This window comes from Panthera pardus, unplaced genomic scaffold (genome assembly GCF_024362965.1).
Source record: "Panthera pardus isolate Hobbes unplaced genomic scaffold, ASM2436296v1 HiC_scaffold_6, whole genome shotgun sequence".
Lineage (NCBI taxonomy): Eukaryota > Metazoa > Chordata > Mammalia > Carnivora > Felidae > Panthera > Panthera pardus.
Window position 1 is genome coordinate 98,452,301 of NW_026526991.1, and position 70,900 is coordinate 98,523,200.

Below are 70,900 nucleotides of genomic sequence, written 5' to 3' on the forward strand. Positions count from 1 at the left end.
CAGTGGGAACCTCAGAAAACCAGAGGCTCACGGCTCTGGTTGGCAGTTGTTCATTTCTGACCCGTTGGTGTTACTACTTGCGGAAGCATGCAATTCGGCGATAAACCGATAGTGTAATACAACGGAAGCTGACCAAATCACCTCGGGAAAAGCAAATCTGAGGTTCTCTCCCTACCTGGGCTCTGAAAACAAATGGGGAACAATGCTGGAAGGAAAGGGGCACCATAACTGCAAGGAAGAGAAAATTAATCAGACCTCTTCAAGACAAACTGCGTTCCTGGAAGCCTAGGAAGCCCAGCACGAAGAAATGGTGGCTCCTGCTCTTAACATCAGTGCGCCCAAGCTTCCTCTCCTTTCCTTGTAAGCTGCTGCTCCCTGCCTGCCTTCTCCCTCTGCCTTACTCCGGACATTCTGTTCCACTGTCGCTGCCCTAACTTCAGACTCCCTCCTACGACCCCAGGAGAGCACCCCCTCCCGCTGCCTGGGGAGGCTCTTCTCTGCTATGGTCTCGAGCTGGGCCAGCACATTGAGGTCATTGCTCTCCCTGCCAAATGACTGGGCTGAGTTCAGTTTGTCCATCTGTCTGAGCTTCATGGAAAACATGATTGTTGCTCTAAGCTCTCTATTATATGTCCTGCCTCAGCTCTGCTTTGCCTCTGCTTTTTTGTGTTTCGATCCCCACCCCCACCTCCCTGCCTTTTCTTTGCCGACTCTCACCAGACTGGAATCACATCTGTTTTCCAGCCTCTGCACTCTCACTGCAGAGCACATGGGCGAAGGGCAAGTTCTCAGTAAGGCAGGTCAGGAAGAGCAGGGTTTTATGCTCACATTTGTTCTAAACTGTGACTGGAACCCATGTGTCTCAGAGATGGAACACGTATGGCCCCTTTGGAGGAGCTGAAGGTGCTATTTCCTTAGTTCTGCTTAAATCCAATGCTCTCCCTTCCTCCCAAATAACTAGTTTCCTTCCTCCCCTCTTCCCTCCTCCGCTCCTTTCCCCCTCCCTTCTCTTATTTTTTCTTTTTCTAGTCTGTATTCTATTAACACGATCTGCTCTCTGTCTACCTGTACTCTCCTCTAATTTAGCTCCTTTGGTCTACATTGTTTATCTCCTGACAAGCCAACAGATTAACTTGAAACTTAGACACTTAAATGCGTACAAGGTCAATGATCCCTCAGATTTGAGTTTCTGTAATTCAAGTTTGTTCCCTCCAAAGTGGAGATATATCTTTTTTTTTTTTTTTTAACCAGTCAAAACCTCTATGTTTCTATGAATAAGAGCAAATACAAAGTCTTAAAAGCTCCTGGATCTGAGAAAGTTATCTGTATGTTACACGATGTGGGGAAAAGTATGGTTGGAGAATAAGGCCAGCAGAATGAAATTGGCTCCCAATTTCCTTTGGGCTTTGGATAGCATGTTGTCCATAAGATTCCAGAAACCAAGATGCTTAGCATAAGCTTAAACAAAGACAAAAGACAGAAGAAGGTTGGCATGTCCTCTCACAGAACTCCCTTACATTTCAAAAGGATTCAGAGAGTAGTGTATTTTTCAACTTTTCCTAAGCCTAAAGCAGCCAACCCTCCTCCTGGGCAAAGCTTATGTAGTGTCTGTGTTTGTTTGAAAATGGAATAAATAGGATGGGAAGGGAGGGGCGGGAGGGGCAGAACCACATTCTGGAATGCATGTGTCAAGAAAGAGGCAAAGAAAAAAGAGAAACACAGGGATATAAAGGAATTTGGTGGCGTTGAAGAGGTAAATGTCAATAAAGGAAGTGAGAGGGGAGGATGGCAGAATGATTCAAACATAGAAGATGGCCAGAGAAGGGGCAGACTGTGCAATGATGAGACGGAGCTACTTAGGTAAGGAGCCCAAGGAAAAGGAGGTGGGTGGAGGCTGGGGCCTGGGGCCAGGTTGCAAGAGGGAAAAGAAACTCATGGAAGAAAGGCACATGAGTGGGAGCCAGGCCTCCTAGGGAACGGCATATCACTCACTGGTGTGGTCATAACATTTGGAATGAGGGTGTGAGTGACTGCGAATCCCAGCCCCTTCTCAGTCCAGCCCCATCACACTCCTCTAGCCTGGCTTTCTCCCTCTCTGTGTCTCTCTCTCTCTCCTCACTTTCCCTCATCTCATTGTTTCAGAGTAGGCCAAATTTGAAGTCCTTCCCAGGGAGTGGCCCTGTTCATCTTATTCTCCAGCCAAAGTAGAAACAGCGAGAGAAGGAGAGACACGTTCAGCAGCCAAAGGACTCGGTGGAAAGAGCAGAGAAAAAGTACACAGTGAGTTGTTTGATTGTATATAACCCTAAACAGACAGAGGGAGTGTGTGCGTGCGTGTGTGTTTGTGCGTGGGTGAAGTTGAAATTGAAAGGCCGGAGGGGGGGCAATAGGAAATGCCACTGCCTTAGAATTGAGTGGATATCCCAATTATCCATGGAATTCAACAGGAGACACCAAGTTAAGCAGATGATATTAAAATAGCCACAGATATCAAAAGGGAAAATTAGACACTGGGGGATGAAGGAGGCCAAGAGTTGGGGCAAGCACAGACCATTTAGAACACAAAGTTTTCTCTGACTGGGCAGAAAAATGTAATGCGAGTTAGAATAATGGTAAGTGATCACAGAATAGAATTGGGAAAAGAATGCTGGGTGAACGAAAAGAGAGAAAGGGCTTGAGTCACATGGGGGACCAGGAAAAACCCTGGGAAGACAAGGAGAGTGGCCCTGCGGGTACCCCTGCCTGAAGTCAAAATGCTGATGTGTCCCTGAGCATTACAACCTCTACTCTCCCAACACCCCTGTCAGATATGCTGCTCTTGGGACCCAAGGTGCTTCTGTGTCTCACTGCGTTCATCATCCCCTCTGGTGAGTCCCTACCTTTGTTCTTTCCTCCCTACAATGCCAGCTCCTCAGCTATACGTGAGTGTGGAGGTGTAGGCTGGAGGGCAGGATGGAGGGGAAGTTGAAGAGGAACCACAGCAGGAGCGCCGGCTACTGAGTTCTAGAATAGCCATTAGAGAAATGAACAGGGGTGCCCGAGTGGCTCAGTCGGTTGAGCGTCTGACTTTGGCTCGGGGTCATGATCTTGTGGTTCGTGGGTTCGGGCTCCATGTCGGGCTCTGCGCTGACAGTGTGGGACCTGCTTGGGATTCTCTCTCTCTCCCTGTCTCTCTGCCTCTCCCCCACTCATGCTTTCTCTCTCTCTCTCTCTTAAAAATAAAAAAAATAAGCTTAAAAAATTTTAAAAAGAAAGAGAGGAACAGATTTATGTCTGAGAAGAAAGGGCTAGGAGGAGATGAGAGATGACCTCGGACCCATACTAACCATAAGAGGGTCGCACACATAAACGTACAGGCAAACAAACACCAAAGAAAAAAGAAATGGGCACACAATTGCGTGCACAAACATACAGAGATGGCTAGTAAGAAACTGGACCAAATTAAATTCATAAAGGGAACCCGTGGGAATATATACACTCCCACTTAATCAACACTGGCTCCTGCAACACACAAATATATCCACACGCACACAAAGAAACACGTGCCTAACCACACACTCAAGTAAAGTCACTGAGCTGGAAGAAGGGCCACGGAAAGCGAACCCTCTGACGTTGACGAAAGCCTACTCTATTTTATTTTCTCATTCTGCCAGATACAGACTGTGAGAAAATCACTTTTGAGGTTGTTCAGTAATGTAGCTCGTACAATGGAGGTTGTGATAGAACAGGGCACATTAGAAAGGCTGCTGGCCCCGTCTGCCCAATAGGACCCCACTCCTGCAGGGGATTGAGGGCAAGAAGGCACCCCAAGTCAGGGCTTGGCAAAGCAAGGCTTTGTTCCCAGGAACTTGTTTTTCTTTGAGTGTTTCCCTGTCAGCACTAACGGTCTGAGTAATTTTGAAATTTTTCATTTTTGTATTAAATAGGCTCCACGCCTAACGTGGGGCTTAAACTCACGACCTTGAGATCAAGGGTCGCATGCTCTACTGACTGAGCCGGCCAGGCACCCTTGATTTTGTATGGCACTATACAGAAATCCAATGCAGAAAAATCAAGTAAACGATTTTCCCATCATTTTCTGGTTCATCTTATAAAAGCTTTATGGGGTGTAGAGCTAGAGTCATTTATCCCTTTTCTCTTTCCTTTGCCACAGACTGGACACCACTAGGAGCCAATGGTCAACGAGGAGGTACGTAAACCCATGGATCCGGGCTCTGTGTGTATTTTTTATGTTTTGGTTATTGTGGTTTTTTTTTTTTTTTTTTTTTAGTATTTATTTAAGTAATCCCTACCCCCAATGTGGGGCTCGAACTCATGACCCCGAGATCAAGAGTCACATGCTCTTCTGACTGAACCAGCCAGGTGCCCGCACCATCTGCTGGGGTTCTTATCGGTATAATATGGATTAATGGTCCCAGTTAAAGAATCTGTAATATAAGAGAGAGACATATTGCCAATTTATAGGGAATAGGGTCTAATTCACCAGTTTCCAAAATCCTAATATCCTCTCAAAAAACTTCTTTTGTTTGTCAACTGAAATACCTTTCCCAAAACCTCCTCCATGACCATCCCTCATTTTTACTCTCCTATATATATATCTCTTAGCTTCCTCAGAAAATACCACTAACAACAGAAAGCATTTTCCCAACCATGTAACAACGGAGAAGCTAACTGACAGACAGGATAAGAAGCCATCTCAGTGCGACAGTGAAATTCTGGCACTGATGGATAGAACCCAAGTCTTGGCTTCCAAAGGGCCACTTCCTTCAGCTTGATGAAGGAAACTCCAATTAACATCTCCACTCTGCCTCCAGACAAACATAACTACAATTTATCTCTTACTTTCCCCGACCCTTGAGAGCCCATTAATGGATCATAAAATCAAATTAGCAGATCACAATTGGCCTTTTGTTTTTGATAAATTAGCATAAACTAAAACAAAAAAAGGAGTACTTTGCAAGTACATTGCAAGAGTAAAGCGGCATCATATAAATCTGGTTTCAATTTTCTATGCATACACTGGGGCACAATACAATTTCTTCCTGGGCATTCTGGTACAGTAGATAAAAATGTGGAAACATGGCATTTTTTTTTTTTCACTGCTGTGGGTAAAGAGGTCTGAATCCCTCAGTTTCTGAACCCACATCAGAGTTCTGAATTCATTTTTCTGGGCCCGTTACGGTCCAGTCCTTTTCCAGATGTTTGCGATGCTTCTTTAACAGAAATAGAAGATGTGCTAAAAACGCCTGCTTAAGATTTCTTTTCAGAGAACATTCATGAACCCTAAAGAAACATTTATACACTGGCTGCTCACGGATAGGGTGGGTGATCTGAGGAATACACGGGCAAACAGTACTCTATCCAGAAATTCGGAGGCGACAGCAAGGAAACACTTCCAACCCCTCCGCTCTCCCACTGGTTTGCTTCCATCTCTGTGAGTGGCTGGACTGGAATGTAGGACAGGAAGGGAACTGGTGGGATGGCACCGCGTCCTGGAGAGGCTCCACGTCCCTCACGGTTTTTGGAATGACTCGGGTTAGTGGTTTCTCAAATGTCCTGGAGGATTGCAACAGCCTTGGATTTTTTTTTTTTTTCACATTTATTTATTTTTGAGAGACGGAGAGAGACAGAGCGTGAGCAGGGGAGGGGCAGAGAAAGAGGGAGACAGAGAATCTGAAGCAGGCTCCAGGCCCCGAGCCGTCGGCACAGAGCCCGACCCGGGGCTCGAACTCACAAACCGTGAGATCATGACCTGAGCCGAAGTCAGACGCTTAACGAACTGAGCCACGCACGCGTCCCAGCTTTGGATTTCTTTTACCAAAATTTGTCCTGAAGTAAGGAAAGCTAATGTTCAGTGTTAAGAGATAAAAAGCCCCTTCTGTAGGATCTAATGACTTTATTTTTATTTTTTTAAGAGGATGATGTGGGGTTCTGGGTGGCTCAGTCGGTTGAGTGCCGGACTCTTGATTTTGGCTCAGGTCATGATCTCACGGTTCATAGAATTGAGTTTCCATCTGGCTCTGTGCTGAGTTGAGCTTGGAACCTGCTTGAGATTGTCTCTTTCTTTCTCTCTCACCTCTTGCTCCCCTCCCCCCCCCCCCCCACTAGGGCTCTCTCTCTCAAAATAAATTGCTTCAAAATGTTTTATTTTTCTTTGCCCTCTACCACAATGATCAATCGCTCTGGCACGCTTTATGAAAATGCTATTCTTTCCAGATTTAACCTGCCATTTAGACACTGACGGTTAAGGGAAAAAAGTCAAAGGAAACTACGTGAATTTGGTGACCCCTGGTGGGCAAAATGGATTGTGATGACAAGCCGTCTACAAGGAAGGATACTTCTAGATGGGATACTTACTGAATATTTAGACGCTGGGGTGCCTGAGTGGCTCTGTCAATTAAGCGTCTGACTCTTGATTTCGTCTCAGGTCTAGATCTCACGTTTCATGAGTTCGAGCCCCCTTTTGAGCTCTGTGCTCGGCAGCGCAGAGCCTGCTTGGGATTATCTTTCTCCCCCTCTCTCTGCCCCTCCCCTGCTCACACACCCTTCCTTTCAAACTAAGTAAACATTTAAAAAAGAAAAAGCAAAGTAACAAAGCTGTGTTGACATCTAAATATTGTTTAAGTTTGTTTATTTTGAGAGAGAGAGAGAAAATGCGAGTAGGGGAGGTACAGAGAGATCGAGGGAGAGAGAGAATCCCAAGTAGCAATCTCCATGCTCCGTTAACACAGAGCCAGGTATGGGGATCCATCTCACGAGCCAGGAGACCATGACCTGAGCTGAAATCCAGAATCTGACACTTAACCGACTGAGCCAGCCAGGTGCCCCTGTGTTTTAAAGCAGAGACAGACAGCTGGTTTTGGATAGTGCTGTTATTTGTAGTTTTGATACAGTTTGCTTGTTTATCCTAATAGATTCCACCTTAAAGCTGGGACCGCTTATTATTATGTCTCCTCCTGCCTTTACCTTTCAATGTTCAACTGCAAGGTCATTCTCTACTATCATTGGCATTTCCCCTCCACCCCCCCCTCACTTCACTTCTCACTGAGCATCAGAAAATCATCCACATCACCCTTTGGGAACACACTTATATGTAAGCGTTTCAGCAAACTGATAGCCAATTATGTCAAAATTATAATTATCATACTCAATGTCTTTGGTAAAGACAATTTTCATTTAATGAAAGTATTGCCAAGAGGCCATCAATCCATGGTACTTATAACAAGCTGTAGGACCTTGGGTAAATTTTTTGTCTGGCGCTCGATTTTATCATCTGTAAAAACAGATTTCAATGGTGCTTGGCGCATAGGAAACCCAAGCTAGCTGTATGCTTATTATCCGGTAGGACAACGAAATGATGTGATTCTTCTCTTCCTATGCTTAACCCGCGTATCATGAAGAAAGGGGGGTACCAGTGGAGGATTGTCTGACGGGCACAGAGGGGAAGGCACACAAAGGGAAAAGGATATTCTAGGCTAGGACTGTGTGGGTATATTCAGGGCAGTGGCAAAGCGTGACATCTGTTTGGGTTGCAGGGAAAGGACTTGGTTTGGGAAGCAAACAAAGAAAATCAACTGTGGGATACCCGCTATGTGTGGGCAGCCGTGCTGGACAGTTTCACTTCCTGGGAGTGCAAGAAGGGGAGGGGGACGGAGAGCGCCCAAAAAATATTTTCTGGGGGGGCACCCTGGTGGCTTGGTCAATCAAGCATCCGACTCTTGATTTCGGCTCGGGCCATAATCTGGCAGATCGTGAGTTCGAGCCCTCCCTCGGGCTCTGCCCTGGCAGGACAGATCTTGCTTGGGATTCTCTCTCTCCCTCTCTGTCCCTGCCCCGCTCGTGCTCTCAGTCTGTCTCTCTCTCTCAAAATAAATAAATTGGAAAAAAATGTTTTCTGATTTTTTTTTTTTTTCTCAGATGATGTGACTCAAGTGACTCCAGAAGCATTCACAGAAGATCCTAGTAAGCTACCCTTTTTATTTCTGTGCTTTCACACTGGGGCTAGAGGGACTGAGGGTGATGTCTGTAGGAAGATAAATGAAAGTTACAAGAGGTGAGTGGGTGCTCTGAGTTCAGGCAGACCCTAGTGTCCATCTTACCTACCACTGATGCTGTGAACCTGTCCGATCTTTTCTCTCCCATTTTCTTCTCTGAGAGTCCCTCACATTGGCCCAAGAGGTCACACTCTTTCACTGTGATTTTTCTTGCCTCCTTTAAGATCGTCCCTATACCCTCCTTCCCCTTCCCTCTTTGCCACTTTTGCCTCCTGCATTTTTTATTCTTTGTGTTATATGTTTGCAGACCTGGTGAATGAGCCCTCTACAGATGAAACAGGTAAGTTGTACTACAGATCTTTTAAAATGGCATGATTCTTGTTAATATTCACAACATTTATTCCAGCGTTTGAATTAATCCTGTATTTTTATCCCTGAGAAAGGGATGGAGGGATTGTGGGTGTTTTGTTCAGTGACAAGTGGGATAAAAGGAAAGAGTCCCACTCGTTTTCTGAAAAAGATGAAACAAAGTGGATTAATAGCTAACATAAGGCACGTGCAATAAAGGATACTGCCAGTAGGGCACATACTCTCCAAAAAAATATTCACCATTACTTCAGTTAACTCTATTCCCTTGGATATAATACACAAACCCCAGCCGTAGCCTTGACTTTGCCGTGATAACGTCCATTTTTCCACTCTGACTTCCTCCTTGCCAATTCAAAGCCCTCCTCACACCTGCTGTTTTGTGCCTTTTCAGTTCTGGCCGATATCGAGCCTTCCACAGATGACCTGGGTGAGTTCAGATCTGGGATCCCAGGGCCACTGGGGCCTTTCTGGGCTTTCCCCAGAGCCCATTACGGAAGGCGGTACAGCTGGTTAAGGTTCCTAAATAGCTACCACCACAGTTTGTGAAAATTCTTCCAACAGTTCAATTTGAATTAGTGATATTTTTGATCCCCTAGTAGGTCCAGGGAGGGACTGTACCAGGTGTCTGACGTACGAAATACCGAAGTGCGATATTCCCGTCAAAGTTTCCAAGACTGGATGGGTGAAGGCGAGATAAATATATACACAACTCGCTGCTTGGGAAGATAAAAGGAAACTTTCTAGAAGTAATGGTTGAACTGATTCTTGAAAGAATTGGAGCCAGCCAGGCAGTCGAAGAAGGGACAGTATGCACAAAGATGTGAACGCAAAATAAGTCTTGGCACACTGGAGAAACTGAGCTTTTTAAATACTCAGGGCAAAATCTATAAGGAATAAGTGGTAGGATGTAAGAAAAGGAGACAGAAACTAGATTACCTTAAAGAAATGGTTACTGAGAACCTGGTACTAGGTTTATAGGAATATAAATCAGGAACACAAAGGTGAACGAAACCGATATCCTCCTACAAGATATTTTTTGTCTAATACACAAGATAAACAAATGGCTGACTTTGACTTCATTCGGTTTCACAAAATGCCACAATGAGGATAAGCAAAAGAAGCTGTCCAAGATGCAAGAAAAGAGTCCCCCGGGTTAGGAAAGGCTTCCATGGAGGGCACAATGACTAAGTTGGTTCTTGAAAGACAAGTAAAAGTGAATCAAGTAAATAGGGAGAAGAGCCTTGGGGTAAAGAAAACAGTATGCGCAAAGGCTTAGGATAGAAATAAAAACCAATCGGAGAATAGTTTATACAAAGAAAGGTTCTCATCAGAGTTATGAATTAGAAACCCAGTCAAGATGCTATGGCAATAGTCCCAGTAAAAAGATGATCGCCTGAACTGAGGAAGAGGTAGTGAGAATTAAGTGTGAACTGTAAGTGAGAGGGGACTGTGGAGATGATGTCCAGTCTTCTATTGGGTAGCTGGTGGTACCATTCGCTGAAGAACAATTTGAATTGGTTCAAAGATAAGACAGTTTGAGATGCACTAGATTTGGGGGATCTTTGAAATATCCACAAACTCTTCCCTAAAGTGGCAGATGGATTTACAGGTCTGGAGCTTAGAAGAGATCTGGGCTAGAAGTAGAAGCTGGAGAATTCTCAGCCGAGAAGCCCGCAATTGCAACTAGGTAGATAAGACCACCCAACATATTCCTATAGTATCCTGTCTATAAACAACTCTTCCAATGGCATTTGTACACATCACTCCCATGGTTAGTGAATTCTTTCAACACTATTCCCTCCTTGATTTATTATTCATTCTACAAGTTAAGCCCGTGTTTAACTTGACCCTAGGTTGGGTTTGGCTATGGCTATGACTTTTGCTATTCTTTGCTGAATAACACTTTCATCTAAGAACCCATGATGGTGTATCTGATTTACAGAGAAGAAATTTTCCTTGATGAGCAAGAGCTTCTACAGGATAACAATCTCTTCTCTCCTTTGCTCTAGGATGAAGCCCTTCTGGGCATATGGCTTTTGTCCATACTAAATTTGCTTCTTAGCAACAACACAAAGCTACTCAAAATGCCATCAATTTTTCGATTCTAGAAGAGAGAGGAGAGAGGCAAAATCACATTTCCCATCCTAACTTCTAAATCTGTTCAGTTTTGTGGATCAAAGCAGTCCATTATGGGCTTTCTTTTAGAAGTTGCTAAAAGCATTATCAACCCATTTTTTCTCAATGGGTGCCCCATATGGGCCCCAAGTGAGGCAACATGGGTGCCTCACTTTTTTATTAATGGGTGCCCCATATGGGCCCCAAGTGAGGCCCCAAGGTTACAAAGGGAAAAGGATATTCTAGGTTACAGAGGTAGTAAGTTCTAGAACTCATGATAACTGAATGAAATTTCTGCCTTCCAGCTCCGGCCAATGATAAAAATACCACAGCAGGTATGATTGCCTTTTGCATGTCTTTTTCTTCAGCTTTCTTCTTGGGGATTCCTTATCTCCTTGTTCTTTGGTGGGTACTTGATGTACCTTCTAGTTTGCTTTCCATTCTTTCTCAAAGAGTATTTTTAATGCCCTTCATTCCTGCTCTCCTTTATGATCTCCTGTCCTCGAGGTCATGAAGAAAAGATGGGACCACTGTTGCATGATCCCAAAGCAGTCCTCTTCCTGAGCTACCTTTGGACTTTCTGTGGTGGTTAGTGTATTGGGAAGTGACTGCAAGGACAAGAGGACGATAGGTGTCATGGGCAAAGTTGCTTTCTGTAATGTACTGATGATTCTGATGTGCAGCTAGGACTGAAAACTACTGCAACGGAAACTGTGACCCACCTAAGAGTTCTTATTCTCCAGAATGGAGTCAGCAGCATTTCATTTCAGTTTGGTATTTCACACTGCCGCCTGGATAACCCTAGAAAGACTTTCCTAGAAGAACTCTCAGAGATTATTTTAGCTACTTCTGGGTCCAGGTAGGAAAGCACCTAAATTTTATTTCAGCCAGTTTCCTACTGTTCTGCTTTGTTGAACAGGAAGGGCATTCCCCACATTACAATGATCCTATGTAGAGACTACTTTGTATTTTCCCCCCCGCTCTCTGTACCTTCCTCCATGTCTTTAATGCTTTGTTCATGCCTCTCCCTGTTCTTTTGTATTGGACTTCTTCAGATTGCCGGGATGAAAAATTTGCTTGCACGAGACTCTACTCGGTGCATCGGCCAGTCAAGCAATGCATTCACCAGTTATGTTTCACTAGGTAAGGGATCCCAGGATGTGGAGAAATCGCCTTCCCTGGTAGTGGTTTCATGTCAGTAACTATGCAATGAGCACCCACTGTGGAACTTCAGTCTTTAGTGGCAGAGAAATTTTGGACATGACCCTCTTAGGGCGGTGCCAGATAGAACCTGGAGTCGGACTTGAGTTATGCGGAAAACAGACCGACTATTAAGACTAGATGTTAGAAGGCAAGGGAAGTGAGGGCTGGAGAAAGGACAGTCATGAGAGAAATACTGGTACAGTGAATCTATGACCCCATAGAAAAAGGCTGAAGCAAAGGATCCAGCTCTCAATGTCAGAAATAGTGAAGAGCAGTATTAGATAAGGCTTGACTCCAGGAGGAATGTGCAAAGCGTCCCCTTCCCTCCTCTGGGAGGGAAAAATCAGCCCAAAATACTTAAGGAAAGAAATCAAGAGAGGAGGAAAACAGACAGGGGAGAGTGGGGAGTACAGGAGCTGAAGAGGCACCCCTGGCCTATATACAGACTAGAGTTCTCCCTCCCGATGGTTTTTGCTGTCTCTTTCCTTAACCATGTTACTGGGACTCTGGCAGTTTACGACGTATGTACATCATCAACAATGAGATCTGCTCTCGTCTTGTCTGTAAAGAACATGAAGTAATGAAAGGTAAGATGATATCTGTTTTTTTAGTGGGGAGGGGCAATGATGAGAGAGGTAAATAGAGACGTGATCCTGATGGATCCAAGGTCTGGCTTCGGAGGAGGGCTTTAGGTCACCCCCTGAACTTCCATCAGTGCCTGCCCCACCAACTTGTGCTAGATAAGCAATCAAGGTAAAGCAGTGTGCTTCGTATATAAAGATAACCCTAAGGAAAATATCTTGGATCTCTTTTCAGCAAGATTGTAACTCCCAACCTTTCCCATAGATAGAGCTTTCTGAAGTTGGAACTGTTTTGGAGATCATTCACTGGAGTTCTAGGTGAAAAGGCCAAATCAGGATACCTGGCTGACTCAGTCTGGGAATTCAAGCCCCACGTTGGGTGTAGAGATGACTAAAACTCAATAAATAAAAACTTTTAAAAAAAGGCCAAGTCAGCCATCACAAATAATAGACTCTACTACCGGCAGCCATGTTCACAAATGAAAAAAAACCTCTCTAAAGGAAAAAAAAAAAACAAACTCCACTATTTGGAGACAATTGATGTTTGGACAGGGCCTATCAGTAAATACAAAACAGGACATTTAGAAGCTGGCTACATTTGAAACAGTTTATCAATTCCAGGAACTATTTACATTACTTAATGCAAAAATTCAGGGGTAGAGGAGGGTAGAAAAACCTGATAAAAACAATTAAAAGGGTCCAACGTGTGTGGTTATACACCGTGCATTGTGGGAACAAAGATACCTCTCACCTTCTCCCTGGCCAGCCCCAAACGATAAGTGTGGTTGGTGAAGGCACCACAGACACAGCCCTTTCTGACTCAACAGCCCGTCTTGCACGGAGCTGCTGAGTAAGAGCTGTAGTTGACTTCGCAGAAGGAAACTTGCTATTTGCCCCCATTGGCCTTGTGCAAGCCACCTGCAAGGGAAGCACCTTGAGACTGAGGATGAGTATTTGGGACTTAGGCACTTTCAAGTGTCTCAGGGGACTTACTAAAGTTAGCCATTTGCACACAGTAAACACTTAGATATATAGTGAATAATTGAATGTCACTTTTTTGCTATTTAATAAGCCCATGGTTAGAAGAATCGGGAGCTAGGCGTGTAGAGCAGCCTAAAATTCACCGGCCAGCCACCTGTGCTAGGTACTTAGCATACATTATTTTGTTTTAATACAACTATACTGTTGAGGCAGGTATTTCATGCTTCTTTTGCTGCAAGGGATAGTGAGGTTCAGAAAAGTTAAGTAACTTTCTAGTAAGCAGTAAATAACCAGTGAGCTGCAGATCGGGGGTTCTAATCCAGCTCTGTTTCTCTTCAACCTTTCACGAAAGCACACTGCTGTCTTCTCTTTCTCTCTTTTTTCAAAAGTTTATTTACTTAGAGAGAAAGAGAGAGAGAATGTATAGGGAAGGGGCAGAGAGAGAGAGAGAGAGAATCCCAAGTAGGCTCCGCGCTGTGAGCGCAGAGGGCAAGGCAGGGCTCGAACTCATGAACCGTGAGATCACGGCCTGAGCTGAAATCGAGAGTCGGACACCCAACCAACTGAGCCACTCAGAAGCCCCGGGTCTTCTCTTTCTCCCAAAATGCCAGCCCTTTAGGCATTATTCTCTGCTTCTCTTCTAGATGAACTTTGCCGTCAGATGGCTGGTTTACCCCCAAGGCGACTCCGCCGCTCCAACTACTTCCGACTTCCTCCCTGTGAAAATGTGAACGTGCAGAGACCCAGTGGTCTGTGATGATCAAGGAAGAGGAAGGAAGAACATGTGGGTGGGAGGAAGAGAATGGTCTAACAAGAGCAACCATTGTCAGCTAACCCATAGACATTAGTAGTTCTTAAACCAATCCCTTTGTAGTGTCTAGCTTTGGCCCCCACTCCCTGATTTATTACCCAGACCGATAACAAAGTCTATATTATAGCATGGTTTTGTTGCTTCTCACTACCATAGACATAGTAGATCAATGATAACCAAGTGGCTTATGTACAAACAGTCTACATACGGTTTCAAAGGAAAATAAACGTGAGGTTAATATTTACAATTTGAATCTGTCTGAAATAGATCTTAGGGAGGAAGAAGCTGTCACTAGTTTGGCCACAGGACTTCATTTCTTTGATTTTCAAGCATGTCCTAGATTAACTCCCCATTTGCAAGTTCCTCTTTACTCTTATGCTAACTATTTTGCTGGATTTGCCTGGCGGGTCTTCCGGAAGAGTCATGGTAATTTGCGTAGTCCCAGAGATTTCTGAGGCCAAGAGTTAGACAATCCTACCGGCAATATCTAAAGACCCAAGATGAAATCTGCTAAGGCTGAGGCTAAAGAGGAGTAGGCCAAGCATGGAACTTGGACTCATGGTTCCCTATTCAATTTTTCATGCGGTTGTCCCAAACAGGCAAGTAGGGCTAAAAAGTCCTATTTACTTACTCATTTATGGTCGTGTGGGGTAGGGGTTAGCCCACCTTCCCAAATTAATTAGACAACTTAATGATGGTGTGAATTTCCTTGGCTACTCCTTTCACCCCATTACTAAACGAAATCTGTAGAGATTATTGTGCAAATGGATTCTGGAATAGCCTGATTGGGGCCTTAAGAAGGACATTCAGACCTCATCTTTAATGGGCAGACAAAGTTTACCTAGTGGTTTATAAGAAAGAATAAAAGAAATAATATTCAGACAACCTACATTCTTAAGACATGCTGCCACACTAGGCCCTGGTAAAAGTCCCCATCTTTACCACGACAAGGTTAAGTTTATGTGAGTTCTAAGGTTTTTTAATTCTGTGATTTAAGATTTAAATGCATTATTCATATTTCTGGAAGCCTAGATGCAATCTGATTCACAACCACCATGTCTGCTTTATGAGGGGAGAGATATCCTATATTAGGAAGCAGTCCACAACGTAATAGAAAAAAATCCCATTGTAAGTGACCAATTACAGATTGTAGATCCTTCTACCTGAAGAACTTAGCAACTTTCCACAGAGGCCAATGAAATTCAAGTAGGAAATAGAGGAATTTGAGGCAAGTTATACACCACAGAATTCCACTTGGTAGTGTTGGATCCTTTTCATATTGTAAGAAAACGGTAAATGAGGATGAAACTCTGGAGGTTGAGAAACAATTTAGCCTAATGGGATTTGCTCAGCTGATTGAAGAGAAATGCTAGGAAAGACCAAAGCATGTAATCTCTCCTCCACAGCCTCTAAAAGTAAATTTGCTCATATATAGACAGACACGTTGAATGCATATTGTAACCACTGTAGAGAAAACTCACAGGCAGAGTTTCCAAGAATCGTTTAAGAATCTCTCCACGAACGTGACCCTCCAACGGAGCACCTCAATCCCAGGATTGTGTATATTGCAAATTAAACACTCTAAAATAAATGTTTCTAATTTCCTCCTCAGAAAAGAGCGGTCTTTGATCTGTTTCTTTTTCTCTTCTATGTTTAGAAAGACCCCAACTGATGTTTTCATCCCCCTTGGGGAAAGGGAGTACCAGTATCGCTCTCCACTATTCTCTATTGCACCCTTCCTACAATTTTGCCATTGGTTCTCCCAACACTCCAATTTACTCTCCTCCAGAAAACTCCTCAATTCACCAGAAAGTTCCTTTTCTTTCCTGCTCCGTGTGACAATCTTTACCTACCAACAGTCTTGCTAGGTAAAGCTTCATGCTTCACTCCCTTCTCTTTTGCTTGATCATGTGCCAGTGTTTTCCATTTCTCATTGTTCTTATGTGATTGACCTTTTTTTTTTTTTTCACTCTTGACATATAAACCAACACTTCTTTTTTCTGTAATGTTTATTTTTGAGAGACAGAGACAGAGTGTGAACGGGGGGGGGGGGGGGGGCGCAGAGAGAGAGAGACACAGAATCTGAAGCAGGCTCCAGGCTCTGAGCTGTCAGCGCAGAGTCCGATGCAGGGCTCAAACCCACGAACCTCGAGATCACTACCTGATCCGATGTCAGACGTCTAACTGACTGAGCCACCCAGGTGCCACCAACATTTCTAACTTGCTTCCCATTCTGTCTTTCCTCCACAACTTTCCCCTAAGGACAGTCCCAGGTCAGTTTCAGGATGTTGTTTTGGTCCTGTTCTTTCCCCGTTTACCCTTGCCCCCTGGCAGAATTTCATTCACCTCCTTTTTGTTGTTTTTTACCCTTGCCCCCATTTCAGGTTCCTGATGCTCTAGTTTTCGTCTCTGGTCACTTTCTTGAAAGGATTTGCAAGCCTTGTTCTCTTTTAGGCATTAATATTATCCCTTTCCTGGTGAGCACAAATGACCATATTTTATAGCAAGGAACTTACAGTTTGATGAAAAATGATTCTTTGAAACAAAACAGTGCAACTTTAATGTCGGAACTAAAGGATTTTGTGAAAGTATCTCCAGGCAATTTTTGAGATTGTATGCCTTCCTGGCACCTTGAAAGATGGCAGCGTCATCGGCCTATCCATGAAGTCTACTCTTGTTTTCTCTGCCCAGATTGAGTTGATCTGGCTCTGAGCCTAACTTTTTCTATAAAACATGCTTATGAAAATTCTCCTTTCTCCTTGAATGGGAAAAATTCAAGTGTGCACTGTACTCTAAATATAGTTCCATGCACACTTTCTCTGAGTATTCTTTTGACTCACAGGCAGATGGTGCGAACCCCAGCTGGTCTCCCCACTTCTGAGCCTTACTTTTGATGACATCAAGTAGTATATGTTGCTAGCCACAAGCTCCTCCCTCCTCTGCTTCGGGGTGTTTGTGTGTAACCAGATATGTTACACCCGGTCAGAGGCGCAAACAGCTTGCAACCTCTAAGGCTCTCCTTCCTTCTGTACCGAAGCAACCGTAAGAAAGAATTCTGAGAAGAAACAGAAAAGAAGATAGAAAAGCATCAGACAAGGGGAGTCAGCGGATGGGAGAGTAAGGACAGGTTGACATGAAGACAGGGGACGAGGATGCTTGAAGACGGGAATTCACAGATCTGATGGGAAAAGGGAGTGCAGTGAAAAGGTTCTGAGAGACCTGGAACTTTCACAGGGTAGAATGGAAAGACATCAGGGGCACAGTGGAAGGGAGACAGGACTGTCCTTATGGATTTGTCCCCTCCTGGAGGCAAAGATTTGGTTAAAAATACAGAACTCCAATCAAAATCAAAATCCTGTATCATTTAGCATTTTCACTAACCAAACATCAGGGAAAGTGACTTGTTGAGGTTCTCTGCGGTAGAGAAAGGAACGTGTGGCTACAGTTTTTTTCTTTCTTTTTCTTTTTCTTTTTTTTTTTTTTTTTCTCTCTAAAAACCAGTCAAGCAGAGCCAGAAGCAGCAGTCAGACGACAACTTCTGGGCAGAACCTAAGATGGAAAAAGCAAATGCTGTTTATATAAATAGAGGTGCAGAACCGTAACTTCCTGTTGACAAAATAAGCTTCACTTCACCTCAAACCCTCAATTTCTTTTTTAAATAGTTGATAAAGGCTTTTTTTTTTTTTTCGTCCTTTCAATTTGTCCGATCACTTTCAGCAAGGTTCTGGTTTTTTCCTAAGCCAGGGGTCCTGCATTTTTGGTCTCTATCTCTGGTATTTTTTTTTCCTCTCCCTTTTCCTTTCTTCTGTGGGATTACCTTGTCATATATTTGTACTATTAGCTTTATGGGGTACATTATTAAATTTACATAATAAGCCATGAGGATTGAGTTCAGGATGATCTCCTAAATTTGTATGAGATTCACCTCCTCTCCTAACCACCCCCCCAAAATAAGGAACAGATGAGCTTTGAGCAAATATAAGGAACTGTTTAATGGAAAATAACAAGAATGATACTTAAGGGATTGATGGGCATTGAGATATCAACTGTGTCATTAAATACTGTTTCCTAATATGGTGTTCTGTTCCTAAAGGTCAAGCACAAGGAGTTACAATGAAGAATAATGAGGACTGCACAGAAAAACACTTCTTCCATTTGTATAAAATTACATCTATCTATCTATCCATTCATTCCTGAAAATTGCTGCAAGTTTGGGAGGAAGAGAAAGTTTTGGGTTTTGTTTTGTTTTGTTTGTTTTTTAGATTTTGTTGATTTAAGAAATCTCTATGCCCAACACGGGGCTCAGACTCACAACCCCGAGATCAAGAGTTGTAAACTCCAGGGACTGAGCCAACCAAGTGCCCCCCAAAAAGTACTAGTAATACAAAGAAGCTTATGAAAATGGGTAATGTTGACCTCAAAATCAACACATGTTGAAAACAAAAATTGCTTCGTATCTCACAGAAACGGGGATGGAAAGATCTGGCACAGTGTAATAAGTGGTAAAGTACAATATTTCATAAAATAAATTATAACTTGAATTTGTAAGTACAATTCCTTAGAATCATAATAGGTTCTAATGACGGGGGGCAGGAATAATTTCTCTCCTGCCACACAGCAACTAAAAAATAGATCATGGAGCACCTAGGTGGCTCAGTCGTTTGAGCGTCTGGCTTCAGTTTAGGTCATGATCTCATTCATGGTTTGTGGGTTCAAGCCCCGCATCGGGCTCTGTGCAGACAGCTCAGAGCCTAGAGCCTGCTTTAGATTCTCTGTCTCCCTCTCTCACTGCCCCTCCCCCGCTCACACGGTCTCTCTCTCTCTCTCTCTCTCTCTCCCTCTCAAAAATAAACATTAAAAAATATATATATATCATCTATGCATGGGTCATCTACACTCAAATCAACATGGTTCTAGGTATAATAATATATACTTATATATTCTTGTTCATTTTCTTTTCTTAAGGTTTACTTATTTCTTTGGAGAGAGAGAGCATGCGCACACAGGGGAAGAGCAGAGAGAGAGGGAGAGAGAATCCCAAGCAGGCTTCATGATGTTAGTGCCACCAGGGGCAGATCTCACCAACCATTGAGATCATGACCTGAGTGGAAACCAAGATTCAGGAGCTCAACCAACTGAGCTGCCCAGGAGCCCCCATCTTGTTCGTTTTAACATAAAAGAATCCGTGTTTGTTTCAGGGCCAGTTCTGATGTAGCACTCACTGTGTGTGTGTTTCTGAGTGAATGGCTTCTCTACTGTAAATTTATGGGAGTACATCTACCTTACGAGTGGTTCTGAGAATTAACAAGGTCATGTATTCAAAATGTTTAGCACCTATAATATTACATATTTAAGAAAACAATACGATTTTTTCCGCTTAAATGCACTGCTGTCTTCCTAACTGTTCTTGACCAGGGTGACTCTTCTGTTCTTTTCCTTGTAACATAATGAGATAACCCATGCTGACTCACCACTGAGCAGGAGGGTGGGGAAGCCTGCAAAGGGTGTTTAATATCACCAATGCCAGTTTCTCTACAGTTTACAGTTTCTAACTTTAAATTTTTTCAGCATCCAAAATCTTCTTTTATTTTTTTTTAACGTTTATTTATTTTTGAGACAGAGAGAGACAGAGCATGAACGGGGGAGGGGCAGAGAGAGAGGGAGACACAGAATCTGAAGCAGGCTCCAGGCTCTGAGCCATCAGCCCAGAGCCCGACGCGGGGCTCGAACTCACGAACCACGAGATCTTGACCTGAGCTGAAGTCGGACGCTTAACCGACTGAGCCAACCAGGCACCCCACCAAAATCTTCTTTAATAAGTCCGTGCGATCTGGGGTTAGTTTTTGTATCCCTTGGCAGGCCCCTCCGTCTCTGGCACATTCCGCCCTTGGAATGCACTTTGGGTTTGGTGTGGCTGTGTTGGGTTGGCAAGACCTTGCCCAAATGCCTGTACACCTCTTGGCCCTTTCCAGGACGGCGCCACAGCCCTTGGGGGAGTCCGGGGCCAACTGGTCGAAGGTGAGGATCTTGCCCCGGCCTTGAGGACAGGGCCTCAGGGGCAGCTGTACGCGCGCACTACCTTGGGGACATGCACGTCATCCGTTATTGTCCCTACAACCACAGCTGTTTTGTCATCTCGGCCAGGAAGGTTCAATTTCCAATGGTCTGGGAAGGACTGAGGCGACTGGTTGGTGCGACACAAACCTGTTCATTACAACTCTGTTGAAGGTGTAATTGCCTCATCTGACCAGAAACCTATTCAGCTCGCCCAGCCTCCGGCAGATGCTTGTGTTCCTTGCGCTCAGGTTTCCCGACCTTGTGGCAGATGGCAATTCGCAGGATGCGACCTTTGACCGCAACAATCCCCCCCCAGACTAAATTTAACTTTATTTATTTAAAAAAATTTTTTGGGGGGCGCCTGGGTGGCTCAGTCGGTTAAGCGTCTGACTTCGGCTCAGGTCACGATCTCGTGGTCCATGAGTTCGAGCCCCGTGTCGGGCTCTGTGCTGACGGCTCAGAGCCTGGAGCCTGTTTCGGATTCTGTGTCTCCCTCTCTCTGACCCTGCCCTGTTCATGCTCTGTGTCTCTCTGTCTCAAAAATAAATAAACGTTAAAAATAAAATTAAAAAAAAAATTTTTTTACTGGTTATTTTTGAGACAGAGAGAGAGAGAGAGAGAGCACAAGTAGGGGAAGGGCAGAGAAAGAGGGAGACAGAATCCAAAGCAGGCTCCAGGCTCTGAGCTGTCAGCATGGAGCCAGATGTGGGGCTCAAACTCACGAACCCTGAGATCATGACCTGAGCCAAAGTCAGATGCTTAACCAACTGAGCCACCCAGGTGCCCCCTACGATTAACTTTAAATTTTTCTTATCAGGTTTTCTTTCTTCCTTCCTTTTCGAAGATCATATTTCATTCTGAAAGCAGACCCCAAGAGGTGGATATGTAAAGGGATCATTGCTCCTATGATTCCATTGCTGACTGGAAACAAGATTTTGAGAAGCCAAGTTTGAGTTCTGCAAACTCCCTAATATTTAGTGTCACGGAACCACAGCTGAACTTACACATTCTAAAACTTAGGTTCATGTTTGTTCCACTGCAAAAAGAAGATTCAGAGACAAAGGTGTTTAGAAATCAGAAATATTTGGCCTGCCAAAGGTTTGTGTAAGAGTCTAGACTTAAAAAAAAAAACTGGCGGGGGCACCTGGGTGGCTCTGTCAGTTGGGCGTCTGACTTCAGCTCAGGTCATGATCTTATGGTTCGTGAGTTCGAGCCCCACATCGGGCTCTGTGCTGACAGCTCAGAGCCTGGAGCCTGCCTCGGATTCTGCGGCTCCCTCTCTCTCTCTGCCCGTCCCCTGCTCACACTCTCTCTCTGTCTCTCTCAAAAATAAAGAAAACGTTAAAAATATTTTTTTTAAAAAGCATGCATAAAAAATACAGTATATTTCAAAAAAGAAAACAGACTCCTGAGGTAACTAAAATTTACTAACAGTCTGTTCCTGGTGGAAAATCCACAATTTTAAAAAACATGATTACCATATTCTCAAAGGCTACCTTCAGACGTCACCTTTGCCAAAGATAGGGATACAACTGCTGTTGCTAGAGGCAAGTCATTTACAGGAGACTGAAGGCTGTATTTATTTTAGACAATAGAACTAGATGGTACAACGCTGCAAATTTCTTTTGTGTATCTCAGGGTGCAGAACGTTATTTTGCCTGCTGAGGAATATGATGTGTGCTCCCTTATTCAACGTAGAGGCTGAAAGAAGGTGTCGCTTGCTTTCACACACTGCCATTCACTACTCAGGAACTAGGTTACTTGGGAATTGTTTGCATACAGCCAGTTCTTGAGAGCTATGAGTCTGGCCAGAAGAGAGAAGGGGGGAAATGCCAAAGAGGTTCATAGTTTTTCCTCTTCTAAGAGGGATACAAGAGAATCCATATGTTTGCCGACCAGTCTTTTAATCATTGTTTTTATTATTATATTTTTAATGCCATCAGGAAATATAACAAGTGTTTCAGAACACCAACTCTGGAGCTAGACCATGGGGGTACAAATCCTAACTCTGCCATGATGACTGTCACCTTTCAGTTTCCTCATCTGGAAAAGGAGAACCCCGGGGGTACCTGGGTAGCTCAGTCACTGAGACTCTTGATTTTGGCTCATGTCATGATCGTGTCTTGGGATCAAGCCCCCACATTGTTCACGAGCTCTCTCTCTCTCTCTCTCTCTCTAAAATATAAATAAATGGTTGCTAACTTTATTTAAAAGGGGGGCGAGGGAGAACTCAATGACACCAAACCCTGGATCATTGTAAGATTAAGTGCATCAGATGGTTAAAAGACCTGAAACATTGAGAACTTTTGACTATCAGTGCCTGGCACAGTGCTGGGGATCCAAAGTTGAGTAAGCCATGCCCTCTGCCCTCAATAAGATCAGAGTTGCTTCTTGGTTACTCAACTCGTTTCTTTCTGCTTTGAATAACCACTTTTGCCACATACAATGGCATACATTTGTTTTCTTTTTTCAGATTTCATTTCTGATTAGAAATAAAACAATGCTTTAATTTATACTGCAAATGTATTGTGTTTCCTCCTGTTCAGAAACTACGGGCACTTAATTCTGTGCAGTCATGCCCACGGCCTTCACTTTCCCATTAGCACCGGCTCCCTAAGTGTTGGTCAAATGAACTTGGCATTTACACCTGAGTTCTTCCCTCCTATACCCACTACTATTCGTCTCCTCTGTCCCTTTACTTCCCTTACTTATGGACTCTCTCCTCTGCTTATACATACTAATGGCTAACGGCATGCAGGAAGAGAGAATAGCCGTGTCATCATTCTCATCCATTTCCTGGCTGTTTAGTCCCTTCAGTCTCTGAATTAATCCACAATTTTTTTTTTCAAATGAGGTGAAATTCGCATAACATAAAACTATTTTAAAGAGGACGATTCAGGGGTGCCTGGCTGGCTCAGTCAGAGGAGCGTGTGACTCTTGACCTCCGGGTCTTTAGTTCAAGCTCCACATTGGGTGTAGAGCTTACTTCAACAAACTTTTTTTTTTTTTTTTTTTTTTTTTTTTAAGAGTACAGGGATGCCTGGGGGCTTAGTTGGTTAAGTCGACTCTTGGTTTTCGGCTCAGGTCATGATCTCACAGTCTGTGCCCCACATGGGGCTCTGTGATGAATATGCAGAGCTTGCTTTGGATTCTCTTTCTCTCTCTCTGCCCCTCCCATGTCTCTCTGTCTCTAAATAAATAAATAAACTTATTAAAAAGATACTAAAAAGTACAATTCAGTGACATTCAGTACATACATTATATATATCCAGTAATAAAATATTATCGCTGCAGAAGAGAACTCCATATCCATTATGCAGTTACTTCCTATTCCTCTTCCTTCTAGCCGCTGAGCAAGCACCAATCTGCTCAGTTGGTTAAGCATTTGACTTAGGCTTAGGTCATGATCTCACAGTTCATGAGTTCGAGCCCCGCTTCGGGTGAGCTTGAGCCCCACTTCTCTCCCTCTCCCTCATGGGATTCTCTCTTTCCCTCCCTCTCTGCCCCTCGCTCACTTGCGTCCTCTCTCTCTCAAAGACAGGAAGAAAGAAAAAGAGAAAAAAGAAAGAAAGAAAAAAGAAAAGAAATTACAAAGAAAGATTATCTATACGGGGCATAAACAGCTAATTACAGAGCTTATTCAAGATAACCGTCTCAACAGGGAGCCCTTGGACTTTACTTTTTTTAATGTTCATTTATTTTTGAGAGACAGAAAGAGATACGGCGCAAGCTGGCGAGGGGCAGGACGAGAGGGAGACACAGAATCAAGAGCAGGCTCCAGGCTCTGGGCCGATAGCACAGAGCTCACGTGGGGCTCAAACCCATGAACTGTGAGATCATGACCTGAGCCAAAGTCGGACACTTAACCACCCGAGCCATCCAGTCACCCCAGGACTTTTCTTCTTTTTATGCTATAGCCATACCTCCTCTATGGAGCCTGTGGATGGAGGTCTAAAGTAACCAGGATGTGTGGGAGGCAGGACCATGTTGAATAAATTAACCAAGTATTGAGTGTATTGAATGGGTTGGTGGTGTTTTTTTTTTTCTAATACTGCTGATGTAGTATCTCCCAGTTCCCCTGGTAAAGGGAAGAGATCTTTGTTGGTACTTTCAGCCAACGTATGGGTGAGTGGAGGAAGAGAAAAGATGTGGGGGTAATGGGGGAGGAGGAAACCAGGCCACAGAATTTGGAGTTGCTGATATCAAGTAGTTTCTCAAATCTCATCAACCCTACCGAGTTTAATTAAATCAAGGGGGTTGTGATTTAATTACTGGAGACAGAACAATTATTGAGAAGAAAAGGCAATGATCAGCAAAGACCCTACAAAAGAAGAGGAAGAATTTGCCAGTATGGTGCCAGGACTCCCATAGCATAGACGGTAATTTGATTTCAACTGTCAGGGACTATTTAGAGAGAAACAGAATGACAATTCTACAGATAACATATTGTCCCTATAATGCTACACTTTCTTTACAAACTGTCTCTTATCCCTTTCAGAGCTATTTTGTCAAGATTGGAATCATCATTCCTTAGATTACATCACTGAGCAAACAAATAACATGGGATTTGGTCTTTGGTATGCACCTACCCACAAAAAGAAAACAGATCTCTGTTATTTAGAGCATCTCTAATTTTCCCTGGCATTTCAATGGACTAAAAAGCAATGAAGCAAACACACACCAATTTTTCAAAACTATATGAGGTCATACACACCCAGAATTTTAGACAGAAGTCGTACAAACACAGAATTTCGGAGCTGGGAGAGATGTGAGCTCTTCTAGGGCAATATTTTTCAAAGCCAGGTTCCCAACAGACCACCTGCTTTGGAATGAATGGCCGCTTGTCAGAAAGGCAGAGAACCTGGGCTGGATTCCAGACTCACTGAATAAACTCTTGAGGGATTAAACACTGGAATGTGCAGTTTTCTACACTCACTCACACTGAAGTGTGAGAACCTCCAAACTCCTCACTCACATTTAATTACCAATCACAAAACCATGAGCTCCCATGACGTGCTGAGGATCACAATTGATAGTTTTGAAGTGGCTGGCCTTCTAAACGTATTAGTTTTGTAAGATAATCTTTAATAAAGCCAGTTCCGTACAGACTATGTTCCATGCACTAGGCCACATGCAGAGCCCCTTGCTTGTATCATCTTTAAAATTCCAGCCAGCTGTGAGCCTCAGTGTGCCTGTCTGAAAACTGGGATAACAGTCCCTACTTCTCGGCTATAAATAAGATAATTCACGCAACACGCTCAGCACAGAACCTGGTATGAGCTGCACGCACAGTGAAGGACAGCGATGACTACTATTTTTTTGTTCACACTTCACACGTGGGGAAACTGAAACACAGTCAGACACCTTGCTAGGAAATAGTGACGATTCGGGTCTTAACGTACTTGCTTTCAAAACCTAACTTTTCCCACTGCTCTATGCTATTTTTCATTATGTGCATGATCAATGAAGCTTCTTTAGCCATTTTTCCCAGCAAAAATAGCTCTTTTTCTTCAGCCCTCTGCCCAGCCCTCAGGCTTTTGACGAATACTTGTTTTTTTGTTCTCTCAACCTCAGTGAGTCCTGGGCAGCTGCGCGGCAGAAGCTGAGTGAGTAATTCCTGTATGTGTTTAAAGGTCCTTCCCTCTGCTTCATACCCCAGAGAAATTCAGTGATGTGTCTGGCCGCCAACTGAGAAAAACAAAAATCAGGAAATGCAGAAGTTGAAGCACTCCAAAAACCGCACTTTCACCCACACGGATCCCTTTTTTGGGCTTTTTCAAAAACAAGAAAGTATCATATTGAACAATCTACCTGGTGTCCAAAAATAGTGGCCTGGGGAGTCATTATCTGAGCATCTTGGCCCTCAGACCCGGGAATGTATGCCCTGGAAGATCCCCAGGGGGCCTGCTGGCCTCACACGCTGGCCAGAATGAAACCTCACCTTGGGCTAACCATGCTGAAAATCAGCAGTGGTGAAGTCCAGATGTCCAAAACTTCACACAGCCATGAGAGGTACAATTTCCAAGTCATATTGTGTTTGTTAAAAATAAACTGACCAGGTTGTCCTGTGGTTTTTCAAGAGAAGCTGGTGAAGGGAGCAGGTAGCTAATAAGGAAAACAAGTTTTAAAAACAGCATGATGAAACCCCACAAAATTGGCTTTTTAATCACACTAACTCCAAATGCCTGGGAATGAAAAATGCTATTGTAATTATAAGAGAGTAATTTTCCTTCCTTTAAAAGAAAAACAGGGAAAACGGCTTTCTGGGGGAAAAAAAAATGTTACTCTCGGTATGCTGGACAAATCACACTTCTTCAATAGCTTTTTAAAAATTAAGAAAAAAAATTTTTTTAATGTTAAATTTTTTTGAGAGGGAGAGAGAGAGACAGAGAACAAGTGGGGAAGGAGCAGAGACGGAGACCCAGAATGTGAAGCAGGCTCCACGCTCCGAGCTGTCAGCACAGACCCCGACACAGGGCTCGAACTCACCGACTGTGAGATCACGACCTGAGCTGGAGTCAGACGCTTAGCTGACTGAGACACCCTGGTGCCCCTACACTTTTTTTTTAATTTTAGAGAAACAAGGGAGAGGGGCAGAGAGAGGGAATCTTTTTGTTTTTTTTAATCTTTTTTACATTTACTTATTTTTGAGAGACAGAGTGAGACAGGGCACAAGCCGGGGAGGGGCAGACAGAAGGAGACACAGAATCTGAAGCTGGCCCCAGGCTCCCAGCAAGCGTTCAGCACAGAGTCCGATGCGGGGCTCGAACCCACGAACCGTGAGATGACCTGAGCCGGTCACTTAACCGACTGAGACACCCAGGCGCCCAGAGAGAGGGAATCTTAATTAAGCAGGCTTCATGCTCATTGTGGAGCCCAACATGGGGCTCGATCCCTCAACCCCAGGCCAAATGACCTGAGCGTTGGACGCTCAACCGACTGAGCTACCCAGGCATCCCCTTCAATAGCTTTTTATTTACAGCCGTTGTGCAAGACTCTCGACTTTGTTCAAAAAGTTTCCTTAATAAAAAGCTTAAATGAAATATGAATTACATCTCAGTTTTCTCTGTCATCATTGTTTTCTTATGAGCCATCATGCAAACCAAACTAACCTAAGCTACTCATTGTTGCTAAAACCTATCAAACACATCACACAGTCCTTTGCTCATGTGGTTTCTGTTACCTGGAGAGAGGATGAAAAGTTTTCATCAGGATTATTCCATATATTCCAAGTACCATGCTTTCATATTCACACATTGTACCTATCTGAGCCCATGGCATTAAGTAGGTGATGCACATCCTGTTACTGGAATTATATAATTCCAGTACTTTAGGATCCGTGCTTTCTATAGAGAATTACAGAACCGTCGTGTCTCAAATTTGTCCCCCATTCAAATATCCTGTAAGACAGTAAAATAAATGCTGAGCATCTGAGGATATAATCCCAAACAACCTGTGTTCGGCTGAAATATCCCTAGAATCTATGTTTTATTCTTAACACTTCCATTGTCCTATATTAGCAACCACACTTGTATGCCTGCCACGTGTGGGCTTACTCTACATACAAGGGAGCATAATAATCTTTGAAATCGTCCATGTTTTGAGCACTTTTACTTTTTACATGGGGGTGGGAGAGGACAATAGGGAAAAGCCACAAACGTGAGGGAAATGAACGTGCATGTTATATTCTACTCTAAATAATTTTTAAGATAAAAATGCTAGGGCGTCTGCATGGCTCAGTCAGTTGACTGTCCAACTCCTGATCCTGGCTCAGGTCATGATCTCACGGTTCAGGAGATCAAGCCCCGAGGCAGGCTCTGTGCTGACAGTGTGGAGCTGCTTGGGATAGGCCTATCTCCAAATATGCATGTCATTTTGAGAAACGTAGGGCTAAGGTTCCTACAACTCTTTTATATTGTCATTTAAGTATTATCTACTTTTTTTAATTTTTTTAACATTTATTTATTTTTGAGACAGAGAGAGACAGAGCATGAACAGGGGAGAGGCAGAGAGAGAGGGAGACACAGAATCGGAAGCAGGCTCCAGGCTCTGAGCCATTGGCCCAGAGCCCGACGCGGGGCTTGAACTCACGGACCGTGAGATCGTGACCTGAGCTGAAGTCGGACGCTTAACCGACTGAGCCACCCAGGTGCCCCAAGTATTATCTACTTTTGAAGCTTTGAACAAAAGTATGAATTCCTTGAAGAACTGTCATGTGAAATCATTGTTCCCCTTCAAAGCTCAGTCTTATGCTTTCTCATAATAGGCCTTCAATAAATATTAACTAATTGAGTGAATTTCAGTTTTCAAAGACTGTGTCCATAAATTACTTACAAAAGCACGTTTTACATTGCCCTCAAAGGAGTAGAACATCAAAACAACCACAACAGAATTTTTTTTTCCCCAGCACCTTCATTGTCAAGTCATAAAGATTTAAAACATTTACACTTGTTGGAGAAAATCTTGTGTATAGTCTATACACTGAAAAGTAGGATTTTAAAATAGAAAATGCAAGAATGCACAATGAGTATTCCATGTTGTGTTTATAGATTTTGCCAGCACCGTATCAAATCTACATCATTTGTAAAGCAAATATCCAGAGATAATTCTGCTTCAGAAACCAATCTGGAAGAATTGACTCTCCCCTGCCCTCTAGTCTTGTATGGTTCCCGATATGCAGCATTTAATTTCCCACTGGTGCCAGGCTGGGACTCATGCCCCATATTTGAACTGAGAGATGAGAAAAACATTCTGGCTACAAACATGTCCCATGGATAGTCTCTTGACGAAATAAAGGGCTCCAAAGTGCATGTTTCAATTATATTTAGATTTAATTACTTGCTGGACATTTACGTTGTTGTATCTGGGAGAGAAATTGTATCTCACATAAGTAGTTCATTGAACTTGCCTGACATATGTAGCCAGACTCAATTCTAAATGATAGAGTAATACAGGGGAAAAATCCTCTGCAGCTCTGATGTGAAGATTCCCAACCTGATATGGTCAACCCGATTAAGGTCTGTGGGACTGGTTTTCCAACACGACGGTATTGCACGGACAGGACGGCTGACTCGGGTTCAGATCTCAGGTCTAGCTTTTCTACTTCCCAGCTAATGGCTGAGCTTGTTAAATAACACGTTGTGAAGACAAGAATAAAATCCCTCCCCAGCCAGAGGCTGAGCAGAAAGGATGGCCCTTAGGGTGGCTAGCTCAGGCAGTGGAGTGTGCCCCTCTTGATCTGGGGGTTGTGAGTTTGAGCCCCACACTGAGTTACTGGATGCTCAGATTACTGAAACAAATAAATGTTAAAAAAAAAAAAAAAAAAAGAAGACGACGAAGACCCTCATATGAGGAGCTATTGAGTCTTTTAAAAGTATAATTTCATAATTTCAGCCATAATTTTTAAGAGTGTGTGTGTGTGTGTGTGTGTGTGTGTGTCATTCAGAGGAAATGCCATTCAGGTGACTCCACTTCTAGTCATGAAAACAAAGACTCATGCTTGTACACAAAGCTTCACTGCCACACTGCACAATAACCAAAGTGTGCAAGCAACTCGAGTGTCTATCAACACATGAATGGATAAGTAAGATGTGCTGGATACATACAATGAAACACTACAAATGTATAAACCATAAAAAGGAATGAAGTTTGGACACACACTATAACATGGATGAATCTTGAAAACGTTATACAAAGTGAAATGAACCAAGCACGAAAGGAAAGACATTGTATGGTTTTCACTTCTATGGAGTATCTGGAATCAACAAATTCGTAGAGAAAGCAGATTCTAAGTTACCAGGATCTAGAAGGAGGAGGGAATGGTGAGTTCGTGCTTCATGGTTATGACGTTTCTTTTTGGGGTGACGGAGACGTTTTGGAAAGATAGGGGTGATGGTTGCACAACATTGGGAACGTAATTAATGCCACTGAGTCGTACAATTAGAAATGATCAGAATTGCACAAAATAAAAACAGACCAAACCAAAATCAAACATAGGGGCATGGGGATCAGCAACAGGCCAGTTTTCTTCTTTCCAGCTAGAACAAAGGGGCATCATTTTTTAAATTTTTTAAACGGTTTTATTATTTTTGACAGTCAGAGAGAGACAGAAACAGTGAGGTCATGACCTGAGCCGAAGTTGGAAGCTGAACAGACTGAGCCACCCAGGCGCTCCCAAAGTGGCATAATTTGAAGAGAGAATATACGAAGGCAACTAAGAGTCCAAACTGTAATATCATTTGGGCGACCAGAACATTTTTTTATTTTTTTGAATTTAGAGATACTACCATCGCTAAGAATTAATATTGATCTTTTTGGAGCGTCTGTGTGTGTGTGTGTGTGTGTGTGTGTGTGTTTCTCTGGACACCTGGATGAAAACATGGTAAAGGCCCAACTCATATATGAGGAGACAATTTAAAGGGGTCAGATCACCCATGGCCATGCCCCATCGTGGTCTCTGCAGAGGAGTTTAAAGTCTCCTCTACCCTTTCCCTGGCCATCTGTCCCTTCAATTCGGTGCTAAAGGTGACTGGCTATCTACTACCTTTCCTGTGCCCTGAGAATCTTTTTCAAAATAAAGACTTGGAGAAATACATGTCTACAGAGAAACATGGACCCATGGGTGAGAATAATCCTGGAAAATACAAGGCAGAGTTTCCCTGTGGAATTGAGAAAAAGAGGCTTTTGGACGGGAGTGGACTGGAGGGCAGGAGAACAACACTAGGAATGGGATGTGGTCATGAGCAGATCCCTGTGAAGAGACTCATTCTTTTGAAATTCTTTCTTAAGCTATAAAAAGCCATAATTAACCTATCAACTAATATGACTTCTCTCACATGTATCATTCCCTTAGATTTCTCCAACACTTCAGTGAGATCTGTGGTACGTTGATATTTTGGTTGGTTTATTGGAGGCAAGTGAGAGAGCACTGTAAGGCTTGCTCACATTAGATCCACTCACTCTAACTTAGAGAGTCATTGAGAGTGAACTAGCATCGGGCCATCCTTGGCTGGGTACCCACGGTGAGGCAAAGTTGAATTTGCAATCCATAGAATCAGGGACCATGAGCACAAGTCAGGAGCCTATAAGAAACTTTATCCCCATCACAGTTTTCCTAAATATGTGTACTTTGTCTTTAAAGGGCTTAGTGTAATGTCTAACCACATTAAGCACTCAAAACTATTAGCTGTGATTTGAAATAACCCACTTCAGAAATTTCCCTTAATGTTCCAGGTTTAATAGAGTGGAGAGAGGAAGGGTAGGGCAAATAGGAAACTCTAAACTTCTGTGTTTGACAAAGGGTGTGATTAGAAAGTTTCTGGGGGCGCTTGGGTGGCCCAGTTGGTTAAGCATCCGACTTCAGTTCAGGTCATGATCTCATGGCTCCTGAGTTTGAGCCCCACATCCAGATCTGTGCTGACGGTTCGGAGCCCGGAGACTGCTTTGGATTCTAACATTTCTCTCTGCCTCTCCTCAACTTGTGCGTGCTCTTACTCTCTCGCTCTCGCTCCCTCTCAAAAATAAATAAACTTAAAAAAAAAGAAAAAGTTTCTGAGTCAGGGCATGGAATGTTAAGATGCAGTGGTAAATACTTCCTTTCTTCCATAACCCAACCATCAAAGAATCTCAGACAGAGAAGGGAGCTAAGACATTGGCTATTACCATTTCCCAACCAGGAGTCCTCCCACTGATCACAGACCGGTCAGTCTCCTGTTACTATGTGTACTTGTCTTTCATAGCAAATATCAGTTTCAATGACATATTTACAGGTTCAATTACTTGATTAATGCGTCTTTCCCACTCGAATGTAAGTTCCATGAGATCCTTATGGATTCATTCATTCAACATTCATTCAGCATCTACTATATGCCAACATTGTACTAGGTACTAGGAATATCTTGGCAGGGAGAAAAGAAAGACAAAAATCCCTCTGTTCATAGACCTAAGAGTCAATGAGGAGCACAGATCACAATATATTTTAAGTGATAAGTGCTAAAGAGAAATATACATTAGAAAGGGGAACGGAAATGCTAGGATAGTGGGATAGAGTTGAAATTTTAGATATGGTCACTAGGAAAGGCCTCAAGTATAAGGAGGTAGTTGAGTAAAGACATAAATAAGGAAATCAAACTGTGATGATCTAACACCTGAAGCTAATATGATATTGTATGTGAACTTATACTGGAATTAAAAACTTAATTTTAAAAACCCATAATGAAAATGAATTAATTAATTAATACATAAATTAGTCAATAAAAACCCCATAATGATATGTACAGGGAAGGACCACTCCGGGCAGGAGAGCCAGTAAGTGCAAATGAGGGGGCGGGCATGTGTGTTCTGTGAATAAGCAAGGGAGAGAGTTGAAAGTATTTATTTTAAGATTTCATCTTTTTTACAGTAATCTCTACACACAAAGGGGCTCAAACTTACGACCCCTGGACCAAGAGTTGCGTGCTCTACCAACTGAGCCAGCCAGGTGCCCCTAAAAGTGATAATTTAGAGGCAAAGCAGAGGCAGATGATACAGGGTCTTGTGTGTCATGGAAGGATGTTGACTATTACTGAGAGAATAGAAAACCATGGAAAGTTTTGACAGACGAGTTATGTGATCTAAAGTGTCTCAAAGGGAGGCACCCGGGTGGCTCAGCTGGTTGAGCTTCCGACTTCGGCTCAGGTCATGATCTCACATTCCGTGAGTTCGAGCCCCGCGTCAGGCTTTGTGTTGACAGCTCTGAGCCTGGAGCCTGCTTCCGATTCCGTGTCTTCTTCTCTCTCTGACCCTCCCCAACTCATGCTCTCGCGCTCTCTCTCTCTCTCTCTGTCTCTCAAAAATAAACATTGGGGTGCCTGGGTGGCTCAGCTGGTTAAACGTCCTCCAACTTCAGCTCAGGTCATGATCTCACATTCCATGAGTTCGAGCCCCATGTCGGGCTCTGTGCAGACAGCTCAGAGCCTGGACCCTGACTCCGATTCTGTCTGTCTGTCTGTCTGTCTTTCAAAAATGAATAAATGTTAAAAAATTTTTTTTAAATAAATAAGCATTAATAAAATAAAAATAAAGTGTTTCAAAAGGATTATTCTGATTGCTGTGTTGAGAACAGACTGTAATCGAAGGACAGGGAAGCAGGAAGACCAGTGGGGGGCAGTAATCCAGGTTGCTTGCACCAGAGGTGGTGAAAAGTGGTCAGTCCTGGATTTATTCTGCAAGTAGAGGTCACAGGACTTGCTAATGCAATGGACTTTAGAAGGAAGAGAACCACCAAGGAAGACTGCCAGGTTGACCTGAGCCGTGGGAGGGATGACACCGTCATGGAGATGGGCAAGATGGCCAAAGGAGCAGGTGTGTTGAGAGAGAGAAAAGGGGATCAGTTTGAGGCGTGTTGGCAATGCCCCTCGGATATTTAAATGGGGATGCTGAGGTGGCAGTTGTTTGCATCTGTGTTGAGTTCAAGGAAGTGGTCCAAGCTGGAGCGACAGATTTGGGAATCAATGCCTATGGGGTATTCAAAGCCTTGAGGCAGGAAGGGAGCAGAGACCTTAGCTGCTTTACTCACGACTGTACCCCCAGCACCCAACAGTTTCTCTCACGTAGTTAGGCACTGAGTTTCTATTGAATAAAGAAATAGAAAGGATTTAGACTGAGTTAGGAGGGAGAAGCAAAATCTTTAATAGACCAAATTATATGAGGGCAGGAATTTAAAGCCTTTTACTTGAAAAGCCCAGACGGTTTTCCAAGTTCACTGGAGTCATTTGGATGCTGATTCTGTCTGATGAAATAAACATTTTTTAATGCTTTGGGATGCCGCTGCTTCTGACTTCAAAATATATGGCTTGTGGAAAAGACAGCTTTTGCAAAAATTACTCTTGTGCAATCATCTAGTCTTCTAGCAATTCTTGTAGTGCAATCAGAAAGGAGGGGGGGGGAAATAGGTGGTTTAGGGTGCAAAATTTCTATTCCTAAGTCCTACATAACTGGCCACATTTACTTGCTTGGCCACAAAGCAGGAGGTTAGTGCTGGTCTCTACTGAGATTCAGAAAGCGTGCACTTACACAAGGGAACAGATGCCTTCAGCTCACAGAGAACAAGATGCTATTTCAATGAACATTACTAATATTATTGTTACGCTTTTAAAATTAAAGATGTTATTGGCCACCAGGCTTACAATTTCCTAAGTGTCTCTGGCTATTGTTTCCTGATCTTTGTTACCTGTGGAGCATAGACTGGATTTTTACAGCTGTAGCCCTAAAGGAGCCTATACCTTAAGCAGACTGGCCCTCAGTCATTTACCCACGTGACTTTGCCAATGACAGCCCCGCCTATCTTTTTTGGACCTAAACAGGAGGAAGGCTGTTGGGGTACCTGATGATGATGATGCCTTGGGGGGGGTGGAGCCTAAGAGGGTAAGCTCAAATTTGAATGTGTGGGGCCAATGCACTGCCAGACAGAGTCAGTGAGGCAGCAGGACTTGAGGCAAGCCTTCCTTGGCCTAAGACTAAGAAAGACACCCTGGAATCCACAATGGACAGGTAAAGCCATCTCCTCATGGGGCGGGGGTGCACTGGCTTTCCTCTCCGAGCAAATCTGAGCTTTCAGATTGGTAGCTATCTGCTTCTCTCCTCTCACTATCTGACTCACTGCCTGGGCAATCTGCATGTTTATTTCTCTGGATCTGTCACATCTGTTCAGATCTTACACACTCTCTGCCTGATTCTCTGTTCTCTCTCTCTCTTCCATATTCAAAAGAACTCCTATGTGCCACGTATGGACTCGTCCTGAGATGTGTAGTGCAGTTCACACTAGTTTAGAGATTCAATTCATGAAAAGGTATAGCAAGACTAGAACTATATTATAGACGGTAGTGGAAATCGTACTAATAATTTTGTCAGCATTCACCTATAAAAGGACTTGTAAACCTTCCTGGGGACTCTTTACTGAAAAACTTAGTTACAGAGTAAAGAGATTATTTTTTAATGCCCATATGCAAAATTAACTGCTTGAAAGTCACTAGGATGTTATGTATCTGTTACAGGGAGAAAAATCAGTCAAGCATCAGTAAATAACTTTATTTAGTGTTAATTGTTAGGCAGTTAGTGGCATTTTTACTCCTTATCTAGTCTTCCTTTTAATTTTTTTTTTAATTTTTTTTTTTATTTTGAGAGAGAGAGAAAGAGAGAGAGAGCAGGGGAGGGGCAGAGAGAGAGGGAGAAAGAGAATTCCAAGCAGGCTTCATGCTGTCGGCACAGAGCCCAATGTGGGGCTTGATCTCATGAACTCTGAGATCATGACCTGAGACAAAATCAAGAGTGGGACGCCTAACCAACTGAGGCACCCAGGCGCCCCTACGTATATAGTCTTTCAGTTTCACTTAACTTACTTCTTAAATGTATTTTTAAGATTATCAGAATGTTTTCACAAGCAGTTTATGATAAGTTATTATCACATAACTTATTTCATTCCTACTTACTACAGAAGTAGGAGAATCATACTTAATCCTTATACTTTATCTCAACTTAACGCTTTTACAAAGCGTTTACACTACAGAATTGATTTTTTAAATTAAAAAAATTTTTTTTTCAAAAGATTTCAGGTAATCTTTATACCCAATGTGGGGCTTGAACTCACAACCCCAGGATCAAGAGTCTCATGTTTCATCGGCTAAGCGAGCCAGGTGCACCCAGAATTAAGATTTTTAATGGGAGTCTAAATGTTCTTCAGCAAATTTTCTTGAGGGCAAAAATGTCAAATGTCTGCTCAGTTTGCAATCAGATTTTGAAAATTAAGCTGAGGTATAAAGAGGTAAAGGGTCCAGTGAAAATATTTGTACATAATGAAATGCAAAGCAATGATTAAATTCGTAGTTGAAGCTCAAAGACACAAAAAGGAGAAAAGACGAAATTCAAGAGGAGAAAAGGGGAAATATACAATTATCATTAAGGAAAAGAAAATCTGCAGAGGGCATTCGTCAGGATTATTTTTAACCCATTTGTCTCTGTTTGCATTGCTGGGGATACAGCAATGTTCTGCCTCACGGGGCACAGCTGTCCAGAGCAGCTGGCAGCCCGCGACCTTGAAGGACTACCTCTACAAAGTCCTTTGTACCCAAAAGAGAAACCAAGAGAACAGGATACTGGAAATGGGCTCCTAGCTACAGTTGAAGGAAAGTGATGGACCTAGAAGGTTAACTAACAGGTCACAATCAAGTGATTCGCTTCACTGTGGTCGCTTCTGACAAACAGTAATGGACTGCTGTATTTTCCCGTGAGGCAGAAGGCAAAAGTCCATCTGAATTCCCTCACCTATCTCACATCCCTTCCAGAACACCTTTTCTTCCTCCCAGCAGCAGATCCGCTGTGTGTGACACGGTACCTCTCTCCACCCTTTGCTTAGCCATAGAGCCCAGCAGGGTACGTTAGGTGTTTAAAGAAATGTCTCAGTAAGAGATGATGCTTAGTCTGTTTAAAACTGAGTCCCCTGGGGCACCTGGGTGGCTCAGTCGGTTGAGCGACCAACTCTTGATTTCAGCCCAAGTCATGATCTCACTCACGGTTGTGGGATCAAGCCCTACGTCCAGCTCAGCTTTGTGTGGAGCCTGCTTAAAAATCTCTATGCCTCTGCCCCTCCCCCCGCTTGCTCTCACATGCCAATTTTTCCTTCTAAAATGATATGATTAAGCCATTTTTAAATTGCTTGATATACATAATGTGTATACTGGTGATAAACCCAGTTCTCTGCCTCAGGATTTAAAGTGTATTTCAAGAAGCTTCACGTGTGTGAGGCGAGACATTTTAAATTGAGATGGCTATAAAAAGCTCGTCCTTGCTCACCTAATTAATAAGGGTGACACTTGGATACTTAACTCTTGAATTCAGGGTCTATCACATGTATTGCATTAAAATTAATTCTCAACCTATGTCATCACAAAGACTGGGACATGTTTGTAAAACCTTTATTCACAATAGCCTCAAAGTGGAAACAGTCCAAATGTCCATCGACAGGTGAATGAATACACGTGCTCTAAGCCATGCAATGGGATATTACTTCGCAAAACAGAGGATCAAACTATTAATACATGCAACACAACAAATGAATTTCAAAGTGAAACAAGTCGGACACAAAGGAAGAGATAATGTAGGACTTATACGGAATTCTAGGACGTGGATAGTGACATACGGTGACAGAAAGCAGATTAATGGTTGCCTAGGAAAGGGGGGGGAAGAACTGACTGACATAGTGAATGAGGAAACTCTGGGGAGGCGTCCCCTGGAAATGTTCTGTATCCTGACGGTGGTCTCAGCTTTGGGTGTTTACATCTGCCAATACTCACAAAATTGTACATTTTAAAAGGGTGACGTATGTAAATTATGCCTCAATGGTTTAAAAAAAAAAAAAAAAGGTGAAATAAGTTTCAATTCTCTTGCCAGCCAACCGTATTCAAATCCTTGCCTCGCTCTTTGTTTTTACAAGTTCACTGCACTTTTTCTGTTTAATTTGAGAGAGAGAGAGAGAGAATGAACGGGAGAGAAGGGCAGAGGGATAGAGAGACAATCCCAAGCAGGCTTCACACTCCGCACTGAGCCTGACTCTGGGCTCCATCCCACGACTCTAGGATCATGACCTCTGGGACCGTGACCACAGCCAAGCCGAAATCAAGAGTCAGACGCTCAGCTCAACCCGAATGAGCCACCCAGGTGTCCCTACAAGTTTACTGCACTTCTGCCCTGGGCCACTAAGTGGCAGCATTGTCTCCACAACTCGATAAACCCATTTCTGGAAGAGACTAAAGACAAAACTCGGAGAAACCATCAGTGCTTTGGTATCAACCATACTATAGAGCTTGTGTTAAATCCACAAACGCAAGGAAACTTGAGTCAGCACAGAGTATTTCCACCAATGCAATGCAATTTAGTGCTCGTGACAAGTAAAACACTGCGCTAGGAATAAGGAAAACAAGGGCATGCGAGCAACGTAACGTAATGTTTAGATTATATTGCCAAGTTTAAAAAGCAGCAGAGTGCAAAATTCCGTATGAAATCAGTATAATCCAAACCATGTAAATATGACTGTAAAATACTAGAAAAACATAAAAATTTTAACTCTTAGATAGTATCCTAAATATTGAATTAGAAAAATTTGTTTTAATTTTTAAAATTTTAATTCTTTAATATTTATTTATTTATTTATTTATTTATTTATTTATTTTTAACTTTATTTTTTTCCATTTACACCCAAATTAGCATATAGTGCAACAATGATTTCAGGAGTAGATTCCTTAATGCCCCTTACCTATTTAGCCCATCCCCCCTCCCACACTCCCTCCAGTAACCCTCTGTTTGTTCTCCATATTTGAGTCTCTTCTGTTTTGTCCCCCTCCCTGTTTTTATATTACTTTTGCTTCCCTTCCCTTATGTTCACCTGGTTTTTATCTTAATGTCCTCATATGAGTGAAGTCATGATATGTCTTTCTCTGACTTATTTCGCTTAGCATCAATACCCTCTAGTTCCATCCACGCAGTTGCAAATGGCAAGATTTAGTTCTTTTTGATGGCTAAGTAATACTCCATTGTATATATGTATCATCCATCGATGGACATTTGGGCTCTTCCCATACTTTGGCTGTTGTTGATAGTGTAATTCTTTAGTACTTTGAAACGTAACACTTAACTTTTTGTATTATTTTTGTATTATTCAAGTTAACAACAGCCAAGTACTACTCTTACGTTAATACGTTAAAAAGAGATTTTTTTCCTCATGAAGTGACACTTTTCTGCCTCAAAACACGAAGTCTAAATGGGGAGACAGGTCAGCAATCAATTGGTAATCGGGGATGAGGGATTCGGTAGGGATGAACTGGAGAACCAAGGGAAACTACAGGAGGGTTTTTCTTTTGAATGTTTATTTATTTATTTATTTTGAGAGAGAGTGCACATAGGCCCAGGAGGGTGGAGGGGTAGGGGTAGAAAGAATTCCAAGCAGGCTCTGCAGAGTCCTATGCTGGGCTTGAATCCACGAACTGTGAGATCAGGACCTGAGCCAAAATCAAGAGTCAGGTGCTTAACACACTCAGCCACCCAGGTGCCCCAGGAGGGTCTTTGTTGTTGTTAAGTGTTCGATTTTTGCCTAGAAATTTGCGGACGGTGGTAGCAAGAAAAAAAAAATAAAAAAGAGTTGAATTGTAGTTAGGCTGTGAAGGATATGTAGGTTTTGTCCAGTGAAAAAGACAGGAAAGCATTCACTGGGAGGAAGTGCATCAGCGAGGTGATAGGAAAGAAAAAGCCTCAGAACACACGAGTACCACAGGCACTTGAAGGTAGCGAAGGGCAGGGGAAAAGTAGTAGGAAAGGAGGCTAGAGATGTAGACTGATAACCAAATGTAAAAACTGGCCTAAATACCACATTAAAGAGTTATGGGCAGGGGCTCCTGGGTGGCTCAGTCAGTTGAGCTTCCGACTTTGGCTCAGAGCATGATCTCGAGGTTCGTGAGTGCGAGCCCCGCGTTGGACTCACTGCTGTCGGTGCAGAGCCTGCTTTGGATCCTCTTTCCTTCCCCCTCTCTGCCCCTTCCCTGCTCACGCTCTCTCTCTCAAAAATAAAACACAAAAATAAAGAGTTATGAACAGAAGAGATTCACTGGGAGCTTTTCAGCATGGAAATGACATAGTCACGCCTGGGTTTTTGCGAGATCACTCTGGCACAGCACGGAGAATGTTCTTTTGGAGGGTCTGAGGGCAGTGAGACCAGCTTAGAGGCCAGAACAACATGACAACGGAAGGCAGGGGCTTGGACCGAAGCAGAGAACAGGGGGAACAGTGCAGATACAAACTCAAGAAATGTTCGGAGGTTTAAAAAATAAAAATATTAAAAAGCAAAAGAGAAATATTTGGAGAACTGAATCAATATATTTAGATCATTACTTAAATGTGAGGAGTTAAGGAGAAGAATCAATGACCCCCAAGCTTTTAGTCTGGTTACTTGAGATGGAAAAAGTAAGGAGAGACAGGATAATCAGGATGGTGGGCAGTTTGGGAATTCTGTTTTGACCGTGTTGAGTTTGAAGTACACAATGGACATTCAGGTAGCATTTGGAGGGGAACTCTGAAAGAAAAAAATTATGGAACCCCAGGAACAAGTTTGTAATTCCAAGTTGTCAGCATCTAAAAGACAGCTGTGGGAGGAGACTGTCCTGTGAGTGCACATGGTTTGGGGGTTCTGGCTACCTGTCAATTGGTCTTAAATATAAGCACGAAGAAGGGTTAATAATGGAGTCCAAGTTCAGCTCGGGTCCTGATCTCACGGTTCATGGGTTCGAGCCCCGCGTCAGGCTCTGTGCTGACAGCTCAGAGCCTGGAGGCTGCTTCGGATCCTGTGTCTCCCTCTCTCTCTCTCTCTACCCCTCCCCTGCTCGCACTCTTTATGTCTCTCAAAAATAAATAAACATTAAAAAAAATTCTTTAAAAAAAAAAGCCTGAAGGAAAGCCAGGAGTAACCAGAGAAGGAGCTGTACTCCTGTATGTTCCTCCCTCTCTCACCCACAGCCTCCTGATGAAGCAGAGGAAGTTTCTCTACCATTTCAAGAATGTCCGCTGGGCGAAGGGTCGCCATGAGACCTACTTGTGCTACGTGGTGAAGCGGCGGGACAGTGCCACCTCCTTTTCATTGGACTTCGGTCACCTTCGAAACAAGGTATCAATTATTTGCTTCCAAGGCAATTAAAAGCTAGACTATGGGCACTTTTAAAACCATCTGCTGACGGTATTACATTTCAACCTGTCTCACATTTAGGTCTTCAGATTTCTTCCTTTTTTTTTTTTTTAATTTAAGAAAATTTTAGGTTTGTCTATTTTGAGAGAGAGACAGAGAGAGACAGAGAGCACAGGATAGGGGCAGAGAGAGGGAGAGAGAATCCCAAGCAGGCTCCGCACTGTTAGCACGGAGCCCACATGGGGCTTGAACTCATGAACTGTGAGATCATGACCTGAGCCCAGATCAAGAGTCAGCGCTTCAACCAACTGTGCCACCCAGGCACCCCAATCTTTTTCTTTTTTAAATGTCCACGAAACTCAGGGTCCCTGGGTGGTTTAGCCAGTTAAGTGTCCAACTCTTGATCTCGGCTCAGGTCATGATCTCACAGTTCGTGAGTTCGAGCCCCGCATAGGGCTCTACCCTGATGGTGCAGAGCCTGCTTGAAATTCTGTCTCTCCTTCTCTCCGCCCCTCCCCCACTTGTGCTCATGCACGCTGTCTCTTAAAATAGATAAACTTAAAAAAAAAAAATGTCCATGAAATTGTAATTGTTATGCCCCAAAGCGTGTCATCCAATGTCCTCCCCAATCATGCTGGGTACATTACTGCCACACCTTGCTTCAATGCCAAGAGTTAACTGCCCCCAAAATCTCTCCCCTCTCCCTAGCAAATGAATTGCCTTTGAGGTTAAGGAAGAAATCAAATGTAGGAGCCTTTTGATTTAGGAGAATATTATCAGCTCATTCAAGCTAAATCTTAAATGTGAAAATCAAATTTTCTTTAGAATTTTTAAAAGTAAGGAAGAAAAATTGAGGAAACATTAATAATGACTCAGTTCTGTTTGCCAAATGATTCCTATTCCCTTCTGCTCACACAGATCATAAGCCAATGAGTACATTGAGTATGAGACCCAGAATACTCAGGGAAGCTTCAATTGGCTGATTAATTAAACCGATCTCTCAGCATCTAGAAGATCAGAGAATTACACTTCCAAGAGACTTCTTCACCATAACCAGATGGGTTTACATAAGCTTCTGCCAACGATTATTTCCTGTCTCATAACAGGCAGTGACATCTGGTATCGGTGGGAGTCCCAGGGAAGAATCCATGGGTGGAAGGACACTGACTCATTGTTTAGTGTTTATCTGACTGTTCAGTTCCCTTTGCCTCCATTTGTATTGCGTAAATTATCTCACTACAATTGTTTAACATCCTAATCTCTTTCTTGTTTGTTGATGTGGCACATTCTACGTATGGAAGGCTTTGCAGTTACCAACCCTTTATTTCTTTCTCATTTAAGCCTCACACCAGCCTATTTCACTGGTATGGAATTAGAAGATCCAAGAGTTGGGTAAATTGTCTCAGTCACCTGAGTGGTGACGCCAGGAACCGGAACCTAGATCATCAGATTCCGGGGCTAATGACCTTCCCGCAACACTAAGCCGACTTGCTATATCTCACTATTGTGAGATTATTATTACAATCGCAGGGATCACACAATGCGCAAACACATTCAATTGTTCTTAATCCTTAGCAGTGCCTATTACCTCTCTTACAACACCCCTCTGTCGGCCTTACTCTAATGTGTTTTGCCCCTTCATAAGTTTCCTACCTCCCCCTAGCGGTCTGGTGTATTTCCACGATGTCAAGCAACAGGACTTCGTTCCAAGCCATTTTCTTTCTCCTTAAAGGTGCAAAAAGTTAACCTCACAAGCGCAGCTTAAAAAACTCCACGACAGTGTGATGCTACTTCAACCAGGCTCATTTCATCCTCCCGGTCCACAGAAAAATCCATAACCTGTCTCCACGCCACAGGGCCACGGCGGCAAAAGGGTTCGGGCCTCGCCGCTCCTTCGGGGAGTTAGCAAAACGTTTTGCAACGTTAAGGCCCAAAACTGCGGACACCCCATAAAAGATTACTGTGGGGAGCAGGTGAATCAATGACCGTAAAGCTACCGGCGCCGCAGTCAAGGTCAGTGAACGTCACCTAAGTCGTCTGCTCTCTCCGCAGAACGGCTGCCACGTGGAACTGCTCTTCCTCCGCTACATCTCCGACTGGGACCTGGACCCTGGCCGCTGCTACCGCGTCACCTGGTTCACCTCCTGGAGCCCCTGCTACGACTGCGCCCGGCACGTGGCCGACTTTCTGAGGGGGTACCCCAACCTCAGTCTGAGGATCTTCACCGCGCGCCTCTACTTCTGCGAGGACCGCAAGGCCGAGCCCGAGGGGCTGCGGCGCCTGCACCGCGCGGGCGTCCAAATCGCCATCATGACCTTCAAAGGTGCGGAGGGGACGTCTGCTGCGCAGGCGCCGTGCGGCAGCTCTGGTTCAGGATTGCAATTCAGAATGAGAAACGTCGGGGGCGGGATCCAGCCGAAAATTATCAACTAGAATTGGAGGAAAAGAATTAACGACTTGGACAGCAGGCTTTGGGGGAGATGAGAATTAAGGGGGAGGAGCTGTGGGGGCATGAGGGGGGAAGGGTTTTCTTTCTTTTCTCTTGATTTGGGATCTGAGCTGTCTTAAACCCCATCTCCCTCCTTTTTTTTTTTTTTAAGATTATTTTTATTGCTGGAATACTTTTGTGGAAAATCGTGAAAAAACTTTCAAAGCCTGGGAGGGGTTGCACGAAAATTCAGTTCGTCTATCCAGACAGCTTCGACGCATTCTTTTGGTAAGGGGCTTCTTGGCTTCTCCTTTCCTTTCTCTCTCCAAAGTCATCTTTTCCTGCAGCGACTTGTGTTTTCCTTTCTTATATTTTTCACACTGTCGTTATGTGCGCGTGTGTGTAAATATCACTCCTTATTTTTCCCCTGGTGAAAGCCTATTTTCTGGCTTTTTTTGTTGTTGTCGTTTCTCCCGCATTCGAGTTTGCTCTTCTGTTTCACAATGCAGAGCCCTCTGCCAGGATGCCTTTGCCTTCCCCTCTTTGATCCCTCACATGTCTCTTTCTTGGTTAGAGTCTCAAGAGCTGTCTTTTCCTCCTGGTAGCATTCCTTCCTCTTCTCTTCCTGTCTCTTCCTAGTCTCCCCCCCCCCCCCCCACTTACTTTCCTGCAAAATGTTACAAAGTCATCCCCTGAGTCTCCTTCTCTTTCTCCACAGCCCCTGTATGAGGTTGATGACTTGAGAGATGCATTTCGTACTTTGGGACTTTGACAGCAGCCTCCAAGAATGTCACATATTATAAGCTATCTCTGAAGACAATGGGTAAAAGGACGATCTTTCAAGAAGTCTGTTTTTCTTCAACTCTCACTTCCTTAGAGTTTAGAGAAAAAAATATTCGTATACAGGGCTTGTTTAAAAAACATCTGGAAAGTAGACCAGGAGCACAGGCCCACCGAGGTAGCGGTGCAACCGGTGCAGGTTTTAATGCAACAGCGCCCTCTACTGTGAAATGGCAGAATTGCAGGGCCTGGGAGCGCCTAAAGTGTCCTGTTCTATGACTTTTAGGCTGGGAGGAAACAGAAGGTAACTCCCTAAAAGCATGGTGAGAAGATCAAATATTTTATAATCAGTTTCCTCTATTATTCGTTCTGAGTTTTTCAAGGATATTACTGATACATTTTTGTACTCTTTGCCTTTGGGGTTCACTTTCAAGTGAACAGACCTCCACCAGTCCATGATCTATGTAGAACCACCTAATGAAAGACTCTGGGTGATTGTAACCCCCAAACATCTTCTCAGAGCATTAATATCTAAGCATGTGCTGTCTGTTTTAATTGTCTGAGGCATGTTTTCCTGTTTGTACACACAACGGTTTTTTTCTTGGTATGGAATATGTGCGATCACCTTCAGGGTATTTTATAATAAAGGATCTTAAAATGAGTATGAGGACTGACAAAGACGCCTGAAAGTTAGTTGGTGCTTCAAGTCACACATCTGGAAACACAGATCCTTTTTAAAGAAGTCCATAGTTCAGAAAACACAACCACACATTTCGCGGGTAATCAGGTAACACTTGGAGGGGGGTTGCTTCAGTGTTAAAACCAGGCACCTGTTCTCCCCGATGGGTCTGTTAACTTGAACAGTGTCAACCAGGCCAACAGGTTCCTACTTTATGTGATGCTTCTCTCAAAGAAATGTTCACTATTTAAGAGAGTGTGATAAAAAGAGAATAATATTTGGGAAGGATGACAGAGCATAGCAAAGAAAGAGTGTTTTATCCAGCAAAATGTAAGGGAGCCAGCCTATGGCACAGAGACTGCCTACGTGTAACAACTATCCTTGACTGTGAGAAAAATAGTCAAAGCAACCACGTCACTGTGCAGTTATCTCCTGGAAACCCTTGCAATGCAGATAAATAGATCCACAGGACAAGCTGAATGCACAATCTTATTGTCCTACAAATGCAAACGGGTGCCAGGGCCAGTCAATAAAAGAATATAAGTTCTTTCAACAAACTGCTAGGACAATGGATATCTATAGGCAAAAGAATCAATTTGGATCTCTACCACATGCCATATATAAAAGTTAACTCAAAATTTATCAACTGCCTGCATGTAAGAACTACAGACTATAAAACCCTTAGAAGGAAACAGGTGAAAATCTTCGTGACCTTGGATTTGACAACAGTCTCTAAAATATGACACCAACAGCACAAGCAACAAAAGGGAAAAAAAATAGAGAGATTGGATTTCATTAAAATGAGAAGCTTTGGGGCGCCTGGGTGGCTCAGTCGGTTGGGCAGCCGACTTCGGCTCAGGTCATGATCTCGCGGTCCGTGAATTTGAGCCCCGCGTCGGGCTCTGTGCTGACAGCTCAGAGCCTGGAGCCTGTTTCAGATTCTGTGTCTCCCTCTCTCTGACCCTCCCCCGTTCATGCTCTGTCTCTCTCTGTCTCAAAAATAAATAAACGTTAAAAAAAAATTAAAAAAAAATAAAATAAAATGAGAAGCTTTTGCACATCAAAGGATAGTAGGAAGGAACTGAAGAGACAGCTTGCAAAATGGGAGGAAATATTTGCAAATAGTGAGTCTAGTGTGCAGAATACATAAAGAACGCTTATAACCCATAACAAAAGTCAACCTAATTAAAAATGACCAACAGACTCAAATAGACATTTCTCCAAAGATGATACACACAAATGTCTAATAAGCACATGAAAGATACCCCTTAGTCATTAGGGAACATTCTTAGTCATTAGGGAAATGCAAATCAAAGCCACAATGAGATACCACTCATACAATTAGGATGGTTATCAACAACAAGAAAAGCAATAATAACAATTGTTGCTAAGGCTGTGGAGAAACTGGAACTTCTATGTATTAACTGGCAGAAATGCACAACTGTGAGGCCACTCTGAAAGACAGTTTGGTGGTTCCTCAAAAGAGAATAAAAGACAGAATTATTGCATGACCCAGCAATTGCACTCCTAGGTATTTATCCAAGAGATTAACCTTTTGTTTTTTGCCTTTAATTTAAGTAATCTCTAAACCCCACGTGGGGCTCAAACCTGTGACCCTAAGATCAAGAGTCTCACACTCTACCGACTGAGCCAGTCAAGCACCCCTACATCCAAGAGATTAAAAGCAGTGCTCACTTCGGCAGCACATACGCCAAGAGGTTAAGAGTGTTGTGTGGAAACAAAAACTTGTAAGTGAGGACTTACAGCGGGAGTATTCGTGGTAGAAAAGTAGGAACACCAAATGTCCATCAGGTGATGGGTGAATAAACAAACGTGGTATCTCCATCCAATGGTATCGTATTCGGTCATAAAAAGGAGTGAGGTACGGATACATGCCACAACATGGACGAATCTTGGAAACATGATGCCAAATGAAAGAAAGCCAGACAGAAAATGCCACACGGCGTACGATTCTGCCTATTTGGGATGTCTGGAGCAAGCAAACCCACAGAGGCAAAGCTTAGTGGTTGACAAGAGGGAGAAGGGCATGAGAATCACTGAACGCATACAGCGTTTCTTTGTGGGGTGACGAAAATGGTCTAGGATTCGATAGTCGCCATTCTGAATGTACCCCCAAACCACTAACTTGTATATTTTAAAGTGGCTAAGATTTGCGTGTGTGTGTGAATCGATAGATGAATTTACAAGTGTGGATTTTATGTTATGTGAATTCTATCTCCACTTTTATTTATTTATTTATTTATTTATTTATTTATTTATTTTTAATGTTTTATTTATTTTTGAGACAGAGAGAGACAGAGCATGAGCAGGGGAGGGTCAGAGAGAGAGGGAGACACAGAATCCGAAGCAGGCTCCAGGCTCCGAGCCATGGGCACAGAGCCCGACGCGGGGCTGGAACCCACGAACTGCGAGATCATGACCTGAGCCGAAGTCGGACGCTTAACCGACTGAGCCACCCAGGCGCCCCTCTGTCTCCACTTTTAAAACAAGTCAGTGACTTTGGAGGTGAACCTGAATTTGAATTCTGTTTCTATGCGACAGCGGGCAAGATATGTTTAACCCATCTACAACTTTAATTTCCTATCTCTACATGGGTGACAACGTGAACTTTTCACATGTTTTTGTTAGGTATTAAATTAGAAGATAAGATAAGACATATTGGTGCTCTCTCAATAATGAGCATTGCCACCCTTTCTGTTGGCAGGACAGAAACGTAAGACATCACCCTCGACATCACCCTCTACTCCCATATCCCGTCCTCCAGACTTTTATGCTAAACACTTCTTGAATTTATTTACTTTTCTCTCCCTCCTCTACTAGTACCTAAGAAAGGGCAAAATAAACACCAAAACAAATGTAAAAATAGCCCTTGATAATTGAAAGCTGGTCCCACACTGAGAGCCAGGCAGTATTATTTTCGTATTGGACATAAACAATCTCATAGAATACCAGCCTCAGACAAGTTCACTCGGACTGATAAAATGAGAGAAAGCAAAACCATTTCATAATTTGTCTGAGCCACCCCCAAAAATACCAAACACCGCCTCTCTGGGCTGGAAGGAATGGCTGCTACTTCTTTGCCGATTACAGCTTTATCCTTGTTCCACTCAGCCCTCCCTAAAGATTTGACACACCCAGTTGTAGAATTGACCCCATTTCCTCACCATATCTAATCTAACACAAATCCCCAGGTTCTTAGACCCTCCCTCAAATCACCAAACCAAAGCCCAGATTCTGTAATTAAATTCCAAGCCGTGAAGTCGCTCAGTAAGAGAAAACACCCTCTGACTGAGACTTAATGGCTTCCCATGATGTGTCTTCTCCCTCACTACAAGAGTAATAAATCCCACTGGTTCAACTTCAGGAGCTGTGTCGCTCATGGTCTTTGGACGGAGGCCATTGACACATCTCAGCTGGAACTATCAACTTCTCTAGTCTATTGTAATAGTTATGATATTCACTAATTATTACATGGTAACTGAGAAGTTTCGAGGCCACTTTTAAGCCACTGGCTTTGGCAACGAAAATTTGAGTGAAGCAATGGCCCCCAGTTGACGCAAACAGGGTCATTAAGCGACCCACCTCAAAATAGCCAGAAGCCCCAGCAAACCAATCGGCTACTTACAAGCAGGCAGTTTTCAAACAAGGGAAAATACCCTATGTTCCCATACCTCTTCACTCTGCCCTCATCACTGTGGTCTCTCACCACTGCTTCCTGGCAGGGTATTCAATAAACTTCTCTTTAGTTTGCCTTGGGTGAATTCTTTTAACGTCAGTGCGGTCAGCCCCCACCCAGTTGGAATGCCTCACGAGAAGCATTCTGTGGTGGTGAAGATATGGTTGGTTTTGTTTTGTTTGAGAGAGAGAAAGAGAGAGACAGAATATCCTAAGCAGGCTCCACATCTGACACAGAGCTCCATCCCATAACTCTGGGATCATGACCTGAGCCCAAATCAAGAGTTGGGTGCTCAACAGACTGAGCCACCCAGGCGCCCCATATGGTTGTCTTTAAGAAAATTTCACAAGAGGGGCACCTGGCTGGCTCAGTCAGTAGAGTATGCCACTCTTGATCTCAGGATTGTGAGTTCAAACCCCGTGTTGGGTGTGGAGCTCCCTTAATTTTTTTTCATGAGAAATAAATGCTGGATCTGTTATTCATTCTTCCTAATATTTACTGATCAACTACTAGATGCATAGCATTGTGACCAACATAATGGAGATTATATATATATATATATATATATATATATATATATATATCCCTGTGTTCTAAAAACATTCCAGGGGTGCCTGGGGGGCTCAGTCGGTTAAGCGTCCAACTTCAGCTCAGGTCATGGTCTCGGAGTTTGTGGGTTCAGGTCGCGGCTCATTGGTTCAAGCCCCGTGTCCGGCTCTGTGCTGGCAGCTCAGAGACTGGAGCCTGCTTTCAGAGTCTGTGTCTCCCTCGCTCTCTGCCCCTCCCCTGCTCACACATACTCTCTCTCTCTCAAAAATAAACATTAAAAACATTTTTTTCTTTTTTTTTTTATTTAAAAAAAAATTTTTTTTTTAACATTTATTTTTGAGACAGAGAGAGACAGAGCATGAACGGGGGAGGGTCAGAGAGAGAGGGAGACACAGAATCGGAAACAGGCTCCAGGCTCTGAGCGGTCAGCACAGAGTCCGACGCAGGGCTCGAACTCACGGACCGTGAGATCATGCCCTGAGCCGAAGTCGGCCGCTTAACCGACTGAGCCCCCCAGGCGCCCCAAAAACATTTTTTTTCTAAAAAACAAAAGCTTACGTTCCAGCCAGAAAGACTAGCCACGTACATGAAGAAAATACTGTATGTGGTTTTAAATGGGAGTTGGGGTACTTTCTGTCGGAGAAACGGCTACTTATAATATTTTAGAATTTAAATACATGTTCAATTTATTAAAGATACAAATCGAAGCACCTAACTCTTAAGCCTCTATTTCAAACTTCAAGATTATCTTATATGGGAAACCAATTTGACAATAAATTTCATATATTGAAAAAAAAAAAAGATTATCTTATATGATTTACAAAGCTAATTTTGTATTAAATGAGAGCAACCACTTTGACTTGCTCTTTAATATTAGAGTAGCCCAAAATAGAGATTAAACTTAAATACATCATTTTTACCATCTTAAGTTACGTTGTGTATTTTAATTTCTTTTTTTAATTTGAGAGAGAGAGAGAGAGAGAGAGCAGTGGAGTGGGACAGAAGGAGAGAGAAAAAGAGAGTCTTTAAGTTTTTTTTTTTTTTTTAGTTTATTTATTTATTTTGAGAGAGATAGAGACAGCGTGAGCAGGGGAGAGGCAGAGAGAGGTAGACAGAGAATCCCAAGCACTACCCGTGCAGAGCCTGATGCCGGCTCAAATTCACAAACCATGAGATCATGACCTGAGCCGAAACCAAGAGTCAGACTCTTAACAGACTGAACCAGGCGCCCCAGCATTATGTATTTTAATATGATGGCTTTTTAACCACTTTAAATGCTTGACAAGGCAGGCGGACTTACAAGCAAATCTAACAGACAAAACCTATAAAATGTCAAAACAAATTTTGTCAACTATCCCAAACGTCTCAATACTCTTTACAGGCTTAACTAAATTCCCTTAAACCGTTCAGCTTAAAATGCCAAGATCTAATATGAGATTCTTTAAATCACCTTTGTATGCACATTATCCTGAATTACAAACAAAGTTATTAATATAATTGGTTTGACCTATTTTATCACCTACAGATTCAAGCCTGGACTTTTATAGGGTTGCAAAGTAGTTAATCTACTTAAGATGATAGAACTTAACATCTAAGATGGGCTGGACAATGACAATGATATAGTTACTTTTCCATTACAACGTTTGAGATTCCAGACCAGCCATGGAATCTGAGAACGACATAGTTCCGGGTTTATTCTGTTACAGTAGGAATGGACCCATGGGCCCTTTTATAGGGTTGATTTGTTAACAGGAGATCTTCGACTACTCTCGGCAACTAAACAATAGTTACCCAGTTTGGGTAGATGGAATTTGACACCCCCTACCATGTTGCAACTAACTTCCATCCTACTTGGATTTAACTAATCTTCTCACTGATTGATTTGACTGTGAATTTTTTCCATAGTCTTGGCCACCATTCCATAATCTAATGTTTGGAAGTTAAATTAATAATGCAACTACAATTCAGCTTGAGAAATTGCCAGTCACAATATGACTTAATGACAAGTGTTAACAATGATGCTTTGGATTTCTAGAAGGAAGAGATTATTGTGGGCTGAGTAAGCCAAGAAAAGATAGAGGTTGAAATTTACCTGGACCTTGGGAGAAATGTTAAATACTTCAGCATGTTTCCAAAAATCTCTGTGAATAAAGTGATGAATGGTTCAATAGTGACCTTTATAAATTCCGTTAAAAGTATCTTTTTTTTAAGTTTGTTTACTTTGAGAGAGAGCACATGGGGGTACGCAAATAGAGGAGGGCAGAGAGAGAGAGAAAGAACTCCAAGCAGGGTCCCTGTTGTCAGTGCGGTGCCCCATGAGGCTCAATCTCAGAGAACATGACCTTAGTGGAAATCTAGAGTCAGATGCACGATGGACTGAGCCACCCAGGTGGCTCATAAAAGTATTTTTAAAAATTTTTTTTTTTTTTTTTTTTTTTGAGAGAGAAAGACACAGAGTGTGAGTGTGCGGGAGGTGCAGAGAGAGAGGGAGACAAAATCCGAAGCAGGCTCCAGGCTCTGAGCTGTCAACACAGAGCCCGATGCGGGGCTCAAACTCACGGACCGTGAGATCAGGACCTGAGCTGAAGTCAGACCCTTAACTGACGGAGCCCCCCAGGCACCCCTATAGTATTTTAAATATATGTAACCTTTAACCTTACAATTTCGTTTCTAGGAAACTAATCTGAAGAAAGAAATCCTTCTCACTATCTGTACCCAAGTTTACATAGACAAGGGCATGTATGTATATAGCCCTGTAGTAGGGAGAAACTAAGTAATCAAGCCACTAGTGAGAGGGATAATTATAGAACAGTAGTAGGAGTCGGCAGCAATTGTAAAAGAATGCTGGAAAGCTACACAAATGTATATAGGCAGACAGAGGACCCCTCAGCGACAGTGGCCATCCCCTCCAGCCGCCCTCCCGGTAGACGAGGCCGGCAAGCAGCAAACAGAAACCCTCAGGTTCTTTCATATCAAAACAGCAAAACACCGAAAAAGGGAGTTGAGGGAACCCCGTTCTTCACTGTTGAAGCCACAGACAAGCCTTCCTGACACCCTGTAACCGCACCTTGCACCAAGTGGCAATTAAACTCAAGCAGCCATTGACATAGGAAAATATCCAAAACATATTGCTAAGTGAAAAAAAAAAAAAACTTTTAATATGCTTCATATAGCTTGATCTCATTCATGCTTTAATGGGTATGTATGTGTATATGTATACATACTTTTTTTTTTTACATATACAGATACGTATTCATAAATATACACTTAAGCAAAAGGGCTGAAGAGATAAAATCCAAACTATCAGCTGCGGTTATATCCAGAGAGAAAATCTGTACAGGAGGAAGAAGGCACAGGAGAGGGAACTTTTCACTCCACATATTTCAACAAAAGAAGTGTCACTGTAAATTTTTAATCGTTAAAATTTAAGCAAAGAAAATACCATTTTTTTTTTAATTTTTTTTTTTTCAACGTTTTTTTTTTTTATTTATTTATTTTTGGGACAGAGAGAGACAGGGCATGAACGGGGGAGGGGCAGAGAGAGAGGGAGACACAGAATCGGAAACAAGCTCCAGGCTCCGAGCCATCAGCCCAGAGCCTGACGCGGGGCTCGAACTCACGGACCGCGAGATCGTGACCTGGTTGAAGTCGGACGCTTAACCAACTGCGCCACCCAGGCGCCCCAAGAAAATACCATTTAAAACGTAGGACGAATTGGGATTCATTACTTCATATTCTCCAGTGTTTATTTGCTAACATATAGAATATTCCACCACTTTAAGGAATTGAGAACATTCCAGTAAAATAAGTCTAGCAAAGGCATGGGTCTTTCTTTGACTGTCTAAAAGCTTTCCTCCTACTACCAATGATTTATGAAATGCTTTTTAGAGGGTTGAGCCATCTGTAGGAAAGAGTCCAGTAGAGTTGGGCCAGCAAAAGAGAAACAGAGATATATATTAACGGGTTGGCTTACATGACTGTAGGCTCAGCAAAGCAAGTCTGGAATCTGAATGCTGGCTGTCGGAAAGGGCGGGCTGGGACTTTAGGGCAGGAGCCGAGATGCTTCAGTCCCCAAGTGGAAGCATCTCTGTAGAAGCTCCCTTGTTCTTATATCCTTTAAACTAATTGGATCAGGCCCACCCAGATTATCTAGAAATCTAACTGTCAACTGATTATGGACCTGTAGGAATATCAACAAAATATCCCAGAGTAACACCTAGGTTAGTCTTGGAGTAACTGGAGCCTAGCCAAGTTGACTCATAAAACACACATCACATGGGGCTCCTGCGTGGCCCAGTCAGTGAAGCATCCGACTTCGGCTCAGGTCACGGTTTGTGGGTTCGAACCCCGCGTCAGGCTCTGTGCTGACAGCTCGGAGCCTGGAGCCTGCTTCAACTCTGTGTCTCCCCTCTCTGCACCTCCCCCGCTCACACTCTGTCTCTCAAAAATAGAAACATTAAAAAATATAATTAATAAAACCCCACATGTCACAGTATGTATATGTAAAAAGCAAAAACAAGCAAAAAGACACATCAGTTACCAATTTTGAGTGCAGACCTTATACCCGTCATGGAGCTAATTGCTTTACACCTTATCTCAGTCACTACAGTCTAGCCCCATGGTCAGTTTCACCAAAGTAGATTTCAGCTTATATACCTGTGACTCCAAAGTCTCCCTGTACTGATGTAGTTCATTTAGTCGCAGAGCCCAGCTCAATTTGCACATAAAAAGGAGATTTATTTTCTAGCCACAGGTAGACTAACTGGAAAAGTGAGATGGTTTTATGCAACTGAGATGGTTACAGTGACTGCTTTTTCTGTCTCTTTTTCAGGGACCACATGGCCTCTGTCTCTCTGAGTCTCCTTTTCTCCCCCCAAAGGGCTCCCCCCTGTTCACCTCCCTTATTTTTCTTTAAGATTTTATTTTATTTTTAATTTTTAAAAATGTTTATTTATTTATTTTGAGAGAAAAGAGACCGTGGGTAGGGGAAGGGCAGAGAGAGAGGGAGACGGAATCCCAAGCAGGCTCTGAGCTATTGGCACAGAGCCTGACGAGGGGCTCAATCCCACAAATTGTGAGATCATGACCTGAGCTGAAGTCAAGAATTGGACGCTCAATGGACTAAGCCACCCAGGCGCCCCTTTAAGATGTTATTTTTAAGTATTCTCTACAGCCAGCATTAGGCTCGAACTCACAACCCTGAGATCAAGAGTCTCATGCTCCACCAAATGAGCCGGCCAGGCAGGCATTCCTTTTCAGCTCCCTTATTAGCTACTTGGCGATGTTTTCAAATTCCCCAAAGAGACACAGTTTAATGGCTTTACCTATCTTTTGGGCCGTTCAAAATATGTTTCGACTAAGTTGGTATCAGTGCCAATTAGAAATGAGAGGCATAGGGGCGCCTGGGTGGCTCAGTCGGTTAAGTGTCCGACTTCAGCTCAGGTCAATCTCGCGGTCCGCGGGTTCGAGCCCCGTGTCAGGCTCTGGGCTGATGGCTCAGAGCCTGGAGCCTGCTTCCGATTCTGTGTTTCCCTCTCTCTCTGCCCCTCCTGCATTCATGCTGTGTCTCTCTCTGTCTGAAAAATAAATAAACGTTAAAAAAAAAAAAAAAAAGAAATGAGAGGCATAAACGAGTTTACAGACTTAGAAGGGAAGAGTGATTAGATATGAACGTTGCAAAAGGGACAGTGAATTAAAAGCAAATCACAGATTTCTACACTGACTGGAGTATCACTCCTTGATGATAGTTGTCTTTGAAAGAAATACGTTGTATCTGAACCTCTACGTCTCACCCAGTGGCCCCAGTTCTTGCCCAACCGGCTGTCTCTCTATCCCTTGACCCCATAAGCCTGACTTGTGCAGGTACCTCACAACACTTAAACTCTAAACTCAGAGCCCAAATCACAGCTTGCGTTTCTCGCCATCACTAGGACCCAACTGGGCTTATTTCTGTCCTGTCTATGCTCTAAACTTGGTCTCCTTGAATTACCTCAATTCTTAACTTTTCTTTTTTTATGCTTTATTTATTTCTGAGAAAAAGAGAGACAGAGCATGAGCAGGGGACGGGCAGAGAGAGAGAGAGAGACACAGAACCCGAAGCAGGCTCCAGGTTCTGAGCTGTCAGCACGGAGCTTGACGCGGGGCTCGAACCCACGAACTGTAAGATCATGACCTGAGCCAAAGTCGGACACCTAACCGACTGAATTCCCTCAATTCTAATCTCTGTTGTCCTAGGCTTTGAATCTAGTATTTGCATGTGGCTTCTCCTCTACTCAACCTTAGCTTAACTCTTCAGTTTCTAGTAAAAGTTGTTGATTTTGGTGGCAGCAGAATTCTATCTCAAAACTCTAGAATCACATTCCATTTTCTGGTGACTACAATCGATCAGGCTGGCCACATTTCTTCCAAGCAGAAGGAGAGGAGTCATTTGTCTCTGTATCATCTATCTTCTGAGCACTTACTAGTTTGCCAAACACCGTGGTAGGTCCTCCTGTTACAAGGATAATGAGAAATAGTCTTTCCCTTTAAAAAGCCCCTAGAAGAGGGGAGCCTGGGTGGCACAGTCGGTTAAGTGACTGACTTTGGCTCAGGTCATGATCTCACAGTTTGTGATTTTGAGCCCCACGTTGGGCTCTCTGCTCTCAATGCAGTGCCCGCTTTAGATCCTCTGTCTCCCTCTCTACCCCTCCCCAGCTCGTGCTCCTTCTCTCCCTCTCAAAAAAATAAACATAAAAAAAAAAGAAAAAAAGAAAGAAAGAAAGAAAGAAAGAAAAGCCCCTAGAGGAGAGAGAGACCAATAACCCACAATTGCACACAATTTGACACAAGTACACAGACATATGTATGGAGGAGGTTATTTTATTTTTTATTTTTGGTCATTGCCTTTTTTATTTGTATTTTTTAATATAATTTATTGTCAAGTTGCCTAATATACAGTGTATACAGCGTCTTCTTGGTTTCAAGGGTCGATTCCCGTGATTTATCACTTACGAACAACACCCAGTGCTCATCCCAACAAGTGCCTTCCTCGGTGCCCATCACCCATTTTCCCCCCTCCCCCCGCACCCCCATCAATGGAGGAGGTTATTTTAATTAGCTTGAGGTGCCAAAGAAGGCTTCCTAGAGCAGAATACCCAAGAGCTTAATATTTTTAAGTTTTAAATACCTTTTTAATTAAAATATTATGCACATAGAGAAAAGCGCATGAATCACAAGTGACAGGTTGAGGATTTTCAAGAATGTATGACAAACACCAAGATGAAGAAATAGAATATTACTGGCATTCCAGAAACTCCCCTCACACCCCCTCCCAGTCCTCTTGCTTACATTAAAAGAAGTTAGGGGGACGCCTGGGTGACTCAATCGGATAAGTGTCTGACTCTTGATCTTGGCTCAGGTCATGATCTGGCGCAGTTCGTGGCTTCAAGCCCCATGTCAGGCTGTGCACTGACAGCATAGAACCTGCTGGGATCGCTTTCTCCTTCTCTCTCTGCCCCTCCCCTGTTCTCACTCACTCTATCTCAAAATAAGTAAATAAAATAAACTTTAAAAAAGTAAGTTAGGAGTGAAAAGTGGTGAGGATACACTTGGCAAGAAGAATAATATGTTTAAAGATTGAAAGGTTTAGGGGCGCCTGGGTGGCTCGGTCGATTGAGCATCCTGACTTCAGCTCAGGTCATGATCTCATGGTTTGTGGGTTCGAGCCCCGCGTCAGGTTCTGTGCTGACAGCTCGGAGCCTGGAGCCTGCTTCGGATTCTGTGTCTCCCTCTCTGTCTGCCCCTCCCCTGCTCATGCTCTGTCTCTCTCTCTCTGTCAAAAATAAATAAACATTTATAAAAAAAATTTAAAAAATTGAAAGGTTTAAAGTAGTGCAGAAGGGGGGGCCTAGGGGGCTCAGTGGGTTGAATGTCTAACTCTCGATTTCGGCTCAGGTCGTGATCTCATGGTTCGTGAAAGCAACCCCGCCCCACATCCGGCTCTGTGCTAACAGTGAGGAGCCTGCTTGGGATTCTCTCCCTTTCTCCGTCCTTCCCCTTTGTGAGCATGCGCGTGTGCATGCTCTCTCTCTCTCTCTCTCTCTCTCTCTCTCTCTCTCAAAATAAATAAATAAACGTTTAAAAAATAAATCAGTAAAGTAGTACAGAAGGTAGAAGAAGGTGTGACTCGTGGTGGAAGAAGAAGGTGGTTGGAGAGAAAGCTCATCTCCTCCATCAGCAGGAGCCTGATTATGAAAATCCTTTCCATAAGTTGAGGAGTTTAATTTTAAACCTAAAGGCTATGGAGAGTCTCTGGAAAGTTTTCCTCAGGGGAGAAATAACTTGATCCAATTTGCCATTCAGAAACATTCTGGGGGCGCCTGGGTGGCTCCGTTGGTTGAGCCTCCGACTTCGGCTCAGGTCATGATGTCGCGGTTCATGAGTTCGAGCCCCGCGTCGGGCTCTGTGGTGACAGTGCAGAGCCTGGAACCTGCTTCGGATTCTGTGTCTGCCTCTCTCTCTGACCCTCCCCCGTTCATGCTCTGTCTGTCTCTGTCTCAAAAATAAATAAACATTTAAAAAAATTTTAAAAATAAAATAAAATAAAAACACAATTGTAGGTAGGCCTGGATAAAAGGGTTGCAGGCTTTCAGGCAAGACTGGGGTCATGGATAAGGGAGGGAGCTGGTGAATGTTAGGGAGTAGCTTCTGCCTTAGCCAATTAGTCTTGGAAAAGGTTGTAGTTGAGGATAACTGCTAGGTTTCCACTTTGAAGAATGACTTGATGGTGATCCCGTAGCGGAGAGAAAAAATAAAAACAATGGGTTTATGTTGAGACACATGTAAATAAGAGGTGTGGGTTGGAAAAAAATAGATTTGGTAGTCATCAGCCTTATCCTTTCTTTTTTTCTTTAAGCTTTTATTTTTCATTTTTGAGAGAAGAGAGAGCAGGGGAGGGGCGGGGGGGTGGGCAGGGCGGACAGAGGATCTAAAGCTGGCTCCGTCCTGACCGAAGTGAGCCCGACGTGGGGCTCGAACTCACAAACTGTGAGATCATGACCCGAGCTGAAGTCAGCTCCTTAATCAACCGAGCCACCTAGGTAACCCTAGCCTTATACTTTTTTAAATGAATTCATGCCTGTGTGTGAGGTCCCCAAGGGGAAAGTATACAAAATGCAAATGAGGACTGGGGAGCACAGACATGTAAGGTGCAGAAAGGAAAAGAAGAATCTAAGAATGGGTCTCAGAAGAGACATCCAGAGGAAAAAAGGGGAACCCAAGGGAGGGGTATCCATGGAGGTAAAGGAGTGGGGAGTTTTCAGAAAGGCGTGTTTAGAGGCAGATAAGATCATAAATACTGAATGCATTTAGCAAGGTGGAAGTGAACAAGGACTTCAGTGGCATGGTGGACCTTTGGGTGGAAGAACTAAAAGTAAAGAATTAAGGATCAAGAGCAACAATCAGAAACTGTTCTCTCATGGGGCATCTGGGTGGCTCAGTTCAAGCCCCGCCTGGAGTCTGCTTTGGATTCTGTGTCTCCCTCTCTTTGCCCTTCTGCTCTCTCTGTCTCTCTCTCTCAAGAATAAATAAACATTAAAAAAATTTTTTAAAAAGAAATTGTTCTTTCGTAAAGCTTGTGTGTGAGGGAGAATTATAGGATTTGCAATTTTTTTAAATTTTTAAATGTTTATTTATTTTTGAGAAAGAGAGAGGCAGAGAGAGAGAGGGAGACAGAGAATCCCAAGCTAGTTCCACACTGTCGGCACAGAGCCTGACGTGGGGCTCAAATCCACGAACAGTGAGATCATGACCTGAGATCATGAACCGAGATCATAACCTGAGCTGAAATCAAGAGTTAGACGCTTAACTGACTGAGCCACCAGGGGCCCCAGGATTTGTATTATTTTGTCCACTATTGTCTTAGAAGAGTGACTGAAACGCGATACTCCCTTGATGCAAGTTGTTCCGATTGACTGATTGAATGATTGTATCTTACACTGGGCTGTATATAGGTCAAGCTCATCAGCAGATTCTTAACTCTACTCAGATTGCCTGCAACCAGGCTACAACTTCTCTTGCCTGGGAGGCCACAAATAATAAGTATCTGCTGTACTGTGAGAGGGCGGGGTGGTAGCCTTACCTTTTCTAGAGCAGATCAGATCAAGTGATGCCTAGTATCACAGCAGGCCACGGGATTGCACAGTGCATTAATCAAGGGTGAATTTGTCTAGTCTTACTGAGTGGAGGGGTGATAAAATACCCATCAAAAGTTGAGACTGCTGAAGTGCCTGGGTGGCTCAGTCAGTTAAACGTCTGTCTGACTTCGGCTCAGGTCATGATCTCGCAGTTCGTGAGTTCGAGCCCCTCATCGGGCTCTGTGCTGACGGCTCAGAGCCTGAAGCCTGCTTCGGATCCTGTGTCACCCTCTCTCTCCCCTTCCCCCACTTGTGTTCTGTCTCTCTCTCTCTCTCTCTCTCTCTCTCTCTCAAAAATAAAATAAATATGAAAAAAAAAGTTGAGATTACCGCAACCAATTACTCCTAAAAAACGTGAAGGTAGATTAAGTGCATCAGGTGATTTGGCAAACTAGGCTATGGTCTGGATTCTGAGCTACCTTAGGCCTTATAAACTTTTCAAAGGTCTAAAAACTATCTGAGACCTAAAAGCAAACACCTCTAAAATACCCAGCCATCCATTGCCAAATTCCTGAAAAGCAAAGTAAATAAATGTTTAATTAAATACCAACAAAACGGGGTGCCTGGGGGCTCAGTCAGTTAAGCGGCTGACTCTTGATTTTGTCTCAGGTGGTGATCTCATGGTTTGTGAGTTCGAGCCCCCGCACTGGGCTCTGTGCTCACAGCACAGAGTCTGTTTTGGATCCTTTGTCTCCGTTTCTCTGCCCCTCCCCCACTGGTGCTGGCTTTTTCTCACTCTCAAAAATAAATGCTAAAAAAAAACCCCAAATACTGGGGTGCCTGGGTGGCTCAGTCGGTTAAGTGTCTGGCCTCTGGCCTGGAACCTGCTTCAGATTGTGTGTCTCCCTCTCTCTCTGCCCCTCCCCTGCTCACACTCTGTCTCTCTCTCTCTCTCAAAAATAAATGAACATTAGGGGCGCCTGGGTGGCTCAGTCGGCTAAGCGTCCGACTTCGGCTCAGGTCACGATCTCGCGGCCCGTGAGTTCGAGCCCCGCGTCGGGCTCTGTGCTGACAGCCTGGAGCCCGTTTCGGATTCTGTGTCTCCCTCTCTCTGACCCTCCCCCGCTCATGCTCTGTCTCTCTCTGTCTCAAAAATAAATAAACATTAAAAAAAAAATTTAATAAAAAAAAAATAAATGAACATTAAAAAAAATTTTTTTTAAGAAAAAAATGCCTTAAAATGATATATAAAGCTTTCCTGAAGGCTGAAAAGTTTATTACCTTGTGGTATAAGGATATTTGTAGGAAGCATGTGACTGTCTATGGGAATGTGATTTGGGATAAAGCTAGGAAAACAGTTCAAACATTTCTCTCTTCAGGGATTTGGATGTTCAGGAAGGGAAATTTTCCTTATTATTTGAAGACTCGAGACTATTCTACCTCTATTGGTCACCTGGCTATATAATCTCTCATAAGCTCTCATTTTATATCATTATTCTACAAAACACTGTGCAAGTCCTCTGCTTAATGACTAGTCAGAACCTGGGACAATATCCCTGCCATTTATCTCTCAGGGAATATGATTGACTCACCAACCTTACCTTCACAGAAATCCCATGGAATAATTTACTCCTCCACCAAGAGGATACTATACTGCACCCATTATAGCTTTGTCCTAGGAACTTGCTCAAATTACTGCGCACTATCACAAGCCCAGGAAGAGCTACAGACCATCCACCAGCTTTTCTAAGATATTTGATAAATTGTATCATACAGTGAAAGTATCAAGTACTAACAGGAAATCCAAGCTACAGAAACTGACTGGCTTGCTTCTTCGTATGTCTCCCCTCCTTCCAGTCCAAGCTGCAAGACTGCCCACCCCTCTTTTAAAGCTAGTATGGTGATTGAGTTGATAAGCCTCTTAGATTCTCTTCTCCAACAACCCCTTCTCTATTCAGATACACCCTTGCTGAATGTTGTAGCTCACAAACTAGCACCCAGTCTCAATAAAACGAAGAAGAGTAGATGCTCGAGAAAATACTGGCCTTGGCCGTCTCTAACACTTGATACAGTGGGAAAGGCACGTGACCCAAAGAGAGGAGGGATCTGGTTGATTGCACTCCATCGTTGGGTATACAAGAGGCATACCTGGATCCCATTCCATCCGGGCATCCAAGTTGAGGGCTGGTGTCTCCTTTATTTTTTTATTAGCAAACTAATACATGCATCCACCTGCTGGTTCACAAAGACAATTCACCCAATATTGCCAATGCCTACAAACCTGGGAAAAGCAAGAAGGTATTTCCCACTGATTTTATAAAAATGTTCAGAACCCTGGCAGCAACAGATATACACTTTTACTATTTACAAGGAGAGAACAGGGCTTAAGGGAGCCAAAAAGAGACAGTGAAGTGTCCTGGGGTTAGTATTGAGAGGCAAGGGGAAGGTGTGATTATCAGGATCTGGACAGGTCAGCTGTGCAGAGGCCAGCTCAGGACAGAACTGGTCCGAAGTCACACACCATGGAGACAGAGGCACAAGGCCTGGCTAGGCTTATGCATAGCAAGCTGTTCTAATCTTTGGACCATGAAGTCTGTACAGCACAAATAACCACCTCTGAGTGTTAATCAAATAAAATCTGCCCCTAGGGTTTTAAAGCTGTCACGGTCCACGAAATTTGGTTTCTTTTTCCTTCTAATTTAGATCCCACAGGGACTTCACGTACCCTTTATCATAGATGAGATCCAAATCCAAAATGAAGCCCAGAGGTATAGAGAATATTGAAACCAGTGAGCTTACAGAAGTTTGGAAAGGCCTCCATAAAGATTGGTGACGTTGACTTAGAGTCTTAAAAACACAAAACCAATGATGGAATGATAAAATAAGAAAGAACCTGTAGTGATCATCTACTTGGAGTACAAACTCTCACACTTTTTTTTTTTTCCTCCTAAGAAAGTTATAATATGAGGGGCGCCTGGATACCTCAGTGGATAGAGTTTGCGACACTTGAACTCAGGGTGGTGGGTTCAAGCCCCATGTTGGGCACGGAGCATACTTAAACTTTTTAAAAATTAAAAAGAAGAAGAGGAAGAAGAAGAAGAAGAAGAAGAAGAAGAAGAAGAAGAAGAGGAAGAAGAAGAGGAAGAAGAAGAGGAAGAAGAAGAAGAAGAAGAAGAAGAAGAAGAAGAAGAAGAAGAAGAAGAAGAAGAAAGTTACAATACTATTCCTAACAAAATGTTTTCACACTGGCTCACACAAAGATTTCATAAGTACATACTACAAAATAAATAGGCAATAACTTATATGGCAATGGAAGCTTAAGCTTCCATTCTATCCTGTGTCCCAGGATGGCTCAGCTGTCCCATAATTTTAATTTATTCAAGTCACTGTTAACTCTTTCTTTGCCGCAGTGCCTGGTACTCTCAGTGCTCTCATTTAGGCTTCTCTTGACAACGAGTGTGTATTCTTTTTTTTTTTTGAGACAGAGGGCCCACCGGCAAGCGGAGGAGGGGCAGAGGGAAAGGGAGAGAGAGAATCTTAAGGAGGCTTCATGCCCAGACAGAGCCTGACAAGGGGCTTGATCTTACAACCCGTCACGAGACCATGACTTGAGGCAGAAATCAAGAGACAGACACTTAACCAACTGAGCCACCCAGGTGCCCATATCTAGTGCATTCTTATATGAACATTTGTACTTAGTCTCTGATGATTTAAGTTTGGGAAACACTGCATTGCCAGTTTCAGAAGATGCCGGTTCTCAGCAAGTATAGGGTGAAGCCAAGTGACTATCGTTAATACAAGAAACATGAATAGCATCCTTCTTATTATATTGTGTAAAAATTATGTACGTTTTTATGGGCAGGTCAAAAATGATTATCTGAATGTGTACACAGGTACACACATCTGCATGTTCTGCATGGGATGAGAAGGTAGTTTTTCAGGAAGTGACTCCCCCAGTTTGTTGGTTCCCTTGTCTCCAGCTTTGACTTTGGCTCCTATGGCGTTCGTTTTCTCTTTAATAATTAGGCGATGAAGCAGGGCTTTCTAAGCACACGGAAATGGTTCTGTCTCGGAAAACTAACTTTACACATTAAAGAATATATCTTTCATGATAAAGGATCCGATGTTTAGAAATGTTAGATCAAGGGGTGCCTGGGTGGCTCAGTCGGTTAAGCGTCCAACTTTGGCCCAGGTCTTGATCTCACGGTTTGTGAGTTCGTTCGAGCTCGGTGCTGGGCTCCGTGCTGACGGTGCAGAGTCTGCTTGGGATTCTGTCTCCCTCTTTCTCTGCCCCTCCCCTGCTCACTCTCTATCCCTCTCTAAATAAATCCATAAACATAAATATACATATATATATATATATATATATATATATATATATATATATATTAGGTCAAACAATGAGTCACTGTTAGGGTACCGATCTCAGATATAATGAAAGGATATACGGTTATATTAACTAGCAGGGGGATATTTTTGAATTGTAAACTCTGGAGGGAAATAGATCTGATATGTAAAGAAAGCTGTAGGAAATGCTCTTTTTGTCACAAACAACTGCTTCCTGTTTAAGTGAGGCAGTATACTGGCATGATGACAAGGAACTTAAACTCTGGAGGCAGAGTCATTTAAAACGTAGCAGCTATGTGACCATGGTCAAATCATTTGAACTTTTTGTGCTTGTTTTCTCATTTATAAGATGGGAATAATAATAGTACTTACTTGATGGGACAGTTGCTACATATATTATGTATATGTAAATGAGTTCACATATAGAAACAACTTATAACAGTACCTGGTACATGATGAGTCCTGTATATATTTGCTGTTTTTATTATTTTCCCCCACTCAACCCAGTACATATAATCAAATATTTATAAAATTTGTTTGCCCCTACTTATTTACAAAGCTACCTCTACTAATTATACTGAAACTTGTAGGTTTCCCAAACATCCATGGTATAATTGGGGGGCTGGGGGGGAGGGAGAAACACTTAATCTGGAACTCTGAAGCTCAAGGAGAAAAAAGTCAGGATTGGAGCCATAGTTGTAGAATAATGAATAATAATACCTTTCATCTATTGAGTGCTTATTATAGTCCAGGGTGTTCTAAATGCTTTCCATGTAAATCTCATTCGATTCTCCTAGTGACCCTATGATATAAGTACTTTATTATCCCCATTTGGAGGAGGGAATGGAAGCAAACACGTGAAGTAACTTGCCCCACGTCACACGGCAGGAAGTAAGACCCAGAATTTGAGCAGTCTGGAGGCTCCAGTTTGTTCTCTTAACTACCAGACATCATGTTATCATATAAAATTTATATATTATCGTTTGGGCTAATATCCAGTGAACATAACTGTGCAACCAGACTAGCTATCTGAATGGCTGGTGCTCTGTTCTGATTAGCTTGGTGCTTGGATGATATCATTTGTTAATATATTATGACGATCACTTCTGATTATGGGTGGTAGTTAAAGCCATGGAAATAGATGAGATCTTCGGAGAAGTGTGTTTTTATAGTATGAGAAAACTAATATTTTGAGCACCATGAAAGCAAAGGTAGGCTCTGTTTTAGTCACTACTATGCTCCCAAATTGGTTTTACTCAATCTCTGCAAATATGTAAAGGAAGAAAAAGACCGAAGACCGTCTATCAATGTCCTTAGCGTAGGTTTTCCAAAGGAGTTGAGGAACAAAAGATAAATAAAGTAAATAAAGTAATAAAGTAATAAAGTCAATAAAATAATGAGTATACACTATTATTCCGAGAAACTTGGCTGGGAAGAAATGGACCAGGTGACAGCACCACATGACTGGAAAATAAAAGACGACGTGCCTTTTTTATCTGGCATTTACAGCCTCATTAATGACATTTTGAAAAATTCGAACAGACCTTTAAGAATTCCACAAAGTTATTCTAAAGCTCATCTACCACTCAAAGAAACCTGTGAGAACACCAAGAAAAGTTCTGAAACCCGTAAGAACACCAACAAAACAGCAAGACAACAATGGGGGCTTACCCCTCAGTTACTTGACCTCCTCCACCTTTCTACTTTTCTGTTCTGACTCAACCACAGGCTTGCTTGGTCACACCCTCAGCGACATTATCAATTGCAGCTACTCTGCTTTCAAAATAGTTAATCCGTTCGGTGTCTGACCATCACATACTATTCTTCAAGCTTGATTGTTCAAATACGCCCACGATCCCTATCTAATGATCCTATCGAGATTTCCAGATGGTTGACCATTCTGACTTTTCCCAACCCGCCAGCCTTCTCCTTAGTTTTCTTTCTCATCCAGCTAACTCAAACTCATCTGAAGCTTTGTGGCCTCTGGCTTTTTTTTTTTTTTTTTTAATTTTTTTTTTTTTACATTTATTTATTTTTGAGAAACAGTGAGACAAAGCGTGAGGGGGGGAGGGGAGACACAGAATCTGAAGCAGGGTCCAGGCTCCGAGCAAGCGGTCCGCACAGAGCCCTATGCGGGGCTCGAACCCACGCACTGTGAGATCACGACCTGAGCCGAAGTCAGTCGCTTAACCAACTGAGCCACCCGGGCGCCCCAACTTTCACAGTAGTTTTTAAAAAAAATGCTTAGACAGGCTTCACTGAGATACCTAATAAGTTCCCAGCCCCTCTTTTGGCCTCCCAAAAGACTGCCTTGTATCTCCACTCCAACCCAGGAAGACAAGTGAGCAAGTGACTGAGCCAGTCTGACTCCATTATGAAAACTGGGGAGATCCTAGTTACTGGTGTATCCTAAGTGCTCAAACAAAATGTTTTACAACTTAAGTAATTTTTTAAAAAAGCACACTGACTTTTAGCCCCACAGTGTTCCTTGTCTGACCCCGGCTAAATTGTATAATATTTCAGCTTCCTAGTCTCCTCATGCGGCAAGCACTTTATATGTTCACCAAACTCCATTTTCTTCTCCTCCTGGACTGTGTTTCTGTCTTTCTTAGAGTTGGGTGGGACCACACGATTGATTTTTGATTAGTGGAATTGGGTCAAAAGTGACGTTTGCCATATCCAGTCCTTGATTCTAAAAACACTCTTTCGTGCAACTTAACGCTTTCTTGTCTCTTCTCTGTCCCCTCCTGTGTATGCTGTCTCCTATGAGATGGCCGAATGTGGAGAATTCAGTAGAGAGTTCCAAGGCCATAGGAGATGGTGGAGTCACCAGATGGAAGGAACCTGGGTCCCTGAGTAACTGCAGGCAGCAAGAACATCCTCACCCGATTTACATTAGGCTTCTGTCCCCTCCTGTGTATGCTGTCTCCTATGAGATGGCCGAATGTGGAGAATTCAGTAGAGAGTTCCAAGGCCATAGGAGATGGTGGAGTCACCAGATGGAAGGAACCTGGGTCCCTGAGTAACTGCAGGCAGCAAGAACATCCTCACCCGATTTACATTAGGCTTCAGTGTGAGCAAGAAATAACCTTTTTTTGTGTATAGCTGCTCAAAGTTTAAAAGGCTGCTAATTACAACAGTACATCATCCTATAAATTTGGGCTAATAGATCGTCTATTAAATCTTAGGATGTTCTGAGTCCGAATCAAATAAAAACTTGTTCTTTGTTTCCCTTGAGCATCTTAGAGATTGGCTTCATGAAATTGTCTGTCCTAAAAACACACAGCAAAAGTCCCTACCGTTAAAACCCGGGATGGCTTCCAATTATTCTTATCTCCTGGCATCCAAGCCCTTGTGTAGTCCCCTCCCACATTGAATCATGGCTGGCTGGTGTTACCAATAGAAGACTGCAGAAGAAATAGCGTATGATTCCAAGACTCAGGCATTAAAGATACGGCAATTTCCACCTTGGTCTCTCTTAGATGCTTGCTCTGTAGAAAGCCTGGTGTCAGGTCGTGAGGACAGCTGAGCAGCCCTGTGGAGAGGGCTACCTACATGGCAAGGAACAGACCTCCCATCAACCACTAGCCTCTACTTTCCAGCCATGTGAATGTGCCACTCGGGAAGCATATTCTCCGGCCTCAGTCAAGCCTGAAGATGACGGCAGTCCTGGCTGACTGGCTGACAGCTTGACAGAAACCTCACGAGAGACCCTGAGCCACAAACACACTGATAAGTTGCTCCCGAATTCCTGATGAAGCTGACATAATAAATATTTACTGTTGTTTTAAGCCACAAAGTACTAGAATAATTTGTGATACAACAGTGGATGACACGATCTGTGATACTACTGTTTGTTAAAATTCCTAGACTCTTTTTTTTTTTTAATTTTTTTTAAAGTTTTATTTATTTTTGAGCCGGGGAGAGACAGAGCATGAACAGGGCAGGGTCAGAGAGAGGGAGACACAGAATCCGAAACAGGCTCCAGGCTCTGAGCGGTCAGCACAGAGCCCGACACAGGGCTTGAATTCACGGACCTGATCATGACCTGAGCTGAAGTCGGATGCTTAACCGACTGAGCCACCCAGGCACCCCCTAGATTATTTTTTTAATCTCTTTCTATCCCCTTCAGCATTATTGAGATGTAGTAACATACAATGTTGTGTAAGTTTAAGGTGTACAACATAATAATTTGATATAATATATATTGCAAACTGATTACTACAATAAGGTGAGTAGACACATTCATCACCTCATTGTTACAGGTGTGCGTGTGCGTGTGTGTGTGTGTGTGTGTGTGTGTGTGTGTGTGTATAATACACATCACATCTTCTTTATCCATTCCTGGTGATGGACACTTAGGTTGTTTGCATGTCTTGACTATTGTAGACAATGTTGCAATGAACATGGGGTGCAGATACCTCTTTGAGATAGTGATTTTATTTCCTTCAGATATATACCCAGAAATAACATTGTTGAATCATATGATAGTTTTTTTTAAGCTTTTATTTTATTTTATTTTATTTTATTTTATTTTATTTTATTTTAGGGGCCCCTGGGTGGTTCCATCAGTTGGGTGCCCGACTTCAGCTCGGGTCATGATCTCACGGTTCATGAGTTGGAGCCCCGTGTCGGGCTGTGTGCTGACAGCTCAGAGCCTGGAGCCTGCTTCGGATTCTGTCTCCCTCTCTCTGCCCCTCCCCTGCTCACACTCTGTCTCTGTCTCTGTCTCTCTCTCTCTCAAAGATAAACATTTAAAAAAATAATAAAGTTTTTATTTTATTTTATTTTGAGAGTGAGAGAGAGAGAGAGCACACAAGCAGGGGAGGGGCAGGGAGAGAGGGAGAGAGAGAGAGAATCCCGAGTAGTCTCCTCACTGTCAGCACAGAGCCCTATGAGGGGCTTGAACTCAGGAGCCGTGAGATCATGACCTGAGCCGAAGTCAGACTCTCACCCTATTTAGCGACCCAAGGACCCCTTAATTATTTGTGATGCTCTTGTGAATGGGATTTAAATTTTTTTCGTTTTTAGATAATTTGTTGGTGGTGTATAGAAACACAAGCTGAAAATTTCAACATTCCAATGACATTCTCTTTTTCGTGGGGCATCAGTGCCTGTTACTGAAACAGAGTGTATGCGGGAATCATTCTTTTTTTTTTTTTTTTTTTTTTAATTTTTGAGAGAGAGAGAGAGACAGACAGACAGAGCATGAGGCAGGGAGGGGCAGAGAGAGGGACACAGAATTGGAAGCAGGTACCAGGCTCTGAGCTGTCAGCACAGAGCCCCGCTCGGGGCTTGAACTCATGGACCGTGAGATCATGACCTGAGCCGAAGTTGGACGCCCAATCAGCTGAACCACCCAGGCGCCCACAAGGAATCATTCCATTCATCTCCAAGTCACAGGAAGTTGTATCAGTCCTGTAGCTAAAAGGATATGGGGGGGAATCATTTGGTAATGGCAATTTTGAAGAGTAAGTCTGAACAATGTAAGCTGATTCTGACATCTTCTTAAAATCTTTAAGCAGGGAGGGAGACTCTGGAAGGAAAAAAAAGAATAATATTTTTCTTGATACTATTGTAACCACAAACATTTCAAAACATTAGTTGGAAGTTTATTGAGCAACTTTCAAGAGAATACAAATGGGACACCTACATTTCTTCAATAGGATGACATACATCAATATGGGAAAAGAGAATATCTGGAATTCTGTAGAGCCAGTAAGTGTTGTAATAATAATAATAATAACAATAACAATATCAAGTTAATGTGGAGTCCATGTATATCTTAAACCGGTTTATCTGTTCCCTTCTCTCATTTATTTCCTACAGAGATTGTCTTGTTCTTCTCGCATTTTCTTTTTTGTTTGTTTTAAGTTTACTTATTTATTTTGAGACAGAGAGAGAGAGAGAGAGAGAGAGAGAGTGGGGAAGGGGCAGAGAGAGAGGAAGAGAGAGAATCCCAAGAAGGCCACACGCTGTCAGCCCAGAGCCGGATGAGGGGCTCGGTCTCACCAACCGTGAGGTCATGACCTGAGCCAAAAGCCAAAATCAGGAGTCTGACGGAACCCCCCAGATGCCCCATTCTCACACTTTCTTAAGGTACGTCAAGAAGTTAAATAACTAAATTTCAATACAAATGACAAAGACGGTGAAGAAAAGACATATCAATTTATCAGAAAAGAAGTTTGAAGAAGGATGTTTCTTTTGGCATCATAATCTTTGTCCCTTAATGTGACCGACTAGAGGGGCTCCTGAATGGCTCAGTTGGAGGATCATGCAAGTGTTGATCATAGGTTCGAGCCCTGCGTTGGGTGTAGAGATTACTTAAATAAATAAAACCTAATAAAATAAAATAAAATAAAATAAAATAAAATAAAATAAGATAAGATAAAATAAAATAAAATAACTTACTAGAATTATGCAATGCAGTTCCAGTGCATACAGCTTCATCCATACAACAGGGTACCTGGGCCAGTGATCTTCTTCCCCAGGTGGGTAGTTGACAAAATTCCTCCAGCAGTGATCATACTCTAAGGAGACACAAATTTTGGTTCATTCAGCTAATAGAGCAGAAAGCTACTTTAAAGAGAGCCCAACTTATAGATACACGTTATATAAAACCCGTCAGCCTATTTGCTGTTGGAGATGGACTAACCTCCCCCTGAATCCCTAAAAACAACAACATAGTTTATTCCAAGATGGCTGATGGGTCACCATGGCAGGTGCAGGCATGGAGAAGAGAGCCCTCTTTTTCATATTTTCCTTGCTGTGAATATCAGACCTGGTTCTTTCTCATGTTATTTTGGACTTTCGCTTCTTCTTCTTCTTTTTTTTTTTTAAACATTTACTCATTTTTGAGAGATAGAAAGAGACAGAGCGGCAGTGGGGGAAGGGCAGAGATAAGAGAGAAACACAGAATCCAAGCTGTCAGGACAGAGTCTGATGCAGGGCTTGAACCCACGAACTGCCAGATCATGACCTGAGCCAAAGTTGGACACTTAACTGAGCTAGCCAGGCACTCTTTAAAGTTTATTTATTTATTTAGGAGAGAGAGAGAGAGAGAGAGAGAGAGAGGGAGAGAGAGAGAGACAGAGGATCTGAAGCAGGTTCTGTGCTGACAGCAGAGAGCCCGATGCCGGGCTCCAACTCACGAACTGCTAGATCCTGCCCTGAGCCCAAGTCAGACACTTAACTGACTGAGCCACCCAGGCGCCCCCGGACTTTCACTTCTGAGACTTCCGAAGTGGGATAGTCACTCTTCTGGCCTGGACACATGCTACCAGCACAGTCTCGCATCAACACTTAAGGTCCTCTGTTTGTTGTTTTTACCTGGGACTCTCATAATCTGGACGGTCACACCACTGTTGATGAGGTCCCTGAGTCCTTGCCGGTTTTGTTGATCCAGGTGCCAGAAGAGCCGAGATACATAAATAACCAGAGTCACGCTAGGGTGTTGACTCAAAAATCCTCTGATAGCCTTGGAGCATTCCCAACAG

General features: G+C 43.1%; 3 protein-coding genes and 1 pseudogene across 6 annotated transcripts in view; 2 read left to right on the forward strand and 2 right to left on the reverse strand.

Moving 5' to 3' along the window:
- Positions 1-1,746: 1,746 nt before the first annotated feature.
- MFAP5 (microfibril associated protein 5) lies at positions 1,747-14,301 on the forward strand. Of its 4 annotated transcripts, XM_019464579.2 has the most exons (11): positions 1,747-1,860; positions 2,143-2,280; positions 2,808-2,867; positions 4,154-4,189; positions 7,918-7,962; positions 8,302-8,334; positions 8,755-8,790; positions 10,784-10,813; positions 11,534-11,621; positions 12,195-12,268; positions 13,888-14,301. In XM_019464579.2, the coding sequence occupies exons 3-11, from the start codon at positions 2,810-2,812 to the stop codon at positions 13,998-14,000; spliced, it is 513 nt and encodes a 170-aa protein (XP_019320124.1). In that variant the 5' UTR covers positions 1,747-1,860; positions 2,143-2,280; positions 2,808-2,809; the 3' UTR covers positions 14,001-14,301. The 4 variants fall into 4 exon arrangements, with proteins under 4 accessions (XP_019320124.1, XP_019320126.1, XP_019320125.1 ...); XM_019464581.2 differs by lacking the exons at positions 1,747-1,860; positions 8,755-8,790 and having other exon boundaries at positions 2,050-2,280; XM_019464580.2 differs by lacking the exons at positions 1,747-1,860; positions 8,302-8,334 and having other exon boundaries at positions 2,050-2,280.
- Positions 14,302-19,890: 5,589 nt separating this feature from the next.
- Positions 19,891-24,097, reverse strand: LOC109276155 (ribosomal protein L18-like; annotated as a pseudogene).
- A 10,418-nt stretch (positions 24,098-34,515) lies between these two features.
- AICDA (activation induced cytidine deaminase) lies at positions 34,516-44,681 on the forward strand. Its single transcript, XM_053895294.1, has 5 exons — positions 34,516-34,640; positions 40,647-40,794; positions 42,865-43,135; positions 43,413-43,528; positions 43,959-44,681. Exons 1-5 carry the CDS (start codon positions 34,531-34,533, stop codon positions 44,010-44,012), a joined length of 699 nt encoding a protein of 232 aa, XP_053751269.1. The 5' UTR covers positions 34,516-34,530; the 3' UTR covers positions 44,013-44,681.
- A 23,925-nt stretch (positions 44,682-68,606) lies between these two features.
- Positions 68,607-70,900, reverse strand: part of APOBEC1 (apolipoprotein B mRNA editing enzyme catalytic subunit 1) — a 9,904-nt gene continuing 7,610 nt past the window's right edge. The window contains exons 3-5 of the mRNA XM_019464585.2: positions 70,734-70,900; positions 69,816-69,934; positions 68,607-68,940 (exon numbers count right to left, since the gene is read on the reverse strand). The exon at positions 70,734-70,900 is cut by the window's right edge and continues 231 nt beyond it. Of these exons, the coding sequence (XP_019320130.1) occupies positions 68,791-68,940; positions 69,816-69,934; positions 70,734-70,900 (436 nt within the window). The 3' untranslated portion in view covers positions 68,607-68,790. The remainder of the gene's footprint in view (positions 68,941-69,815; positions 69,935-70,733) is intronic.

Bases quoted from the DNA above. Each gene is read 5' to 3' on its own strand.
- MFAP5 (XM_019464579.2), top strand. From the start codon at position 2,810: ATGCTGCTCTTGGGACCCAAGGTGCTTCTGTGTCTCACTGCGTTCATC. The intron at 8,791-10,783 runs GTGAGTTCAGAT...TCTGCCTTCCAG, and splicing joins GCCTTCCACAGATGACCTGG to CTCCGGCCAATGATAAAAAT. The intron at 10,814-11,533 runs GTATGATTGCCT...GGACTTCTTCAG, and splicing joins TGATAAAAATACCACAGCAG to ATTGCCGGGATGAAAAATTT.
- AICDA (XM_053895294.1), top strand. From the start codon at position 34,531: ATGTGTGGGGCCAATGCACTGCCAGACAGAGTCAGTGAGGCAGCAGGA. The intron at 34,641-40,646 runs GTAAAGCCATCT...TCTCACCCACAG, and splicing joins CTGGAATCCACAATGGACAG to CCTCCTGATGAAGCAGAGGA. The intron at 43,529-43,958 runs GTAAGGGGCTTC...CTTTCTCCACAG, and splicing joins AGCTTCGACGCATTCTTTTG to CCCCTGTATGAGGTTGATGA.